At 37.4% G+C, this 72,089-nt stretch overlaps 2 protein-coding genes across 2 annotated transcripts; one reads left to right on the plus strand and one right to left on the minus strand.

Annotated features, from left to right (window-relative positions):
* Nucleotides 1-10,643: 10,643 nt before the first annotated feature.
* Nucleotides 10,644-13,862, minus strand: LOC149210735 (uncharacterized). The gene is made up of 2 exons (XM_089399069.1): nt 13,244-13,862; nt 10,644-12,298 (listed from the first exon to the last, which is right to left on the minus strand). The coding sequence occupies exons 1-2, from the start codon at nt 13,860-13,862 to the stop codon at nt 10,644-10,646; spliced, it is 2,274 nt and encodes a 757-aa protein (XP_089255195.1).
* A 2,638-nt stretch (nt 13,863-16,500) lies between these two features.
* On the plus strand, nt 16,501-48,352 carry LOC149210736 (disease resistance RPP13-like protein 4). The gene is made up of 3 exons (XM_089399070.1): nt 16,501-16,632; nt 45,393-45,509; nt 45,710-48,352. The coding sequence occupies exons 1-3, from the start codon at nt 16,501-16,503 to the stop codon at nt 48,350-48,352; spliced, it is 2,892 nt and encodes a 963-aa protein (XP_089255196.1).
* Nucleotides 48,353-72,089: the final 23,737 nt, after the last annotated feature.

The following is a 72,089-nucleotide window of genomic DNA, read 5'->3' on the forward strand; positions in this document are numbered from 1 at the left end:
GTCCTAGGTGCACATAAATTTAAGTACTCCCTAGGTGCACTATGTGCATAGGCCTAGGTGCATAGAGTCATGTACTCTCGAGTGCATAGATCAAGTACATACAGGGCCTATAGAGTCAGGTACTCCTATGTGCATAGATCATGTACATAGAAGGCCTATAGAGTAAAATACTCCCAAGTACATAGAGTCAAATACTCTTAGGTGCATAGAATCAAGCAATCCCTAGGTGCACATAGTGTTGGGTGTCCATAGATCATGTCCATATAGTCAATTTTCATAAGTCTAGGTTCATAGAGTCAGGTACTCCTAGGCGCACATAGAGTGAAGAACTCCTTAGGTGCTCATAGAGTCAAGGACTTCCTAGGTGCCTAGATTAGGGACATAGAATGACCATAGAGTCAGTCTGCGTAAGTCAAGATGTATAGAGTCAGATTGCAAAGAACATGTGCATAGAATCAAGTACTCCCTAGATGCACATAGAGTTAGGTAGTCCCTATGTGCATAAAGAAAGTAGATATAAAGCCTATACACCAGACACATAGAATTAGGTACAAAAATGTGATCAACAAATAACTGCATAGATTAGTTACATGGAGATATGATCAATTTTTTTATTATAAAAAAATAGGCATAGGCCTAGGAACATAGATCAGGTCCATAGAGTCAGGTACTCCCCAGGTGCATAGACTAAGTACAAAGAAATGTGATCAACAAATAGGTGCATAGAGATCTGAACGAAAAAAATATAAAAAGTTGGCATAGGCCTAGATGCATAGATAAGGTAGATAGAAATGTGATCAACAAAAATATAAAAATAGGCCTATGTGCATAGATGCACATCAAATACCTAGTACATAGAAATTCCCTTTATGTGCATAGATCAGGTACAAAGAAATGTGATCAACAATAATATAAAAAATAGGCATAACATATGATCAACAAAAATATAAAATATAAGCCCAGGTGCATAAATAAGGTACATAGAAAAGTGATCAACAAAATTATAAAATAGGACACCTAGGTGCATAAATGATATTCATAGAAATGTGATCAACAATAATCACAATAATATAAAAATTAATCCTTCAAACTAACATGAAAAATAGAAAAATGTGATCAATAATATGAAAATTAATCCTTCAAAATAACATGAAAAATAGAAAAATGTGATAAAAAATAATATAAAAAGAAATGTGATCAACAATAATATAAAAAATAATGGGATCAACAATAATCACCATCAATATAATAAAATATAGGCCTAGTCCTTAGGTGCACAGATCATGTGAATAAAAATGACATAATGGATCCATGGAGATATGCATAATTGGGGTCAATGCTATTGGAAGAAGAGATTGTTGTTGTCATTGATGATATGGTACATGATTTATGAAACTATGATATAGGGAAAGGTGTCATACCAGTCAAAGTCTTAATCAATCTGGTGGCATATCTCTTAGAACCATTAAATGTTGACATGGTGAACTTCCAAAGATGTCTAAAAGATTAGATTCAAATGATCCTTTGAAATTAAACCTTATCACAAGTGAGTTAAATTCACTAAGTGGATTGAATGCATTCTTTGTTGATGCTTTTATTTTAGAGAAGACTTGCATAGATCCTTAATTATTGTTTATCGTCTAAAACAAAGGAATTCCAAGATTACAAAATCTAGTTACATTGATGATATGTTAGAACTCCATCAATGAGTGACCCCAATTTAGCATCTAGAAAGGTAGGTTCATAAAATTTTGTGGGTGGGAGGAAATATAAATGATGCTAACGTGTAAAGGAAATGTAGGATCTAAAATGTAGGATCTAATCAACTTTTCTCTAGAAAAGAAGTCAAAAATTAATGAGATTTTGGAGATGGTAGATATGTCTGTAGTTGGATGTTTTCAATGAAGGAGAATGGGTCCTAATACCTTAAAGGCATGGACTAAAACAAATTTTGAACCCAAAACTAGTAACACCCCTTGATCTATAATTCTAGTAAGGGGATGAAAAGTATGTATCTTTTGGTCTACAAGGGAATGGGTCCTAATACCTTAAAGGCATGGACTAAAACAAATTTTGAACCCACAACTAGTAACACCCCTCGATCTATAATTCTAGTAAGGGGGTGAATACCATCCCTCGATCAACCAATTTTCCTCAGAAAGTGGCATACTGATTTTGTTAATAGGTTGTTATATTTGGATACCATCCCAATTTTGTTAAGGATTTTGGGGTTCCCTCTAGTCTTATGGTCAAAACACACTTTTGAGGAAATTCAAAATTTCTCAAGTATTTTCTACGAGGAATATTTGCCATATAGAGACTCAAATAACCTAGGAGTAGATTACATACTAATTGATATGGATATTACCAAAGGGCTAGCAAAGGCTATGCAGATACAAAGAGATTTGGATTAGTGTCACTTGAACTTAGACTATGAGGGTATTCCCTTCAAATTTGCATTGTGACATAGCTATGTGACTCTTGCAGTGGAATGCACCCAATGAACTAATGCTCATAGATCCTCTTACCATCCTTAATCTAATGGGAAAACTAAGATCATTAATAAATGTCTAAAAGGAAATCTTCATCATATGATATATATCCATAATGGATCAAGTGGTTTCCCTTGGTAGAATGGCGGCACAAACAAATCCTTCCATACTTCATAAAAAATGTCCCCATTTTTTCACTTAATGGATATCATCTTCCATCTATCACATCATACTAGAGAGGGAAAACAAAGGTTCAAGCAATGGAGGACCATGTAGAGCACCGATAATAGTTTCTCAATATATTGAAGGATAACTGGTTACATAATAAAATATGATGAAACAACAAGCAAATCAACATCACAGTAAAAGGGAACTTGAAGTGCGGGATTGGGTATTTCTAATCCTAGAACCATATAAATGGATGCCCTTTGAGCAACAAATGGACAATAAATTGTCACCCAAGCATTATGGTTCCAATAAGGTGTTACAAAGGATTGGAAGCATAACTTACAAATTGGAGTTTCCTCCATCTTCACATATACATCCAATATTCTATGTTTTTTTGCTTAAGCAAAGTGATCAATGACAACATCTCAATCAAAACTATTTTACAAGAGATTAATGAAGGGGAAATCATACAAGGACTAGAAACATCCTTAAACCAAGGATTAAATAGTTGCAAAATTGAGTAACTATTAGGTACCTCATCAAGTAGAATAACCTACTTGAGGAATACGCAAGATGGGAAGATGAGCCTTCATGTAGAAACATCTATATTGAATGAAATATTGAGGAAAACACTTGTTCGAAAGAAAGGAACATGTTAAGCCTTAGGAAAAGTCCCATGTAAAGCCCTAGATATCGAGTGATTATATTTATATTGTTATATTAGTGTTGTCAACGAAACCCTTTAGTTGTACTTATAACCTTTGTCTCCTATATATGTATACTAAAGAGACCTAGTTTTAAAATGTTATCATGTTGTACATTTGTTTTCTTGTAAAAAGAGATTTCCCGATAAAAAGACTTATCTCACATTCTTTTATCTACTTCTCAAAGTGTGAAGTTACTTATCTTTCTGTTTTCGCATTGTTTAAATCTTTACTACTTAACATCAACCACCCCAAAATGTAAATAAAAAAAAGATAAACAATTATGAAAAATACTTTTAATTATAAACCAAAAAAATGCATTTCAACCATAAACAAAAACTAAAATGCATTTCAACCATAAACAAAAACTAAGTGGAAAGGCCGATATAATTATATGAAATATATTAATGGAGAAAATAGATTTAAATTAAGAGATGTGGTGAGCTAAAAAGAATAAATTTCACCTAAGTTACCATCTCACATTTATCAAAGATATATCCTTAACGTGTTAAAATAAATACTCTCATGATTATACTCATGAGCCCCGCACTTAGTGAGTTTTGATGTTTCCATTACATTTAATTTTAAAAATGTGTTCATATAATGGAATGCACTTTCACCCTACAAAAAAGGTATATGGAAATGGTCATATAATATTAGGATTAGGATTTTTTAATAATAATGATCTATGTATAATGATCTATGTTCAAAACTTTGTAATAGTAGAAAAAAAGACACTTAAAATTCATTCATGACAAAAGTTGATGCAGGTTAGGTTAGGTGTGATCTCTTCCAAAGTAAATAAGTCATTCATAAATAAATCATAAGTTAATATTATATCATTTCAATTCTTTTAAAACAAATATATTTACAAATAGCTTTATTTAATTTTAAAAATATAAAATATACTTAACCAATAAAAAAAAAAACTAAATATATAAAATTATTTTTATACTTATATTTAAGTTTAAAAATATGGTTATGATTTGAAACCCAATAAATCTCACGCACAAACATACACAAAAATGACTAAAGCAAATATAAAACATAAGGCCTATAGTTAAGGATTCAGAAGTATTTTTTTAATTAATTTAATTAAAAATTTATAAAATTAAATTATAATAAATTATATATAAAAATATTTTAATTATGAAATGAGAATGAGCTAGATTTATTTAATAATTATCAAAATTAAATTAAAATTTTAAAGTTTTTATTTCAAAATAGATTTGTAATCTAATTAATTCTTCTTATAATTAATAATAATAATTTAAAATCAAATTATAATTTAATTAATTTTTATGATATTTTAATCTTGACAATCTAAGATGTACTAAGGTAGGTTATGATGCTTGACATGGGGTCCATTATGGCCCTTACCATTATACTTATGGGGCTTCGAGGGGATCGAAACTTGGATCTCTTAATTTAGCCTAGTTTACATGGGGTCGATTTTGGTGGTTACCATTATACCTCTTGGGCCTATGACTTGTACTCCTCTTAATAGACTGAGTTACTTCTAGGGTATTGAACTTTGGATCTCTTAATTTAGCTTACAACTCGTCTTCCCCTCAGTAGACTAGTTTTTCTTGGGGGATTGAAACTTGGATCTCTTAGCTTACATGAGGTTTATTATGGCCGCTACCATTATACCTCTCAGACCTATGACTTGTCCTCCTCTACTGAGTTACTTCTAGAAAATTGAACCTCCAATTAAGCTATGCTTACCAACCATTTAATTTTATACAATTAAACTAATTTAAAAATATAATAATATAATGAAATTCATCCTTAAAAAATATTGTATAACAATTTATCTAAAAATTTCAAAATAATAATAATAACTAAATTAAAAAATAAACAATGATAATAATTAAATTATATATATATATATATATATATATATAAATAAAATTAACTATTTAATTCAAGAAATGTATTCAAATGATGAAATTGAGTTAAGGGACATTTAAAAAATGTTAGACCTATTTCGACCTATTCCTTTAAGAAAAAAATGATGACCACTAAATTGGAAAATTAGTGATGTTAATGAAGTTTAAAATAAGGGAAAAATTAAAATAAATAATTAAATATATTAAATATTTTTTTGGATGATATAAAATATAAAGTATATAATTATTTTATTTTTTTTATGGTATAAAACGTTAAGTATATAATTGTTTTATTATATTTTGAGGTGTGGTATTATGTATTCAATTTTTTTTTTATTATGTATTAGTTTCTTTTTTGACTAAAAGTTTATGTCACTCATCTATAGTTTCATACTGGGAATTTAATTTTTGTTATGTGTTATTATTATTTGTAAATAATTGGTTGATGTCTTATTATGGGATTTTTAGTAACTTCCATTTCTATTAATTACTGATTTTTTGTTTTTAGTTTTATTTCCTTCTTATTTAACTTTTTTTTTCAATTTTCTATTATTTCAATTTTTTCCTTTTTCTTTTTTAAATTATTTCCATTCTCATGAATTATATTTTTCCTCCATATTTTCAATTTAAGAGATGACTTATTGATGATGATGATGGTTAATGTACACTCAAACCAAACTTTGGTCTATCGGACCTAAGAAACGAATTATTTAGTTTGATTTAGGATTTTATTCATATGGTCAAAAAGCTTGAAGAGAAGCCCCCGAGCTCACTATAATTTTGACATCATAAAAGGCTAGGAAGGTCAATATTGCAACAAAGATTATGAAAATGAGATCTAATTTGGTTGTACGCCGGGCACTCTAAGAGGAAGTGATTTTAATCCTCGATGTTCATATTCTCATAGAGATGGCAGATCCTTTCCATCCATGGTGTTTTAGGAACTACCCAACAACCTGTTTCACTATGGAGCTCATGAGAGTTTGTTCTAATCTTGGCTGTATTAATTTTCTTCTTTGAGCTAGTTAAAACAGAGAGATACTTTTGATCTTCTAGGGTGGAGTTGATGACCTCCTTATAATATCTTAATTTTCTTTTAACTGCTAAATCTTTTTCACACCACATTTTTTCTTTGCACTTAGAAGTAACAATATTTTTGATGTTATTAATGTTTTGCAATGCAACATTCTTTTCGATCTCCCAATGGTTTAACCAGGCCCTAGTGTCTTTATACCAACCACGTTTGAGCCTTAGTTGGTTTTGGCTGGAATTTAAAGCTAGCTTAGGAAGTCTATGGTCTCCTATGTTATTGAGCTTGTGCTTGTACAAAGAAAGCCTAGTCATAGCTAGGCTCTTGATAGGGGAAAGACTCACTTCTATAAGGAGAATATGATAGGGTGTATTACTTTTAATTTTGAGGCTATACATTATAAAATACTTTTGGGTTTGCTCAATTTTTCTCCAGGATTCTCTAGAGATGTTGCAACCCCAAATCTCACATCCATATAAGATAACAGGGTGACTAATGTTCCAATGAGGAACTTCTTTCTATCCCACATTACGATGTTTACTGTTTTACAATTATTTTCAAGACCAAAATAAGCTTTCCACCCCCTATTAATCCTTTTCTCAATGCTATAGTTCCAGTTGAGCTCGTGATGAATATCAATTGCTAGGTTCTTGTAAGAAGACACTTCCTCCAAGTTATTATTGTCATACATAAAATTAACGTAAGTGTCCTTCTTGGATTTGATAATCATAAATTTTGTTTTGTCAATGTTAACAGTCATACCCATGGTAGAGCAAAAATCCATAAGAAGTTTATGTTGCTTATTGGGCACCTTGCGAGAAGAACAATGTCGTCAACATAGAGAAGAAGGATGATTACTATCCCAGCTAAGATCGTGCCAGCACAGCTTGCTTCCTCTAAACAACCTTCTAGCTTGTTGATGTAAATGCCAAATAGGGTAGGGGAGAGGGGGAAACCTTGTTTAACTTTGATATTACACTTAATATCTTTCGACCACCCCTCATTTCTTTTTAACTTGGAAATTACATTCTTGTATAACCTTATAGCAACAACTCTCAACTCGAAAGGAACCTATAGCTCTTCTAATCTATTCCATAGGTTGTTTTTAGGAACTGTATCGAAAGCCTTTCTAAAGTCCACAAAGCAACAAAAGATATTGGATTTATCATTGAGACATTCCTCCACAATGGCCTTAAGTGTAACGAGGTGGTCCATTGTTGAGTGCTACCTTCTAAAACTCGCTTGGCCTTTAGCCTACTTACCTTCACTTTCAAGCCATATGCTCAACTTATTTTCCAAAATAATACCATATAACTTGGCTAAGAGAGAGCTGATCATAATTGTACGATATTTAGAGGGGTTATTTGTATCCCCACTTTTAAAAATAGGGATAATGAGGTTTTGAGTCCATGGTTTAGGGAACCCTTGCTTGACCGCTTGATTGAAAAGCTTGTGGATGTGGGGGATGAGGATAAGATCTCCAATTTTTAAGATTTTTGCTTGGTAACCTTCAATGTCCTTAGCTTTCCCATTTGCCAGGCATTTAACCCCAAAATCAATGTCTTCTAATGAGAAAACTTCTTTCGTTGTGAGCAGGGTTTCAAAGTTATACATGACATTTGTAGATTCATAAAGCTTTTTAAGATAGGAATTCCAGTCGTGTAATTTTTTTTTATTATTATCTTTACTTTTCCTAGTTAGAATATGCCTCCAGAATTTTTTAAGAGCTATCTTAGAGAGGTGTAAGAGATTCTCTTGTCATTTACAGATATACTGCCATTTTTTCCTTTTAGTTAGGGCTTTGTATATTTTTATCTTGCCGATTTTAAGAGATTCATCAACAACTCCCTTAATTGCTCTCCTTGCACTTTTACAATCTTTGTCATACCATGGGTTCGTTTTTCTATTTCTTTTATTACTTGAAACTTCAAATGAGAACTTGTTAATAGAATATGAGAGGGTTGTAGTAAAATTATGATGGAGGTCTTCTATGTTGTCTATACTAGATAAAGGAAGAAAATTAGTTTTTAATTCATTTAGAAAGAGATAGTTTTTTATTTCTATCAAAGATTAAGTTCTTTTGGCTATAAGGATTATCTTCTATGGGACCTCTATGCATGACAAAATTGAGAGTTATAAGTAAAGGTCTATGATCAAAGTCAGGCTCGTGGTGGTTAAAGATGTCAAAATTTATTATTTCGTTGTATAGAGGGAGATCGGAAATAACATAGTCTACCACTCTGCTACCAAGCCAATGGATGCAGTTCATTTGGCTAGAATTGGGCCACTTCTTAATACCGTTGCAAATTATGAGTTCTTGAGCACTACCGAGCTTGACTAGCTTTGACCCAAACAAATTCTCCCCGAGGTCTTCAGAGCTCCTTTTGTAAGGTCTTTCTCTAACCAAAGAGGATTAGGTTTGGAATGATTGCTTAGAAGAATAGCTTGGTTGCTTGAAGTTCGAGCATTAAAGTCACCCATTAAAAGGATATTATCTTCATTCCTTAAGCTAAAAATATCATTCTCTAAACCATTGTAAGGACTACTTTTAGATTCTTTTTCTTATAGAAGTTAGAATTGATGGGGGGGGAATAACAGTTTGCTATAAGGGTCTTCTTATCATTAATGTCAGTAATATCTACCCAACTATATTGGTTGTAAGGGTTGTTTTTATAAATCCTAGCATGGGGGTAGATGTTCTTCTTAATGTGACAAGCTATACCCCTAATGCCTCTATGGGAGGATTGTTTGTTCCAAGTAGACCATAGTGCAAAGACATCTATGTTAAGGACCTTAGATTCTTCATGCTCCCAAGTTTCAATAAGAAAAATAATATCAACATCATTTGAGATCCAACTTAGCTTGGGGCACTTTTTCCATGGAAAGCCACGATAATTCCAAGAAAGAATATGGAGCATGTTGAATTGCTATTTATTACCATCTTTTTGGTTTCTATCTCAAATAATGACTTTTCTATTTTTGATTATTGCCCATTTTCCTTCCTTCCTAGTTTATTTTACCTTTTGAACCTCCTTTCTTAGTTCTACTTGATCTTTTGGAATGAGATATTCATTTATAAATATTCCCGTTCCTTTTAGACTTGAGGTTTTACTAAGTATGTCATACTTTTTTTTTTTCTCGTTAAGACTATGCTATTCTATTATATACATTAACAGGAGAACATTACAGTCATTGAGACATACTGCCAAAGGCCATGGATGGCACTTTGGACTGAAAGTTAACAAAAAAAGCAGCCCACGCAGGGGCACCGCAACTGAGACAAACCACCCGCGCAGGGGCATTAAACCACCAAGGAACTATCAGTGCAAAAATTGACAGCCCGCGCAGGGGCTCAAAAAAGAAAAAGAGTCTTTCAGTAGAATCCCTCGCAGGGGCATCAGAAGCATTGAACAAGATTTCTTTCAAATCATACATAAACATCAAAAACATACAGTAAGCCATTGTAACAGACATAGTAAATCATGGGTGGACCTGAGCAGCGTTTGAGCAGGTGATGCTGAGTGAACGAACTACTAATCATCCGGCTCCTCCTCGATGATCCTATACCATCAGCATCCTTCCGGGAACTGGTCCCATTCTGCCTTGTCCCTCGCTGGAGAAGGCTTTGCCTGAGTCGGAGGTGGGTTGACAGCATGCTCTGGACCAGCCTCTGGCGATCCCTCGACACCCCTTGAGCTTCCTGCCTGGTGCATCTTCGAGCTGGGTTGTTCCTCGCCCTCATCCTACGGTTCTTCAAGGAAAAGGATCGAGACATGGGCATTGATGTGGGATGTTCCTTGGGAGCTACTGAAAGAGAAGACGGCAGTGCCAAACGCAGGAAGAGGTGCCGAGTCCGAATCTGGACTGCTAGAGTCCAAGAATTGGCTTGATTGGATGGGATGGGCTTCTGCAACTTGATGGCAGAGGCATCGACAACAACGGGATTGGGGAGTTGCAATTGAGGGCCGAGAAGACCCACCTCTGCTAGAGCCTCGACGGCTGAGAAGGCGCTGTCGAGGCCTGACCATTTTGCCACAGATAGCAGGGGGAAAAAACAGAGTAGAATAGGAGGAGTTGGTAGAGGAGTGGCGTGAGCAGAAGCTCTGTGAACCATCGACCAAGCAGATGCACACCCCCAGACACATAGACCTAATTCCAGATTCTGAGCTCGACCCAGCATATTGCAATCCACCCCCTCTCCATACTTAAGCTCCTCCTCTGTTCCTCGAACTCTGCATGCCATAACTGCAGATTGAAATCACACCTGAACCCCGGACAGTGCAATGAATTGTCGTCCATGATCGCGCCTGAACCCACGCTTAAATTCTTTGACGGAGGATCGAATTGAATGCTTGTCTTAGTCTTGGGGCCGCACATGGCTTCCATGTGGTACCTCGCGCTCAATCGTAGTGTCACCCGCATCCGGGGGGGCAACATCTCTTTGAACCAGCTTGGCAAAGTCTTGAGCCTGGGCATTATTTGGTATAATAGCTGAGGTTCCTGTGAGGAGAGTATGATCATTATCTGCTCCTATGTTAGCTAAGAGGTCTGCGACCTTGTTGCCCTCTCTTTTTGTGTGATTGAAAGTGATGGCCCTGTTACTGCGGAGAGCTTGTTCGATGGCTTCTAGTCTGGCTGCGAGCCTCCAGCTGTTTGCGATTTTTTTTGCTTGTGAGCCATTCTGCAATCGCTTGGCCATGTTTATGAGAATCTGGGAGTCTCCTTCCACGATCAAGGGTTGGAGATTGAGGTTCCATGCGAGAAGGAGTCCTTGCCATAAACCTTCAAGCTCAGCCGAGTTGTTGGTGTCCCAACCCAAGTATCCGAAGTATATCTGTAGGGGGGTGCCTTCGTGATTCCTCAGAATACCTCCAAAACCTGCCTTTCCAGGGTTACCTTTGGAGGCCCCATCAAAATTGAGCTTATAAGAATGCTTAGGGGGGGCGATCCAAGTGCCTTTGATTGTACTGCTGCTTTTGAAAGTGCTGATCTTGTGTAGATTCTGAGGTAGGAGCAGTTGCCAGTTGCTTAGAATGCCTTTCTCGACGTCTAGAGAAGGAAGATCTTCCTGAGTCCAGGAGTGGAGCATCAGCATCTCGTTGAGGTTCCCACAGAGTCTGGTCCATATGTCTTCGATCGTTGAGCACTGATTTTTGAATATACGTTTATTCCTTTCCTTCCATATACCCCATAAGATGAGTCCAGGGAGCAGGTTCCACATACAGTTGAGAAGCTCGCTCTTATAAGGATTCTGCGGCCATTGTCTTAGGGAGTCGGTTATGTCGTTCTTTGTTCTGCATCTTTTTTGACATCTGAAGCTAGCCTTTTCCCAGAGTTGATTGGCTAGGGGGCAGGTGTCCAGGAGGTGTTGGAGCGTTTCCTCATCTTGATTGCAATTGGGACATATCGATGGACCATGAAAATTTCTTCTTCTTAGTTTGTCCCAGGTGAGGATTCTTTTATGGCTAACCAACCAAAGGAAGTAAGAGACTTTGGGCCAGGATCCAAGACCCCATATTTTGCTCCAGATTGGATCAGAAGGAGTAGTGATGTTGCAAACTATCTTGTAGGCTTCTGAAGTGGTAAAGTCCCCTTTTGGTCGATATCCCCATCTTAGGACGTCATTGCCTTCTTCGTGTCTGATGCTTCTTTTTCCGAGCTCCTTCTCCAATTCTTCGATATCCGGAAGGTTTGTGATGTTAATTAGCTGATTACCCTGTTTCCATTTCCTGAATCCGTGCTTCGTTTCCTGCAACCAATAGTGATGGATCTTTTCTTGCTGCTGCTCCGGCCTAACGTGATCCAGGGGTGAATGAAGAATGTGGGTGAGCTTTGGCAACTGGTTCGATGCATCAGTCCAAAATCTTGCAGTCTTGCCATCCCTGACCTCCCAAAAACTGTGCTGCTGAATTAACTGGAAGTGTTGTTTGGCTGCGTTCCATATTAGCGAACCTTTTTCTGTGGGGGTGAACTGGATGAGCTCCTCCTGAGGTCTGTTATTAGCATATTTAGCTGTCCAGATTCTTGCCCAAGGTTTTTATGGATTTGTGATCCAGTGCCACCATATTTTGGCGCTCATGATGGAATTACTGTGCTCCGGGTCTCTCAGACCAATACCCCCTTTGTCTTTGGGTAGACAGACTGTGGGCCATTTGACTAAAGCCCATTTTCGATTAGTTGCCGAGCCGCCCCATAGGAAGCTGCGCTGAAGATTCCTGATACTTTTTAAAACCCATTTGGGCGCAGCAAGGATAGAGAAAAGATACAGGGGTATTGCCTGAAGAACTGACTTAATGAGCACTACCCGACTGGCTAGATTGAGAGATCTATGCGTCCAAAGGTTGAGTCGAGATTCAAGCTTCTCAATGAGGGTTCGCCATGAGGAATGCTTTATAGCTGAGGCAATGAGGGGGGCTCTGAGGTATTTGGAGGGAAGGGAGGCTGTGGGAAAGCCAAGGATTCGGGTGACCACCGATTTAACAAGAGGAGGCGTGTGAAAGAAGAAGATCTGCGATTTGGTGCAGTTGACATCAGTGCCTGAAGCTTCAGCAAAGTCAGTGAGCAAGGATTTGAGGCATGCGGCTTCCTGGATCGAGGGATATCCAAATAGCATGGTATCATCAACAAACTGCTGATGAGAGGTAGCAGGGGTGTTGTGAACTGAAAGGCCTTTGAGATGGTGGGATTGGAGGGCATGTTTAATGTGACGGCCAAGCCCTTCTGCCATGAGAACAAAGAGGAAGGGGGATAGGGGGTCCCCTTTCCTAATTCCTCTTGATGGTTTGAAGGGGCGGGAAGGGATCCCATTCACAAGGATGGAGAATTGAGTGGAGTTAATTAAGCTCATGATCCAACAAATCCACATAGTACAGAAACCAAAAGCCTTTAGCATTTGCTGAATATAAGTCCAGTTGAGTTTATCAAAAGCCTTAGAAAGATCCAGCTTAAGAAGCATACCTGCCTGTTTTGATTGTTTGAGGGAGTGTATGATCTCGTGCGTGAGGAGGATGTCGTCCATGATCTGTCTTCCTTCCACGTAACCCGACTGTTCCGGTGATATGAGCAGAGGTAGCAGGGGCTTCAACCGGTTAGCTACAACTTTGGATATTACTTTGTAAATGACATTACAAAGTGCAATCGGCCTGTATTTGTCGGGAGTAATTGAATCCTCCTCTTTGGGGATGAGGGCAATGAAGGTGGAGTTGAGAGAAGGAAACAACCAATGGAGAGCTCTCGATTCTTCAATGATTTGCCAGAATTCCTGTTTTATCATCTCCCAGAAGGTGTGAGAGAACGTGGTGGTGAATCCGTCCGGTCCAGGGGCTTTTCCTTCCTTGAGCTGGGACATTGCCTCGTCCACCTCCTGAGGCTGAATTGGGCGGAGGAGAAGCTCATTATGTTCCTCCGTAATGATCCTTGGCACATTGTTGGTAATTCTTTCAATTTCCTGTTGCCTATCTTCCTCCGGCTCTTGAAGGACCTGATTAAAGTGATTGAGAAATTCCTTCTCAATTTCCTCATGCTTTTCTAATTTTACCCCGCCTTGCTTTTGGATGAACGGAATGTTGTTGTGCATTCTTCTTTGAATGGTGGTTCTGTGGAAGAATTTGGTATTACGTTCGCCCTCCTTCAACCATCTTATCCTGGATTTTTGCTTCCAGTAAACTTCCTCCTACTTCTGCCTTTCCTCAATCTGTCTGTGGATACGTCGTTCCTGCTCCAAGGTAACTTCAGTGTGTCCCTATGTGGTTACTCTTTGTTGGAGATCCGTCAGTTCCCGATTTAGTTCTTGTTGCGCTTTAAAGATATCTCCAAAGGTTTCCTGTTCCAACGCTTTAGGTGATTTTTAAGGAACCTGAGCTTCTGTTGGAATTTATACATCTTAGAACCTTCTGGAGGGATAAAAGAAGTCCATGTGGTTTTGACAAAGTCTTTGAACTCGGGGTGCGAGAGCCAGAATCCTTCGAAGCGGAAGGGCCTTCGGGTCAAATCACCTGGTCTTTGCCATTGGAGGGCTATCGGCCAATGGTCCGAGCCGGTGTGCGGAAGAATTGCTGCTGTGATATCTCCTCCAAGGTGAATCGCGTTATTTGAGATAAGGAAGCGATCTAGTTTGGAAGCGATTTGGTGTTTTCCCGCTCTGCGATTGCTCCAAGTGAAGGTTCCATTGCAAAAAGGCAAGTCTATGAGGGAGGTGTTTTGAATGAAGTCCTTGAAGTGGATGTTTTCTTGTTCCATTCTGTTCCTTCCCCCAAGCTTCTCCTCTAGCCTGGTGATCATGTTAAAATCCCCTCCGATGATCCAGAGTGGGTGTCTCCTGTTGTTGTTCAAAGCCTCTATGGTGTCTAGAAGCGCAATTTTGCTTCCTGTGTTCTGCGGGAAATATACATTTGATAGGTTTCCATGGATATTCGTACCCAAAATGTGGAAGGCTGCCTATATGAGATGATGAGAAGCGTGGAAATCTGAGAGATTTAACGCTTGAGTATTCCATGCAATGGCCAGCCCTCCTGAAGCTCCAGAGGCATCTACTGCCACTGAGCGACATCCTGGCCATGCTTTGGAGAGAATGCTACCTAATGTAGATCCGTTACATTTAGTTTCCTGGAGAAAGCATAGTTGCGGCTTTTCCATTTTAATCATGTTTTTTAACATTCTGAGTTTCCCTGGGCTATTGAGCCCTCTTAAGTTCCATGATACAAGCTTCATGGTTCAACTATTTGCAGAGGGTTTATAGTACTTTGTCAATTTTGCATACCTGCCTGAGTCTACCAGGAGTTTCCCAATCTCGATCGTTATCTGTAGATCTGTTCTTCGTCCTCTCTTTTTGGTTTCTTTTGGGGGGTGACTTCCATCCCACTGGCTTCCTGGTTGAATACCTAGTTGCTACTGCCGATATGCTCTTGAAATAACCACTTCCAGCTTGCTGAGTTGGGTTTCTGTTATGCTGTCATATGCTTTCTTTTTGCATGCTAGCTCCAATTCTAGAATGTCTAGGCCATGCAGATCTATGCTTTCTGGTTCTTCTTCCATCTGTTGCACTTGACTACCTTCTTCCACATTAATCTCTGAGCTAGAACGAGGATCTAGCTTTCCATCAATTTCCATGTCCTTGTTTTTCTCTGTCGGATCTTTCAGATCTCCTGAGGGGGAATCATTGAAGATTAGTGGGGATTGGCGTTTGGGGGGGGAGGCTGAAGGAGGGGGAGGGGAGGAGGATGAGGGATGGGAAGGGTTAGACTCAGAGATCGGGGGGAGTTCATCTGAGGATTGAGCGAGGATTTCGAAACTGTTCTTAGAATCTGGGCCATTGGTGCTATTTTGCTGGGGCTTAGACCCATTAGAGGGTTTCTTGTGCGCTCGCCTTCGACTTGGGGCTTTGGTGAAGCCATCCTGGGCTGCAGAAACAGAAGGGTCAGGAGAAGTGGCTTTGGAGTTTAGGGGGCAGTCACGGAAAAGATGCCCAAGAGTGTGGCATCTCTTGCAACAGAAGGGTACATGCTCATAGTCCAAGGGTTGAATCCACTCCTCGTCACGGTGGGAGAGACTTATCGATTCTGGTAAGGCTTCATTCAAGTGCATGAAGACGCAAATGCATGCATAGGAAATGAATCTGCGCAGTTTGGTCTCTTCTGCAGTCTTGATGTACTCCCCTAGTCCATTTCCTATGTTCTTGAGAATGTCCTCGTCCCAGACTGGCGCCCCGGTGAGATCTTCCTTATCCGGGTTGAATCTAGGTATCCAGTCTCTCATATACAGGCCTACTGCGTTGAAGAAGTGAGGCCCTATTCCCAGTACCCTGAGTTTGTCCTCAATACAGTAAAAAATTGCTGTAAAGAAACCCTTCGGCCCTAGCTGCAGGGTAACGTTTCCTTTGGGCTTCCATTTCGCAGCGATCCACCCGTATAAGGCTCTTTCTGTCGGCCAGAACCCTATAAACTTCCCAATAATGGCATGATCCCTCATGAACTCGATTCGTGCATCAATCTTGTGTCCAGGTAGCTCTATTCGTGGCCGCTCTTTGGGTATTGGTTTGCATGTTGTCGAGGAAACCTTCGGGATTTCCTCCGGATTTTTTCCTCTGTCTTGGGTGACGCTAGCTTGGTCCGTCCGTCCTCCTCTCTTCTTGTTTTCCTGCTGAAGCATGTTCCCATTGTTCAAGATCTCCCTGTTAACCGATCCAAAGAGGAACGCCTGCTCAGGATTGTGCTGCGATGGGGAGGGCTCTGATGCCCTCCCCTAAGGAGATTCCATTGCGTTGCTCTAGTGCTCTGCTATTCCGCTGCGCAACAGTAGATTTGGATTGGTTTGTGTACAGAGCCAGAGTTGTGCTACCTACGCCATCGGTACTTTCCTCAGAACCCTAATCGCCCTCAATGATTGATTCAAGTATGTCATACTTATTGTCAGTGGAGCTCACCTTTATTCGGATCAGCCTTCCTTTATTCTCAGTTAATTTCCCCAACCTTGTTGCTTCTGTGAGACACGTTGTTTCAATTTTTAATCTATTATGTAATATTTTCTGGGCTATGGCTAAAGTATCCTTGTCTACCTCCTCTTTCAAACCAAAGATTATAAGGTTCAAGGCCCTTTTGTTATGCTCATGGTCTAATTCTATCAATTTTTTCATTTCATCTTTAATTGGTTTGATATCTAATTTACTTGCCACACTATTTAGAGTGAGGCGGCTATTAACTTTTTCTTCTAGTTCTTTAATCATGTTCTTCATTTTAAGACTCTCTAAAGTATCAACATATCCTTGCAGGGATGTTTGGTTCATATCCTGGTTTTGCTTTTCTATAACCTGTAACCTAGTCCCCATTCCCTCCGTTTTATTCTCCAATAGTTCTATTTTATTTTCTATTTGTTTTTGGATCTTGTCTTCAAGAGATGTGAATTTATTTTCCAGCATGGCTTCTAACTTTGTTTGTAGCTTGACTTCTCTTTCTTCTCTATGTTTCTCTAAAGACTCTATATACTCATAAAGACTCTATAGAGTAATTGTGCTAGGTCTACCTTTGGTAATATTTGGTAGCTATGGTGAATTATTCATACTTGAAAATATATGAGCAGATATGTATTAGAAAAAGATAAGGAATGTGTGCACCAAATATTGGCAAAGCAGATTGCAGACCGCACGTGCCTTAGATGAACCGCAGCTCACAAACCAGATTGGAACTGGAAGATGAATGGTTGAGGGCACAAAGATTGTAAAAGTATTTTAAAAATCATAATGCAGACCCGATTCGCAGACCCGACACAAGATTTTTATAAAACCAATGTTCAAACCATAAAAATGATTGAACCGTAGACCCGAATCGATGGCACCGCAAACCCGAATCCTTGTTATTCTTTGCAAAGATAGCATCGCAAACTAGCACCACCGCAAATCAAAGTCATAAGACTTCTACGTCGTAGATGCGAGCCCGTCGTCGAGGTGCAACTGATATCATCAAACTGGATCGCAGGCCGCACGTGCCCTAGATTCTATGCCGCAGATGCGAGCCCATCGTCAAGGTGTTGCTAATATCATCAAACAGGATCACAGACTGCACGTGCCCCAAATTCTATGCCGCAGATGCGAGCCCGTTGTCGAGGTTTAGCTGATGCTAGCCTGTTGTCGAGGTGAAAAAGTCAATTCTACCTTGCTAGACCCCTTGCTTCTGCACATGTACTCATATACCCCTCTAAAAAAAACTTTCGAAGATAAACCCTTACAAATTGTGCTCTAATGAAAATCAGATCTCAGCCCAAGCAATAGCAAACCCAACTCCACAATAGAGTCTGCCTTCTTAGCAACAATGCAAGCTCAATTGGATAGATCGACCTCTAAACCAGAGCTTGCTGCACCAAGAAACTTCACAGAAACCACCACAGAGCAATTTCATATCATCGCAGAGGCTTAATAATAATGCTGGCTCAATTGGAAACTTCGCAGAAATAAATTGAAACTCATATTAAAACCACGCTCACACGAATATGTGATAAACCCTAGTTCTGAAACTCTTCGTTCTCTATGGGTGTGCATTATATTAAAAACATATTCTAATAAATTTAATTATAAAAAGTTATAGATATTAATGAAAAAATAAAATACATAAATATATATGAAAAATAAACATATATATTAAAGTGTATATATGTTACTATAAATTATATTAGTTTATCATATTTCTTAATTTTTGGCTATGGCATTCAACAATATAATATTTTATTAATTGTTTTATTTTTGTGATAAAATCAATCTTTGTTTTTATTTATTTTTAATAATAGTGATCTCTGTTCAAAACTTTGTAATAATCGAGAAAAGACACTTAAAATTCATTCATGATAAAAGTTGATGCAAGTTAGGTTAGGTTAGATCTTAGAAAGTAAATAAGTCATTCATAAATAAATCATAAGTTAATCTTATATATCTTAAATGCACTTCAATTATTAAATACAAAAAAACAAAATAATTCTATAACATACAAACAATTAAAAAAAAAACTAAATATGTAAAATGATTTCTATACTTATATTTAACTTTAAAAATATGGTTATGATATGAAACCCAATAAATCTCACGCACAAACATACATGAAAATGACTAAAGCAAATATAAAAAATAAGATCTATAGTCAAGCATTCAAGAGTATTTTTTTTAACCAATTTAATTAAAAATGTTATAAAATTAAATTATATAAAATTATAAATAAAGATATTTTAATTATGAAATGAGAATGAGTTAGATTTATTTGATGATGATGATGGTTAACGTCCACTGAGACCAAACTTTGGTCTTTTAAACCTAAAGAAACAAATTATTTAGTTTAATTTGAGAATTTATACCTATGCTCAAAAAGCTTGGAGAGAAGCCTCTCGAGCTAACTGTAATTTTGACAATGTAAAAGGCTAAGAAGGTCAGTATTGCAACAAAGACTTTGAAACTAAGATCTAATGTGGTTGTATGTGGTTCACTCTAAGAGTAAGTGATTTTCATCCTCGATATTTGTATTCTCACAGGGATGGCAGAACCTTTCCATCCATGGTGTTTTAGGAACTACCCAACAACCCGTTTCACTATGGAGCTCATGAGAGTTCGTTCTAATCTTGGCTATATTAATTTTCTTCTTTGAGCTAGTTAAAACAGAGAGATACTTTTGATCTTCTAGGGTGGGGTTGATGACATCCTTATAATATCTTAAGTTTATTTTCGCTGCTAAATCTTTTTCACACCACATTTTTTCTTTGAACTTAGAAGTAACAATATTTTTAATGTTATTAATGTTTTGCAATGCAACATTCTCATTGATCTCCCAATGGTTTAACCATGCCTTGGTGTCTTTATACCAACCTCGTTTGAGCCTTAGGTGGTTTTGGTTGGAATTTAAAGCTAGCTTAGGAAGTCTATGGTTTCCTATGTTATTGAGTTTGTGCTTGTACAATAGAAGCCTAGTCATAGCTAGGCTCTCTATAGGGGAAAGAGCCACTTCTATAAGGAGAATAGGATAGGGTGTGTTGCTTTTAATTTTGAGGTTACACGTTATAAAACGTTCATGGATTTGCTCAATCTTTCTCTAGGATTCTCTAGAGATGCTACAACCCCAAACGTCACATCCATATAAGATAACCAGAGTGACTAAAGTTTCAAAGAGAAACTTCTTTCTATCCCACATTACGAGGTTTTCCATTTTACAATTATTTTCAAGACCAAAATAAGCTTTCCATCCCCCATTAATCCTTTTCTCAATGCTATAGTTCCAGTTGAGCTTGTGATGAATATCAATTCCTAGGTACTTGTAGGAAAACATTTCCTCCAAGTTACTATTGTCATACATAAAATTAGCGTAAGTGTCCTTCTTGAATTTGATAATCATAACCTTTGTTTTGTCATTGTTAACAATCATACCCATGGTAGAGCAGAAATCCTTAAGAAGTATAAGTTTCTTTTCAAGATCAAATGGGCACCTTGCAAGAAGAACAATATCGTCATCGTAGAGAAGGATGATGACTATCCCAGCTATTAACACTCTGGTTGTCCCTTGGCTCCTTAAGGGATACGGCCAAGGTAACCACAAACCAATCTTTGGACTGCAGGTTCTAGCCCACTTGCAATCAGAGAGGGCTCTCTCTTTGGGATTTAGCTTTGTTTAGGGTGATTTTTAGGCTAGTTATGATGCTCTTGGGTTTTGTTTAAGTTTTGGTGGGAAGGATGAATGTATTCAAGCAGAGTTGGGGTGCATAGTGTGAGAAGTTCAAACCATTGGGCATGGAGTCATGGTTTAGGGCTGCTGGTGCGTTTTCTTGGTCACAAGAGGAATATAGAGCATGATAGCTACACATAAAACAACATTCAATACTAAAATAAGGGTGAAATGGAAGTCAGAGATGAAAGGAAACTAAGAATCTTTCATCTAGCTAACAGAGGGAAGGTGAATGAAATTTATCTAGAAGCAATCAAGAATTCCTAAATAACAGTCATACATGGATGAAATAGAGAAAATATGAGCCATGAGGTATTCATATTTATGCCTAAATCAGAAGAAAACATATAGAACTCACAAAAATTGAGCATAGAGTGTTGCTAGGCAAATGCTAAGCTAGTCTTTCTTTCTGCAACATGGATCATGACATATAGATGATATAACATATATAAATTGAAAAAAGAGACAAGGAAGACTTATTGAGCCATGTGGGAGCACGAGAATCCTATAGTCGCTCTTCGGCCATTAAAACATACAACAGACAGTCCATCAACAAGCTCTTCAGCAATTTTTGATTATAGAAGTTCACAAATATACAACACAAGTCTAGAGTAATGCAACTCAACCAACCAACCCTTTAAACAATGCTGAGGGTGGTATATATAGTGAAAATATCCCAAAAAATATCTACAAAATAGATCTTAAACATATCTGATGAAATAAGTGCTTCTAACCTACTCTCTACTGAAATAAATGCAACAAATATCCATCTAAGCTGCACTGGGGCAACAACATCAAAACATAAGTTAAAATGGGTCCTTTGAGCCATGCGCTGGCCATTTTTCTATAACTGCGCCTTGAGCTCTGCAGCGCTACTCATAAGTGGCTTTATACACTGTTTCTGCAATAACTGGGCTTTAAATTCTCTTATCTGCACCTCTCAAGCGGTTTTGCAGCCTTTAGGTGGCTTTAACGCATTTAACAATGATTTGGTGAGCTTTAATGGCTCAGAACTGCTCCTTTGACTTTTTTGAGGGCCTTTATTGTTCATCTGCGTTGGAAATAAAGATTTCCACTGATAATTTCGCCTGATACTCTCTGTCGCTTCAAAATCGCCGCTTTAAGGCTACTTATGACAAGATTTGATTGTTGTTGTGCTGTCTGTGGGCTTCTGGAGGCTTTTGGAGGAGTTTCGGCACCTCGCCAATTGAAAGCTAATAAAAAAGGAAGAATTGTTGCCAAAATGGAGGAGGACTGGACGTTGGATTCCTGCTGAGGCAAAAACCTTGTATTTGGAGTCGATCTGGGGAGGAGCGATTAAAACAGGCAAAGAGAGCCATGTTTCCTTTGGAACTGAAGCGGGTGGGGACACCGCATAAAAAACATGAAGAATGGCCCATTTTCCTTATAAAAAGGCAAAAATGCCTTTAAAACATGAAATTCCATAAGAATTGGGCGCTAAGCGATCACTGTAGCTGCAAACAGATCTGGGCCGTTGGATCCGGCGCGGGCCGATCCAACAGCTAAGATGGAATCACAATATTTCATATCGGGGGTCATGGAGGCGGGGAGCTTTATGTACCAATGGTTAGTGATGGGCCGATCGCCGATATCGCATTGGCGATCGGGGAGGGGACAGTTCAATCAAAATATAAATGGGCGAGCGAAATGGATGCGGGCGATAAGATCTAGGCCGTCAGATCTGAAGGCCTCATCCGATGGCCGCAATTAAGTCGGGATATCGCTTATCGGGGGTGAGCGAGGGACGGAGCTTTATACATATATATGATCAGTGACATAGCGATCGCTGATATCACTTCGGCGATCGACTATCGGGAGGTGCAATGGAGCAAAGCGAAATGGGGGCAAGCGACTTCATATGAACCGTCAGATGAGCGATTAGATTGGATGGTTGCGATCTAATCGCTATATCGCGTCGGGGAGGTGCCATGGGGGGGCCTTTTTATTATGCGAATGCCGATTTGCGATGGGCGATGCGACATATTATGGACCATTGATGTGGAGCGCGTGAATGGTTGGCTGCGATTAAATCACTGTTTCGCTATCGACGGGGACATGGGGATGGCGGCCTTTGTACATGAGAAAATGCCAACAGCGAAATAGCGATTGCGATGAGGACCGTTGATGTGGGGATGCGGTCCCACGACTGGCGTGCAGTCGGCATATAGCATCGGTGGAGAACCATAGGGCAGGCCTTAATACATATGCGATTGCCGACTACCGACGGGAAAGGATGCAATAGGATCTGGGCCCTCGATCTGAGGGCCTGATCAGACGGCTGCGATCTAATCACTGTATTGTTGATCAGTGGGGCCTTTGATTTATGCACATACATATGTAGCAATACTTCGACCGCTAAAATCGCATCGGGGCATATTCATCGAAGGCATGAAATATGTAAAGGGCCAACACTTAATCACCGCGACCTCCGACAGCGATATCACGTCGGAGGGAGGGGGATGCAATTGGAGGAATTTTATTAAATCGGCCAAGGCATAATGGGATCAGGGGAATGCTTTTGATGATCGAGGAAGGATTTTATAGAGATCGGAGGGTAGTTTATATGCCTTAAAAAGGGTTTTTAAGCATAGGAAAAATGGTTTATGCCTCAAAGAGGGGTTTTTATGGTTTTAAAGGGGTTCTAATGCTTCGGAAGGGGTCTGAAAGCATGAAAAGAGGGATTTATGCCTTGGAAAGGTAAAATCAAGGTTAAAAAGAGGGATATTATACATTAGAAGAGGGAAATTATGCATAGGAAGGGGTCCAAATGCATTGGAAGATGGAAAAGTGAGCAAGATGAGGGTTCTTACTAAGTTTCAAATAAACTTAGTAATTCCCAAGGGATATTTATGGTTATTTTTCAACCAAAGGGAGGGGATATATAAATAGAGGAGCTATTAAACATATTTTAGTAGGGGGAGGGGAAATAGATAGGGATTTACATAGTAGAGTTAGGAATTAACACGAAATTGTTAAGAAAGCGCTAAGTATGAAAATATTAGGCTATAAAGGGGAAATAGAACTTGTAGAGGACATATGAACACTCCTTAAGTAAAGCAGATCTTTACCAAGGTAAATGATATGAAAAATGATGAATTTAAGAGATATCAAGCAGATCTTGACCTCTTTAGGGGAAGTTAGTGAGTGATTGGGGAAAGAGGAAGAAGAGGAAGTTAGACATGCCTCGCTTGAGCCGATCCAAATGGAAAACTGCCTCATACTTGTGATCTGAATAGATATAACACTTGAAAACATGAAATGGATCACAATTTACATTCTGCTACCACAAAACTATCTACCTGGCCTACTTACCTAGCATTTTCTCTTCTTTTTGGTTTGGGTGCACTTGAACTAGCAAACCTAGCTTTTCAACTTTTTTTTTGGCTATCCTCCTATCTAAATCTACCCTTATTTCTTCCGGGGCTCAGATTAAGCTGTTGAGCGCCCAAGATTCTCTACCTATCTACAAATCTGCCAAGATTAAATAGTTTGGACAGATATTTATTTTCTATATTCTAAAACAAGCGATTTAAACCTAGGGAAGCCAAGATTAAGTTGTTTAGCCTCCCCTTAACTGAAAACTCTTCAAAAATGGAATAACTCATCAAAAACAGAATAGAGCAGTGGCATTTAGACTAGCTCTTATGAAACCAGCTCAAGAAAAGATAGAAAAGATAGGTCAATGCCTTAGAATTCAGCCTCTTCGAGGGGGAAACCTCCTTTACATTACATAAATGAACAATTCTTCCATGATACAATTGAAAAGACCTCCTTTCTATATATAGGAGTCTAAGGGGTCTTAACATAATTACAGCCAACATAACAATAATAATGTAAGGGCACAATAATAACAATAGTGGGCTTCTATGGGGCACAATAGTAACGATATGGGCACTACATGGGTACATATTATAATAAGTGGGTTGTACTAATAACAATAAGGGGTTACACTAGTATTATAGTGGCCTAACATGCCCCTCTCCTTCAAAAAGCGTTGTCCTCAACGCTTGAGTAGTTCTTGATGCTTCTGTATAAAATTCTTGTCCTCCCATGTGGAATATTCAGTGGGTAAGTTCTTCCACTTGATGAGATACTTTGAAATTGATCGATTTCGTAGCTGTCGGGTTCTTGTTTCTGTGACTGCTCCAGGTTCTAATATGATTTTTCCTTCCTCTTCAATTTCTGGCAATATTGTTTGAATTGGGATCTTTCTCAACTTTTGAATAAGTGGCCATACTTCTTCGTCCTTCCATTCATCCCTTGCTTCATTTATCCAATCTGGTTGGATAATAGAAATAACACAAAACAATGCTTCCACATCCTCATCCTTGAAGAGTCTTCCCATTCGGTAAAGTCGCCATTTGTTAAGTGCATGTAATATTGCCAAATTTCCTGTTGTTTCATTTGATTTTGCACCAAAGTGGTGCTATCCTTTAAAAGTTGGAGAACTTGTTGTTGATGCTCAATGTGATCTTTCACTGCTTGAACCTTTTTCTTCTTGATATGTCCTTCTATCTTTAGAGTTTGAGGAGTGGTAATTTCATCCAATCCTTTACAAGATATGGTCAGATTCATTTCTTGATGCTCGATGTGATCTTTGACTTCTTGAACATTTTTCTTCTTGATATGTCCTTCTATCTTGATAGTTTGAAGAGTGGTAATTCCGACCAATGAATTACAAGATATGGTTGGATTTGTTTCTTCTTTCTTGATGTGATCTTTCACTTCTTTCACCTTTTTCTTCTTGATATGTCCTTCTATCTTGAGAGTTTGAGGAGTGGTCATTCTTGCTAATAGTTTACAAGATATGGTCTGATTCATTTCTTCTTTCTCTGAGGTTGAGTCCTGGCATATATCCTCTTCTTTCGATGTTTCTTGATCCATTTCTTCCTCCTCTTCATACTCTATGTAAAATAATTTCTTCTCAGCACACTTATGACCTTCAGTGCATTTGCTATCACAATTGTAACAAAGCCCTTTTTCTCTTTTTTCTTCCAATTGTTGTGGTGTAACCCTTGTAGGTTGTGGAAGGCTAGGAGAAATAACACTTCCATCTTTATAGTTGTGAGGGATAGACTTCCTTGTTGCCATAATTTTACTTTCCAATATGTCACAAAGCCCTTTTACTCTTTCCAATTGTTTTGGTGTTGCTCTAAAGAAGGTGTTGCTTTTTGTATCCTCATAATGTGCTATCATTTCCTCCGTGAGAATTGACCACATAACAAGTTGTTTACGAGAAAAAATCCCTTTATACCATAAAAATTGATCCAATTCTAAATATGAAGATGCAATACATACCTTTTGTAACAGTGGTACACCATGTAGATCAAAATATTGCTCCATCTGAAGTATCCAATTTACGGGATCCTTGCCATCAAACTTCCTCTTCTTTCTTTTTCTTGATTTTAGGACCTCAATCTTGAAACGACTGTAACTATGTAATTTCAGATATTTAAGTTCTGAAATTGCTATTTGTAGTAGCCCTCTGTGTCCTCTTTCCAATGCCATGAGTCTGATCCAAATTGGATTCTCCAAGAAAGAGTTATGCACAATCTCCCAAGATGACCTAATTATAGACCTTTCTAGAAGAGCGAACTTGTATGACGTGCAACGTGTCAAATTTGTGATCTTTGGTGCTAAAAAATATGCTCCGGAAACTACAGTCCATCCTCTTTCTGTACCTTATGAAATTTCAATCTGATGCTCAGAGAGAAAGTTATGATAATTTTCCCCAGGTCACTTGTTTGGAATGTAATTTAGGAGTCCGCAAAAAGACCAAATTCCTCAGATCATATCTCTGCAAATATCATGCAAAAAGCTCTGAAATTTGGACCCAAGGTTCAACGCAATTTCTTCTCAAATGGGTTTTTTTTGTGACTTCTGAAACGTCACAAAAAAAAAATTATAGCAAAAATTCCACGATGACCTGTTTGGAGCAGCGAAACCCTAGAATCCAAAGCTCTGATACCAAATGTTATGAAACCAGCTTAAGAAAAGATAGAAAAGATAGATCAACGCCTTATAATTCAGCCTCTTCGAGGGAGAAACCTCCTTTACATTACATAAATGAACAATTCTTCCATGATACAATTGAAAATACCTCCTTTCTATATATAGGAGTCTAAGGGGTCATAACATAATTAGAGCCGACATAACAATAATAATGTAAGGGCACAATAATAAAAATAGTGGGGTTCTATGGGGCACAATAGTAAAAATATGGGCACTACATGGGTACATCAATATAATAAGTGGGTTGTACTAATAACAATCAGGGGTTACACTAGTATTATAGGGGCCTAACACTAGCACACTTTCCTGGCCTCTTATTTGGCATCTTCTTGGAAATATGGAACCTTTGCAGCATGAAAAGATGACATATTTGACACTTTCCACTGTCAATCATGAAATATGAACACCTATTGCAATAGGAGGCTAATAGTGGCTCCACTTGGGGATGGATTTTCCTTGTGAAAAGCCAAGAACAGGAGGTCAGACTGCTTTGATCTTCAATTGTTGCTGTAAACTGAAACACTCCTCTATTTTTTGATACTATTGACTGAAGCTTTGAATCTTTTATGCATCACTTTTTAGCTGAAAATTGTTGTGACACTACAACGCTGTTCTGGCCGTCTACTGCGTGCTTAAACATGCACAAATCTGTCCGAAGCACTTCTTTGCAATCTGGTTCAAAACAGGGATCAAAAAATGGAGCATTCTCTTTGATTTTTTTCTTCAAAATAGTGCTGCGTTGTTCCAATTAATTGGACTGCTGTACAAGTAAAACAAAGTGCTGAAAATACAAGTATTTATGTACAACTGCGTTGCATTAAAAGGGGTCATGATAATGTTTCAATATGCGTCCATTAACAGGGCCTTCTTCAGCTACGTTGCCATCTACAGTCTTCAGGAAATATGTATTGTTGCCCTGCATCACTGAAATCATAAAGGGGCCTCTCCAAAGGAAATAGAACTTGCCATGTTTCCCTTTCTCCTCTCTTCATGAGTCCCATCTTAAAACTTTGTTGCCAACGTAGAAATCCTCAGCCTTGGCTCTTCTATCAAACATTTTCTTCAATTTCTCTTGCAAAATCTGATTTCTGTGATAAACTTGCTCTCTTGTCTGCTGCAGATGGATTGTTTGATTTATTCTTCTTTGAATATCATTTGGTTCAGCCTCAATCTCCTGCAACATCTTGATAATAGGAATGCCCAGAGATGAAGGAAATCTGGCCTCCATGCCATATACTAGCTCATAAGGGCTCATCCCAATGGATCTCTTGGTTGACAATCTATTTGACCATAGGCCATTCACAGGTTTTTTGTGCCAATTCTTCTTGTTTTCCTCTAAGACCTTCTTTATGATGTTAATGAGGCTTTTATTGGATGATTCGGTCAAGCCATTACCTTGAGGGTAATAGGTTGTAGAGTGGCCTAAGGTGATGTGAAATTTGTGGCAAAAACTGATCATTTTCATGGATTTGAAGGCAGCAAAATTGTCTGTAATGATCTTTTTAGGGCAGCCAAATCTAGAAAGGATATTGGACTCAAGGAATTGGAGATGGTGGAGTCATTGGCCTGCCTACATGAGATGGCTTCAATCCACTTGGTGAAATAGTCGGTGGCTGTTAGGATCCACTTATGCTGGCCTAAAGATGATGGGTGGATTTCTCCAATGAAGTCTAGACCCCATTGTTGAAAAGGCTTCTCGGTTGAAATGGGCTTAAGGGGCAAGGGCAACAGCTTTCTTTTGCCTTCAAAGATTTGGCATTTGTGGCATGAAACATCAAACTTTCTTACATCAGAAAACAAAGAGGGCCAATAGAAACCAACCCTTAAAATCTTATCAGCAGTGGACTTCCTATATAAGTGCCCTCCACAGTCCCTTGCATGGAAATATTTCATAACACTGTCAGTTTCATTCATAGTTAAACAGTTCAACAATATTCCTTCATGATTTTTCCAAAACAGGGCACTATCTAAGACACAAAACCTGGAAGCTTTTATCTTTAAAAATCTCTTTTTGGTCCTGGACAATCATGGGGGAGCACATAGGTTTAACAATATAAAACAAATATCAACATACCATGGGGAATGCAAGAAAGCTTCACTGATCTGTGGAGTCGCCAGCTCTTGTTCACTGTCCAGTTGATTAATGTCTAAGGCTTGAAAATTGGTTTCGGACATTATTTTGGCTAAACCTTGTCCCTTTATCAGTTTAGCGGGTTTTATCAATGTCATACTCAAGGATATCGGCAATCCATTTGCCCCTTTTGCCTTCTAATCCCTCTTGAGTTAATATGTCCTTTACAACAGAATTTGGAACATAGGCAATCACATGTGAATATAAAATGTAAACTCGGAAATCTTTAATTGCTTTAACAAGAGCATAGGCCTACTTTTCCATGATTTGGTACTTGAAAGGGGCATCTCTAAGGGCTCTGCTGAAAAAAGCAATTAGCTTTTCATTTCCTTGGTCATCCTTTTGCAAAAGGACAACAACTATGGTGTGATCAGATGCAAAAGAAAAAATGATGAAATCTTTGTCAAATTGAGGACTTGTGAGGACTGGAGCTTGAGTTAAGGCAGATTTTATGCCCTCAAAGGCTTGCTTGGCTTCTAAGGTCCATTTTACCTTGGAATCCTTCTTTAACATGTTATTTAAAATTCTTATTAGCTCAGCCAAGTTTGGGATAAATCTCCTTAGGAAATTGATCTTTCCAAGGAATGCTTGCAACTCTTTGACGTTTCATGGATAGGGGATTTGAAGAATGGTTTGGATCCTTTCAGGGTCTATTCTAATCCCATCTTTTGAGATGATATGGCCAAGAAGTTTGCATTCTTCTAGGCCGAACAGGGACTTCTTAGGATTTAAGGAAATGCCATATTTCCTACATGTTATGAACACTTGCCTTAGGTGCTTAAGGTGCTCTTGATCAGATTTAGAGAAAGGGGTACGGTCATCAAGGTAGACAACCAAGAAATAATGGATTTCCTTGGAAAATGCAATGTCCATGGCCCTTTAAAAGGTAGCACCTGCATTCTTAAGACTGAAAGGCATCTTCACATACTTAAATGTTCCCCACGGTGTTGTAAAGGCTGTCTTGTCTTGGTCGTCTAGGTGAACAAGTATTTTATTGAAACCTGAAAAGCCATCTAGCAAAGAGATTCTAGATGACCCCACTACTCTTTGTAGAATGTGGTCCATTTTTGGCAGTGGGTAGTGGTCTTTAAGGGAGACTTGGTTTAAGTTTCTCAAATCTACACAAAGCCTAATCTCACTTGTTTTCTTCCTTGTGGGAACAAGATTGGATACCCATTCAGAAAATCTAATGGGTGCTATGATACGAGCCTCAAACATTCTTTTTACTTCTTTCTCAATCAAAGGGAGAAGCACAAGATTGATTCTCCTTAATTTCTGTTTGAAGAGATTTTGATTTGGTTTTAAGGGAATGGTATGTTGAATAACTGAGGTGTCACAGGACTTTAAGTCCTCATAACTCCATGCAAATACATCTTGAAACTCTTTGAACAGATCAACATACTTTGGTTTTTGATTAGGAGGCAAAGACTTGGATAATTTAATCATTTTGGGCTTCTCTGCCGTCCCAATATTGCAATATTCCATAGCAGCGTTTAAGGGCTGCATTTTTGGCTTTCTGTGGACATCGTTTGCATCAAAAATATCCTCTAATGGGGTGAGGCCAGCAGGCAGAAAATTGTCTTTTAAATCAATGATTTCGGCCTCTGTTTCAGCTATTTCCTCACAATGTATTTGTTTCAGCTCTTGTATGTTTTTGCTGTCAAAAATGGTTGGATGCAACATTTGTTTTGCGGCTTCAGCTGTTATAGTCTGCTGATTTGGTTTACTTACTGTTGGGAATCATCCATGGCATCTGTATCAATGTTTAAATTTGAAAATTCTTGCTGCAAAGTCAAGAAATTGTTGATTTGAGCATCGTTTACAAATACTTGCCAGTCTTTAATATTGCTAGGGACCGCAGGTCTGTGCTTTATTTCAACAATAAAGTGGTGATTGGGCTCAAAGGAAGCTTGCAAGTGCTAGCAAAAGTTGCTAGGCTGTGCGCATGCATGTTATGGCTTCTAGAAATCTTAGCAAGCTTAGATTCAGTGAAGGAATTGAGTATTTCTGTGGCAGCAGACCTATAAGCTCTTAGCCTATTATCGTTAGTAACAAAGTTGCCTTTCATTTGTTGGATTACTAGGTCGGAGTCACCTAAAATGGAAACTTTTACAGCTCCTAGATATTTGATTAGCTTAAGACCTAAAAGGAGAGCCTCATACTCTGCCATGTTGTTAGTACATTTGAAATTCAATCTATAAGCATGACCCTCTGCATGATTGTTTTGGCTATTATGGATCCATACCCCTGCCCCTGCTCCTAGCTTATTTACTGAACCATTAAACTCCAAATACCATAGGATTTCTTGCTTTTGATTGTTATTGGGAGTTGAAATCATTATCGGAGTGGGTAGATTTGAATTCTCTGTTTCGGGAGGTTCATCTTGTATGCTGGTTGCATTGATTGTTTTGACAGTTTCATGGGTATGGGCAACCAATTCCTCATTTATACATGTTTCTTGCTCTACAGCCAGAAGCTTATCATCAGACGGAGAAGACATATCATCATTAAATAAGATAAAATAATCCATATCAAAATGGATTGAGTAAATAGGAAAGTTTTGGGGCTTTTCCTCACTACTTACCACATACTTCATCAGTGTTTCTCTATACAACCTCTTTGGTTGCCCAAAGACTGAAATAGTGGCATAAGAGAGGTCTAATTGCAAGGATCCTTGGAGTTTTTCTCCCCAAGATCTTGACAACAACATACCATACTTTGGTGGAATGTCAGCCACCACCACGTCCATTAGGATTGTTTTGTTGGGATATTGGACTAAAGACACACATAAGTCTTTGATTAAGCCTAAACACTTGATCTAACTTGAATCAAAGGAGAATAAGTCTTTGTAGGGTCTTGTAATATCAAGGTTTAGCTTTTCCATTACAGCTTTGGGCATCAGGTTGTGTGAGGCACCTGAGTCAAACATTGCATTATGTAAGACTTTGTCATGAATGTGAAGGCTGACATAAAAGGGTAAAACAACTCCAATTGCTGATTTGCCATCAACCTCAGGACCGAATAGTAGTTCAGGCTGATCATCAAGAACATTGACATCATCCATGTTCTCAGGCATTTGCAACGATCTTTTAATTTGCTTTTTGTAGACATCATGTTTAGCAAGTTCAGATAGAGGGATATATATCTTTAACTTAGCAATCTCTGCCTCTAAATCAAATGGTTTATTTGATTGGGTTTTTGCATTATGAAAGGCAGATTTTCCTTTTTCAATTGGAGTATCAGCGATTATATCTTGTTTATCAGCGATTTCTTGAGGTATTTCTGTTTTGGGAAGGATTTTAGGAGTGCTGTTTGAATTTTCCTTTGAGGGAAACAATACAAAAGGCCAATTTTTAGAGGGCTGAACGTCTATAACATCTTCCACGGTGACTTCTTTTGGATTTGGGACTGTTTTATCAGCAGATTCTGTGAGGGCAACTTTGTCTTTTATCTTCTTAGGCTGTTTAGTATCATTTGGTTTTATATTTTCAGGCACATCTATGGTTCTGGTCCTTAACTTGTATTGCTTATGGACTTCGTATACTGCTAAATCATAGCCTTCTTTGAAGTCAAAAGACTATCCAGACTTGGTCTAAAATTGATTTATATCATGGTAATCTTGGTCTTCCTTAGTTAGGAAAACATGCCGATCATTCTTCAAACACATCAGGTTAATGTGAGTGTCCTCTGTTTGCTCACTAGATGTGGATGCTTCAACATAGGCTTCTTGAAAAGGAGGCCTAATATCATGGTCGGGGCTAGCCCTTCCAACATTTGGATTCTGATTTTTCCTAAAATTTGGGTTTCTAACAACATTGTTTTGTTGTCCATCCCATGAAGATTTTCTTTCAATAGTTCCCACTCTATCTCCAATACTGTGCATGCCTTGGATAATTGCATTGAGTTTTTGATCTAAGGCTGAAGGTTCTTCTTTAAAGGTGGTTCTTCTCTCGGTTCTAGCTCTGTTTGTCTTAGAGATCAGGTTTTCTTCCACACTAACAGCTACATTTTTCATCTCTGCTAGGCTTTGAGGGGCTCTTTCTCTTAACTGATAAGCCATGTCGATATCAAAACCATCAGGGAATTTGTATAAAGCTAGATCAGGTGGAGGCCTTAAGTTCTGTGGAATAGCATTATAAACGTTGTTAAATCTTGCACAATAGTCTAAGATAGCCTCTTGAGGGCCTCTTTTAATAGTGTCATATTCCGATAATATGTGCAAGGGGTCTTTCTTCTTCTCCCATCTGTTGATAAATGTCTGATATAAGGCTTCAGGATCAATTATGGAATTCACAGGGAGTGCTCTAAACCAAGGCTTGACATCACTTATCAAACTTTGGACAAAAATCTTCATTCTTACAACATCATCATCTATTTCATAGTTTTCAAAGTAATCTTGCATCTTCTTGGTGTGTTGTAGGGCTGCTTGAGAACCAGTTCCATCAAAATAAGAGATTTTAGTTTGATAATCCTGCGGCATAGCCCCTAGATTTGCTGGTAACTGCAAAGGTGCATATCTATTAGCCATATTTACTGGGATAAATGGAACAGCGGGAACAAACGGAACAACTGGAACAGCAAGAACAAACGGAACAACTGGAACAACGATAAAAACAATGGTAATGGGAGTAGTATTTGCAGTAAATGGAGGAGTGGAAGAGGTGCTTGGAGAGGTGGATGATGAACTAGGGGAAGTAGAGGCTGAACGAAATAAAACTTTAACAGGGGTTGGAACACAGCTTGGCTGAACTGTTTCAGGACTAGAATCAGCAAAATCTTTTCTTCGCTCTAGCTTACTGAGGCTCCTTGGAATTAAATTTGGATTTTCAAAAGCAGCTGGGGGATTTGGGTCTGGATTTGACCTTGTATAACGTGAATTCTTCTTGGGAGCCAGCTTCTAGCTTGATTTTTGGAATTTTCTCAAAATGTCCCCAGTGGAGTCGCCAGTATGTTAACACTCAGGTTGTCCCTTGGCTCCTTAAGGGATACGGCTGAGGTAACCACAAACCAATCTTTGGACTGCAGGTTCTAGCCCACCTGCAATTAGAGAGGGCTCTCTCTTTGGGATTTAGCTTTGTTTAGGGTGATTTTTAGGCTAGTTATGATGCTCTTGGGTTTTGTTTAAGTTTTGGTGGGAAGGATGAATGTATTCAAGCAGAGTTGGGATGCATAGTGTGAGAACTTCAGGTGGAGGCCTTAAGTTCTGTGGAATAGCATTATAAACGTTGTTAAATCTTGCACAATAGTCTAAGATAGCCTCTTGAGGGCCTCTTTTAATAGTGTCATATTCCGATAATATGTGCAAGGGGTCTTTCTTCTTCTCCCATCTGTTGATAAATGTCTGATATAAGGCTTCAGGATCAATTATGGAATTCACAGGGAGTGCTCTAAACCAAGGCCTGACATCACTTATCAAACTTTGGACAAAAATCTTCATTCTTACAACATCATCATCTATTTCATAGTTTTCAAAGTAATCTTGCATCTTCTTGGTGTGTTGTAGGGCTGCTTGAGAACCAGTTCCATCAAAATAAGAGATTTTAGTTTGATAATCCTGCGGCATAGCCCCTAGATTTGCTGGTAACTGCAAAGGTGCATATCTATTAGCCATATTTACTGGGATAAATGGAACAGCGGGAACAAACGGAACAACTAGAATAGCAAGAACAAACGGAACAACTGGAACAACGGTAAAAACAATGGTAATGGGAGTAATATTTGCAGTAAATGGAGGAGTGGAAGAGGTGCTTGGAGAGGTGGATGATGAACTAGGGGAAGTAGAGGCTAAACGAAATAAAACTTTAACAGGGGTTGGAACACAGCGTGGCTGAACTGTTTCAGGACTAGAATCAGCAAAATCTTTTCTTTGCTCTAGCTTACTGAGGTTCCTTGGAATTAAATTTGGATTTTCAAAAGCAGCTGGGGGATTTGGGTCTGGATTTGACCTTGTATAACGTGAATTCTTCTTGGGAGCCAGCTTCTAGCTTGATTTTTGGAATTTTCTCAAAATGTCCCCAGTGGAGTCGCCAGTATGTTAACACTCAGGTTGTCCCTTGGCTCCTTAAGGGATACGGCCGAGGTAACCACAAACCAATCTTTGGACTGCAGGTTCTAGCCCACCTGCAATCAGAAAGGGCTCTCTCTTTGGGATTTAGCTTTGTTTAGGGTGATTTTTAGGCTAGTTATGATGCTCTTGGGTTTTGTTTAAGTTTTGGTGGGAAGGATGAATGTATTCAAGCAGAGTTGGGATGCATAGTGTGAGAACTTCAGGTGGAGGCCTTAAGTTCTGTGGAATAGCATTATAAACATTGTTAAATCTTGCACAATAGTCTAAGATAGCCTCTTGAGGGCCTCTTTTAATAGTGTCATATTCCGATAATATGTGCAAGGGGTCTTTCTTCTTCTCCCATCTGTTGATAAATGTTTGATATAAGGCTTCAGGATCAATTATGGAATTCACAGGGAGTGCTCTAAACCAAGGCCTGACATCACTTATCAAACTTTGGACAAAAATCTTCATTCTTACAACATCATCATCTATTTCATAGTTTTCAAAGTAATCTTGCATCTTCTTGGTGTGTTGTAGGGCTGCTTGAGAACCAGTTCCATCAAAATAAGAGATTTTAGTTTGATAATCCTGCGGCATAGCCCCTAGATTTGCTGGTAACTGCAAAGGTGCATATCTATTAGCCATATTTACTGGGATAAATGGAACAGCGAGAACAAACGGAACAACTGGAATAGCAAGAACAAACAGAACAACTGGAACAACGGTAAAAACAATGGTAATGGGAGTAGTATTTGCACTAAATGGAGGAGTGGAAGAGGTGCTTGGAGAGGTGGATGATGAACTAGGGGAAGTAGAGGCTGAACGAAATAAAACTTTAACAGGGGTTGGAACACAGCTTGGCTGAACTGTTTCAGGACTAGAATCAGCAAAATCTTTTCTTCGCTCTAGCTTACTGAGGCTCTTTGGAATTAAATTTGGATTTTCAAAAGCATCTGGGGGATTTGGGTCTGGATTTGACCTTGTATAACGTGAATTCTTCTTGGGAGCCACCTTCTAGCTTGATTTTTGGAATTTTCTCAAAATGTCCCCAGTGGAGTCGCCAGTATGTTAACACTCAGGTTGTCCCTTGGCTCCTTAAGGGATACAGCTGAGGTAACCACAAACCAATCTTTGTACTGCAGGTTCTAGCCCACCTGCAATCAGAGAGGGCTCTCTCTTTGGGATTTAGCTTTTTTTAGGGTGATTTTTAGGCTAGTTATGATGCTCTTGGGTTTTGTTTAAGTTTTGGTGGGAAGGATGAATGTATTCAAGCAGAGTTGGGATGCATAGTGTGAGAACTTCAAACCATTGGGCATGGAGTCATGGTTTAGGGCTGCTGGTGCGTTTTCTTGGTCACAAGAGGAATACAGAGCAGGATAGATACACATAAAACAACATTCAATACTGAAATAAGGGTGAAATGGAAGTCAGAGATGAAAGGCAACTAAGAATCTTTCATCTAGCTAACATAGGGAAGGTGAATGAAATTTATCTAGGAGGAGTCAAGAATTCCTAAATAACAGTCATACATGGATGAAATAGAGCAAATATGAGCAATGAGGTATTCATATTTATGCCTAAATCAGAAGAAAACATATAGAAATCACAGAAATTGAGCATAGAGTGCTGCTAGGAAAATTCTAAGCTAGTCTTTCTTTTTGCAACTTAGATCATGACATATAGATGATATAACATATATAAATTGAAAACATAGACAAGGAAGACTTATTGAGCCATGTGGGAGCACGAGAATCCTGTAGTTTCTCTTCGGTCATTAAAACATACAACATACAGTCCATCAACAAGCTCTTCAAAAATCTTTGATTATAGAAGTTCACAAATATACAACACAAGTCTAGAGTAATGCAACTCAACCAACCAACCCTTTAAACAATGCTGAGGGTGGTATATATAGTGAAAATATCCCAAAAAATATCTACAAAATAGATCTTAAACAAATCTGATGAAATAAGTGCTTCTAACCTACTCTCTACTGAAATAAATGCAATAAATATCCATCTAAGCTGCGCTGGGGAAACATCATCAAAACATAAGTTAAAATGGGTCCTTTGAGCCATGCGCTGGCCATTTTTCCATAATTGCGCCTTGGGCTCTGCAACACTGCTCATAAGTGGCTTTATACACTGTTTCTACAATAACTGGGCCTTAAATTCTCTTATCTGCACCTCTCAAGCAGTTCTGCTGCCTTTAGGTGGCTTTATCGCATTTAACAATGATTTGGTGAGCTTTAATGGCTCGGAACTGTTCCTTTGACTTTGTTGGGGGCTTTTATTGTTCATCTGCGTTGGAAATAAATATTTCCATTGATACTCTCTGCCGCTTCAAAATTGCCACTTTAAGGCTACTTATGACAAGATCTGACTGTTGTTGCGCTGTCTGCGGGCTTCTAGAGGCTTTTGGAGGAGTTTCGGCACCTGGTCGATTGAAAAAAGATCAAAAAGGAAGAATTGTTGCCAAAATGGAGGAGGATTGGATGTTGGATGCTTGCTGAGGCAAAAACCCTACATTTGGAGTCGATCTGGGGAGGAGTGATTGAAACAGGCCGAGGAGAGCCATGTTTCCTTTGGAGCTGAAGCGGGTGGGGACGCCGCATATAAAACATGAAGAATGGCCCCTTTTCCTTATAAAAAGGAAAAAATGCCTTTAAAACATGAAATTCCATCAGAATTGGGCAGTGAGCGATCACTGTAGCTGCAAACAGATCTGGGCCGTTGGATCCGGTGTGGGCCGATCCAACGGCTAAGATGGAATCGCAATATTTCATATCGGGGGTCATGGAGGCGGGGAGCTTTATGTACCAATGGTTAGCGATGGGCCGATCGCCGATATCGCATCGACGATCGGGGAGGGGACAATTCAATCAAAATATAAATGGGCGAGCGAAATGGATGCGGGCGATAAGATCTGGGCCGTTGGATCTGAAGGCCTCATCCGACGACTATAATTAAGTCGGCATATCGCTTATCCGGGGTGAGTGGGGGACGTGGCTTTATACATATATATGATCAGCGACACAGTGATCGCCGATATCACTTCGGCGATCGGCTATCGGGAGGTGCAATGGAGCGAAGCAAAATGGGGGCAAGCGACTTCATATGAACCATCGGATGAGCGATTAGATTGGATGGTTGCGATCTAATCGCTATATCGCGTCGGGGAGGTGCCATGGGGACGGGCCTTTTTATTATGCGAATGCCAATTTGTGATGGGTGATGCGACAGATTATGGACCGTTGATGCGGGGCATGTGAATGGATGGCTGCGATTAAATCGTTGTTTCGCTATCGGCGGGGACATGGGGGTGGCGGCCTTTGTACATGAGAAAATGCCGACAGTGAAAAAGCGATTGCGATGAGGACCATTGATGTGGGGATGTGATCCGACGGCTGGCGTGCAGTCGGCATATCGCATCGGCGGAGAACCATAGGGCGGGCCTTAATACATATGCGACCGCTGACTGCCGACGGGAAGGGATGCGATAGGATCTGGACCGCCAATCTGAGGGCCTGATCGGACGGCCGCGATCTAATCACTGTATTGCTGATCGACGGGGCCTTTGATTTATGTGCATACATATATAGCGATACACCGATCGCATCGGGGCATATTCATCGGAGGCATAAAATATGTAAAGGGCCAACACTTAATCGTCGCGACCTCCGACAGCGATATCGCGTCGGAGGGAGGAGGATGCAATTGGAGGCATTTTATTAAATCGGCCAAGGCATAATGGGATCGGAGGAATGCTTTTGATGATCGGGGAAGGATTTTATAGAGATCGGAGGGTAGTTTCTATGGCTTAAAGAGGGTTTTTAAGCATAGGAAAAATGGTTTATGCCTCGAAGAGGGGTTTTTATGGTTTTAAAGGGGTTCTAATGCTTCGAAAGGGGTCTGAAAGCATGAAAAGAGGGATTTATGCCTTGGAAAGGTAAAATCAAGGTTAAAAAGAGGGATTTTATACATTAGAAGAGGGAAATTATGCATAGGAAGGGGTCCAAATGCATTGGAAGATGGCAAAGTGAGCAAGATGAGGGTTCTTACTAAGTTTCAAATAAACTTAGGAATTCCCAAGAGATATTTATGGTTATTTTTCAACCAAAGGGAGGGGACATATAAATAGAGGAGCTATTAAACATATTTTAGTAGGGGGAGGGGAAATAGATAGGGATTTACATAATAGAGTTAGGAATTAACATGAAATTGTGAAGAAAGTGCTAAGTATGGAAATCTTAGGCTATAAAGGGGAAATGGAACTTGTAGAGGACATATGAACACTCCTTAAGTAAAGCAGATCTTTACCAAGGCAAATGATATGAAAAATGATGAATTTAAGAGATATCAAGCAGATCTTGACCTCTTTAGGGGAAGTTAGTGAGTGATTGGGCAAAGAGGAAGAAGAGGAAGTTAGAAATGCCTCGCTTGAGCTGATCCAAATGGAAAACTGCCTCATACTTGTGATCTGAATAGATATAACACTTGAAAACATGAAATGGATCACAATTCACATTCTGATACCACAAAACTACCTACCCGACCTACCTACCTAGCATTTTCTCTTCTTTTTGGTTTGGGTGCACTTGAACTAGCAAACCTAGATTTTCAACTTTTCTTTTGGCTATCCTCCTATCTAAATCTACCCTTATTTCTTCCGGGGCTCAGATTAAGCTGTTGAGCACCCAAGGTTCTCTACCTATCTACAAATCTGCCAAGATTAAACAGTTTGGACATATATTTATTATCTATATTCTAAAACAAGCAATTTAAACCTAGGGAAGCCAAGATTAAGCTATTTGGACTCCCCTTAACTGAAAACTCTTCAAAAATGGAATAACTCATCAAAAACGGAATAGAGCAGTGGCATTTAGACTAGCACACTTTCCTGGCCTGTTATTTGGCCTTTTCTTGGAAATATGGAACCTTTGCAGCATGAAAAGATGACATATTTGGCATTTTCTACTATCAATCATGAAATATGAACACCTATTGCAATAGGAGGCTAACACCAGCTAAGATCGTGCCAGCACATCCTACTTCCTCTAAACAACCTTCTAGCTTGTCAATGTAAATACGAAATAGGGTAGGGGAGAGGGGGCAACCTTGTTTAACTACGATATTACACTTAATATCTTTCGACCACCCCTCATTGCTATTTAACTTGGAAATTATATTCTCATATAACCTTATAGCTGAAACTCTCAACTCAAAAGGAACCTTTAGCTCTTCTAATCCATTCCAAAGGTTGTTTCTAGGAACCGTATCGAAAGCCTTTCTAAAGTCCACAAAGCAACAAAAGAGATTGGATTTATCATTGCAACATTCCTCCACAATGATCCTAAGAGTAACGGGGTGCTCTGTTGTTGAGTGCTGCTTTCTAAAACCCGCATGGCCTATAGCCCGCTTACCTTCACTTTCAAGCCATATGCTCAACTTCCTTTCCAAAAAAATACCATATAAATTGGATAGAAGAGGGTTGATAATAATTGTCCGATAATTATAGGGGTTTTTTGTATCCCCACTTTTAAAAATAGGGATAATGAGGCTTTGAATCCACAGTTTAGGGAACCCTTGCTTGATTGCTAGATTGAAAAGCTTGTGAATGTGGGGGATGAGGACAAAACCTCCAATTTTTAAGATTTCTGCCTGGTAATCTTCAATGTCCTTATCTTTCCCATTAGCCAAGCGATTAACCCCAAAATCAATGTCTTCTAATGAGAAAACTTCTTTCGTTGTGAGCAGGGTTTCAAAGTTATCCATGACATTTGGAGATTCATAAAGCTTTTTAGGATAGGAATTCCAGTCATGTAAAGCAATTTTGTTATTATCTTTAGTTTTCCTAGTTAGAATCTTCCTCCATAATTTCTTAGGAGTTACCTTAGAGAGGTGTAAGAGATTCTCTTGTCTTTTACAAATATATTGCCTTTTTTCCCTTTTAGTTAGGGCTTTGTATATTTTTATCTTGCCATTTTTAAGAGAGTCATCAACAACTTCCTTAATTTCTCTCCTCGCACTTTACAATCTTTGTCATACCATGGGTTGGTTTTGCTATTTCTGTTATTACTTGAAGCTTCAATTGAGAACTTGTTAATAGAATATGAGAGGGTTGTAGTAAAATTATGATAGATATCTTCTATGTTGTCTATACCAGATAAAAGAAAAAAAAATAGTTTTTAATTAATTTAGAAAGAGATATTTTTTATTTATTTATTTATTTTATTTTTTATTAAAGATTAAGTTCTTTTGGCTATAAAGATTATCTTCTATGGGATCTCTATGCATGACAAAATTGAGAGTTATAAGTAAAGGCCTATGATCAGAGTTAGGCTCGTGGGAGATCAGAGATAACATAGTCTACCACGCTGCTACCAAGCTCATGGATGTAGGTCATTTGACTAGAATTGGGCCACTTCTTTAGAGCATTTCAAATTATGAGATCCTAAGCACTCCAAAGCTTAACTAGCTCCGACCCAAACAAATTCTCCCCGAGGTCATTTTATCATAAATGTCAATAATTTCTATCCAACTATATTGGTTCTAAGGGTCGTTTTTATAAATCCTAGCATGGGGAGAGATGTTATTCTTAATGTAACAAGCTATACCCCCAATGCCTCTACGGGAGGATCACTTATTCCAAGTAGACCATAATGTAAAGCCATCTATGTTAGGGACCTTAGATTCTTCGAGCTCCCAAGTTTAAACAAACAAAATAATATCAACATCATTCGAGATCCAACTTAGCTTGGGGCCTTTGTTCAATGGAAAGCCCTGACAGTTCCAAGAAAGAATCTAGAGCATGTTGAATTTCTATTTATTATTATCTTTTTGGTTTCTATCTCAAATACTGACTTTTATATTTCTAATTATTATCCATTTTCCTTCCTTCCTAGCTTCCTTTACCTTTTGAACGTCCTTTCTCAATTTTGCTTGATCTTCTGGAATGAGATTTTCATTTATAAATATTCTCGTTCCTTTTAGACTTGAGGTTTTACTGAGTATATCATACTTATGGTCAGTAGAGTTCACCTTTATTCGGATCAACCTTCCTTTACTCTCAGTTAGTTTTCCCAACCTTGTTGCTTCTGTGAGGCACGTTGTTTCAATTTGTAATTTGTTTGGCTATGGCTAAAGTATCCTCATCTACCTCCTCTTTCAAACAGAAAATTATAAGGTTCAAGGCCCTTTTGTTACACTTGTGGTTTAATTCTATCAATTTTTCATGTCATCTTTAATTGGTTTGATATCTAATTTATCTGCCACACTATTTAGGGTGAGGTAGCTATTAAATTTTTCTTCTAGCTCTTTAATCACGTCCTTCATATTAAGACTCTAAAGTATCAGCATCTACTTGCTGGGATGTTTGGTTCATATCTTGGTTTTGTTTTTCTATAACCTGCAACCTAGTCTCCACTGCCTCCATCTTATTCTCCAATAGTTCTTTCTTATTTTCTATTTGCTTTTGGATCTTGTCTTCAAGAAATGTGAATTTATTTTCCAGCATGGCTGCTAACTATGTTTGTAGCTTGACTTCTCTTTCTTCTCTATGTTTCTCTAAAGTCTCTATATACTCATAGAGGCTCTGTAGAGCAACTGTGCTAGGTCTACCTTTGGTAATCTTTGGTAATTGTGGTGAATTATTCATACTTGAAAATATATGAGCATATATGTATTAGAAAAATATAAGGAATGTGTGTAGCTAATATAAGCAAACTTGACTGGAGACGCACGTGCCCTAGATTGTTTTTCTATAATTGCAGTTATTATCGCATAGAGATTGTAAATTATAATCACAGAGATCGTAAATTATTATTGCGGAGAGATCGTAAATAAATTACTCTAAATTATTACCGCAAAGATTGTAAATACATCATCCTAAATTATTAGCGCAGAGATCACAAATACATCACACTAAATTATTACCCCTAAGAGATGGTAAATACATCACCCTAAATTATTACCACAAAAAGATCGTAAATGCATCACCCTAAATTATTACTGCAGAGAGATGGTAAATACATCACCCTAAATTATTACCGCACAGAGATCGTAAATACATCACCCTAAACAGAGAGATCGTGAATTATTACCACAGAGATGGCAAATACATGACCCTAAATTTTTACCCCAGAAAGATGGTAAATACATCAACCTAAATTATTACCGTAGAGTAAATACTTCACCCTAATTTTAATAATTTAATAATTATTAAAATTAAATTAAAATTTTAGAAATTTTGTTTCAAAATAGATTTATAACATAATTAATTCTTGTTATAATTCATAATAATTATTGAAAATAAAGCTATAATTTAACTGATTTTTATGATATTTTAATCTTGATAATATGAGATGTACTATTAAGGAGGGTTATGATGCTTGACATGCGGTCCATTATGGCCCTTACCATTATACCTATGGGGCCTCTAGGGGATTGAAACTTGGATCTCTTAACTTACACAAGGTTTATTATGGTTGCTACCATTATATCTCTTAGACCTATGACTTGTCCTCCTCTATTGAATTACTTCTAGAAGATTGAACCTCCAATTAAACTATGTTTACTAATCATTTAATTTTATATTATTAAACTAATTTAAAAACTACAATAATATAATGAAATTTATTAAAAAAATATTGTATAGCAATTTATCTAAAATTTTCAAAATAATAATAATAACTAAATTAAAAAACAAATAATGATAGTAATTAATATATATATATATATATATATATATATGAAGAAATGCATTAAAATGATGAAATTGAATTAATGCAAATTTAAAAAACGTTTTCCATCCATTTAGACCTATCCCTTTAAAAGAATGATGACCACTAAATTGGAAAACTAGTGATGATAATGAAGTTGAAAATGAGGAAAAAAATTTAAAAATTTAAAACAAAATATATATTAAATAATTAAATATCTTAATGATGATATAAAATATAAAATATATAATTGTTTTATTATATCTTGAGGCTTGATATTATGTATTTAATTTTCTTTTGATTATGTATTAGTTTATTTTTGACTAAAAATTTATGTTACTCGTCCATAGTTTAATATTGGGAATTTAATTTTTGTTATTTGTTATTATTATTTGTAAGATAATTGGTTAACGTAGGCTTTTTTAGTAACTTCTATTTCTATTAATTACTAATTTTTTGTTTTTACCTTTTCATTTAACTTTTTGATTTTTCTTTTTTCTATTATTTCCATTTTTTTCTTTTTCTTTTTTCAATTATTTCTATTTTCATGAATTATTTATAAGTTATTATTATATTAAAATACATATTACTAATTTGAATTTAATTTATAAAATAGTTATTATTATATTAAAAACATATTCTAATAAATTTAATTATAAAAAGTTATAGATATTAATAAAAAATAAAACACATAAATATATATGAAAAATAAACATATATATTAAACTATATATATGTTAATATAAATTATATTAGTTTATCATATTTTTTAATTTTTGTTTATGGCATTCAACAAGATAGTATTTAATTAGTTGTTAGTTGTTTTACTTTTGTGATGAAATTATTGTATTTATATTTCTTTAGTTTAATTAAACTATAATAACATTCAACAATATAATATTTTATTAATTGTTTTATTTTTACCATAAAATCAGTTTTTATTAATTTTAGTTTAATTAATCTATATTTAAATTAAAGAAGTACTAACTACTAAATAACTCTTATTTTTTATGATGATGATGGTTAAGGTCCTCTGAGACCAAATAATGGTCTATCGGACCTAAATAAACAAATTATCTATTTTGATTTAAGATTTTATTCCTATGCTCAAAAAGCTTGGAGAGAAGCCCCCGAGCTCACTATAATTTTGACATTGTAAAAGGCTAGGAAGGTCAGTATTGTAACAAAGATTGTGAAACTAAGATCTAATGTAGTTATACGTGGGGCACTCTAAAAAGAAGTGGTTTTCATCCTCGATGTTCCTATTCTCACATATATGACAGATCCTCAATTTTTTATAATATATTAAAAAAAATTACAATACATAAGTATATCATTAAAAAAATAATAATAAAATTTTCTATTAACCAACTCATAAATAAATTTTAAAATAATAAAAACTTTCAATTTATTGATATTTAAATAAGGCCAATCAATTTCACCAAAAAGTTCGCAAAACCATCGCTGGGGCAAGGTCATCGGCTTTAAACTAAAACATCGCTTTATTTTTTTGTTCTTTTGGTTCGAGCTGCTTTTTGTTTTTTACATTTCAAAAAAACAAATCCAAGCATTTATGTGATTAGCGTTCGAACCGCCTTTTTGTTTTTGCGTTTTTGGTTTTTTTTTTTTCAATATTTTTGCGTTTATAAGTCTTCGAACTGTTTGTTCGTTTGTTTGTTTTTTTAACATTTTTAACCCTTTTTTTTGGCTGTTGGATTTTGTTCTTTTTGTTTATTCAAAGCTGCTTTTTGTTTTGACATTTTGGAAACATTATTTTTGTTTTTTTATTTTCACTTTTATGATCTTATCGTTTTCTCGTTTTTAGATTTTTAAATCCGTGTTTTTTTTTTAAATCCTTTGTACTTTGATATTCTTTTTGTTTTAATCCGTTTTATTTTATTTAGAATTTTTTTTGTTTATATTAAAAATCGGTTGTACTTTGATTGATCTTTTTGTTAACAGTAAGTTTATGTATTAGATTTGTTTAGGCTGAGCTCGGCTGTGAAGAAGGACAAAGGAAATTTGAAAAAATGGCAGCGACAATTGTTGCTTCAATGGGTATAAACCAATTGACTTCTAAGCTGGCTGCTACAATTTTACAGGAGGTAAACCTCGCTACTGGTTTTTGAGATTTTAAATTGATGTGTTATTAGCTTGGTTTCTTTCAATGTTTGTTTGTTGAATGAGCACAAATTGATTTATTTATATGCTGGTTGATACAATTTTATTGAAGGACAACTTTTGCAAAAAGACTTTATTGAAGGACAACTTTTGCAAAAAGACTTTTAAATTGATGTGTGATCAGCTTGATTCCCTTCAACGTTTGTTGAATAAGCTCGGAGAGAGATGGAACTCCTGTTCAATTTTAAATTGGATTGGAAATTTTGAAGATTTTGTGGAAGACGCTATGGATGTACTAACCAGAAGACAGCAGGAGCGCGATACCGATTTCAATCATACAGTGACCGAATTAGAGAAAAGACTCAAGGAGTTACATGAAGATGCTAGGTATTTCAAATATCTTAGGTTTACCTCTGATCTCATTTTAAATAATTCAGAAGACTCGATGAAAAGAGCGACTTCACTTATCAGAAAAAGTGAGACTGTAGGCATGGAAGAAGACATTAAAGCAATTACCCAATTGTTGTTGAAGGAAGACGGCCCTGGAGTCATTGTGATAGCTGGCATGGGCGGGCAGGGAAAGACTCTATTATCCCAAAGTCTTTTGCACAACGTCAAGGCAAATTTTGACCATCGAGTTTGGGTTGCTGTATCACAGAAATTTTCTGTTCGTCTACTCTTATTAGACATTGGAAAGTGGGTGGGACTTGATCAAATTGATAAAAAATGGAGTGAGGAGCAGCTTAGCGTCAACATTCAGAAACATGTAGAAGGAAAAAGTTTGTTGATAGTCTTAGATGACCTATGGAGCAGAGAGGCTTTTGATAGAATTGGCTTGAATGCATGGGAAGGCAAATGCAAAATTAAGATTATAATTACCACTCGTGATAAAAAAATTTCAAAGACCATGTTGAATCATTATATCCATGAAATGAAGCCTTTAACAAAGGACTTGAGCTTAAAATTGTTTTGCATTCATGCCTTCCAGGAGGAGCTTAAAGAGCAGAGTCCCCCACCCGAGTTGCTTGGCATAGCGGGTGATATTGTAGAGAATTGCTCCGGACTGCCTCTGGCTGTGAAAACAATAGGAGGGTATATGGCTACAGTAAGAAGGAACCCCAAAGATTGGCAAAGGGCATTGGATCGTCTAAATCACGCCATTGCAATTAGTGACAGAGTTATGCCCCCAGCTCTAAGGTTAAGTTATGAGGTTTTGCCTATGCATCTCAAAGCTTGTTTTCTTTATTGCTCTGTTTTTCCTAAAAACGCCGACATAAATTCAAACTATTTAGTGCATGCGTGGATGGCTCAAAATTATGTTTCTTCCCAAATATCTGCTGAAGAAGCGTACAATTTAGGAAGGTCGTACATAAACCAATTTATTGATCGATGCTTGATGGAAGTTTCAGAAATTGGTTGGGATGGAAGAATAAAAGGCTGCAAAATGCATGATTTATTGCATGACTTGGCTCTTTCTGAATCTTTGAAGGGAACTGAATGTTTGATAAAACCCGGAGAAGATCTCCGAGAACTACCATACACAAACTCAGGCTCGCGTAGAATTTCTTTGATGAAAAATGATATATCCATAATCGAGGACTACATCTATTGTCGAGGCCTTCGCACTCTACTGTTATCTCATAATCCAAGTCTTACATCAATCCCTAGGTTTTATCACAGTACGAAATATCTCAGTGTGTTGGATTTAAGAGATACTTCAATCAATTCATTACCGGAATCTATCGAAAATTTGAGGAGCTTGAGATTCTTGAATCTATCCAACACACAAATTGAGATCTTGCCAGAGTCCTTGAACAGTCTCATGTACCTCCAGTTTCTCGATGTTAGTTGCTGCCCTAATCTGAAAAGATTGCATTCAGAGATAGGGAACCACAGATTTATGCTACATTTGAATATGGAAGGCTCTATGAATATTGAGTTTTTCCCATCCACAATGTCGGGGCTCATATCTTTACAAACATTGAACTATGTTACCATCAGAAAAATAAAACAAAGTGAAATCAATGCCTTGGGGAGGGATTTCAAAACACGAACAGAAGTAGCTAAACGCTGTCCTTTGCAATGGATAGATCTGAAATGGTTGAAACTTCTACAACTTATGTCATTAAAAATTGCAGTTTCATCATCATCAGATGACATTCAACTAGAGGAAGATATTATTCGACTTGAAGAAGGGATTTTTGGGGAAATGACAAAGATGCGAGTCCTGATGTTAGATAATGATGATGGAACGAGGTTCCTGCATCTTCCCAAAGACATGGAAGACATGAAAGGCCTTGAAATAGTTCATCTTTATAAATGTGTGGTGCCTAAAGCGATCTTTGGGCTCCAGAACCTCATGGAGCTCCACTTAGTTGCTCACAACTCTAGTGTTGATGATTATAAAAGTCTAGCAAAGATTCCTCAGATGAGAAAGCTAAAATTTGGGCAAGATGATAGGTGCATTGAGTTTCCAAAGGAGTTTGGAGAACCTGTGGCGTTCCCAAGACTTGAATCCTTCGAGGTGTTTGAGATGAAGTGTTTGGAAAAGTTTCCATTGTTGCAGAAGAATGCAATGCCCAGGTTGAAATTCTTGGATTTCAAGTGGTGCAATCACTTGAAAAATATGCCGGAAGGACTAGAGAGCTTGGAGAGCCTGCAAGAAGTAGCGGTACTGATCCAGCTAGACGATCCCCGGGAAGCAGAGGAGCTGCGAAACGCCCATTGTTGGCCAATTTTAAAATACCGCCAAATAAAGATGGACTTGGAGATAGAGGTAAGCCATTTCCGAGTACTTCAAGGAATAAACAGAAAATTGAGAAGTTAATTTGTGAATTTTACAAACAGAGTTCGTTATAAAATTTGCTTTTCAAATTTCGTTTTTTAAATATATGTTTTGCTTTTCATAGCATGCATTTATGGCTACAAATATGAAGTATAAATAACTTTTAGCTTTTATTTCTATGTACATGCTTGAAAATAAGTTTTATAAAATTTAAATATACGCTTTGCTTTTCATAGCATGCATTTATGGCTACCAATATGAAGTATAAATAACTTTTAGCTTTTATTTCTATGTACATGCTTGAAAATAAGCTTTATAAAATTTGCTTGATAATGATTTTTTTAATATTTATTTTTCCAAAAGATGAAAAATAAAATAAAAGAGAGCCCAACAAACTAAAGAAAGAGTAACCCTATTTAATAAACCCACAAGTCTCGATAAAAATGTAAAATAAACAATAAAACCTCAAGATTTATTTTTATTGTTTTTTCTCCTTGTTTTATTGGTGTTTTAAATTTTTCTAAAAACATAATTAGTTTAATATATTTATATGCGGTAAATCTTAAAGGCTATAAAAATTTTGAATTGACTTTGAATATGTGTTAATAATTATTAAAACATTTTTCAATGTAAGTTATTACTTTAAAAAAATGTTAAAAGCTAAAAGGTGAGTACATACTAGTTTTTAAAGTTTGAGAGGACAAAAGGAGAAGAAGTCATGGTTGCCTCACTCACACTATGAAGAATGTTTTCCACATTCTTTTCTACTTAAAAATGGATGAACCACATTGACTGGTTCAAAAAGGGTCGATCAAATATTGACAATGACTCACACTACAAGGAATGTTTTCCACATTCTTTTTTATTTAAAAATGGACGAACCACACTGACAAGTTCGAAAAGCCTCGACCAAATATTAGCAATGTGATCCTTTCCAAAAATCTTCATAAATTAAATAATTAACCACTATATTAAAAAGCAATAAAAAATTATTTTATTAAAACAATATAATATTTTTATGTATATTAAAAACAATATAACTTCATTCTTTATTATTATGTGTATTATTTTATATATATTTAAAGTAAAGTTAGTTTTTTTTGGTTCACAGTTTTAGCCAATTATGTTTGAGGAATAATGGTATCAGATAAATCTATTTTAAGAAAAAATATTTTTGTGAAGAAAATTATACTTATGGCTTTTTAATTAAAAAAATAAAAAAATAATTTTAACCACGAAGATTTGATTAACTAAACTAACTCTCAATTTATCATAATTTTTTTATATTTAAAATTATTAATATTATTTTAAAAATAATAAAATTCATTTATTTCTTATTAAATTGAATAGATTTTAAAAATTATTTATTTATTTATCAGCTAATTGCGCAGAGAGATAAGAAATGGGGCGCTTCTTCATTACTCTGACACTGATTGCAATCCATATGCAATATACCATGGCCGTGGAGATTTTTTCTTAGCAGGGAAGCAAGGGTATCATTTTTACACAGTCATGGAGTTTTCAGGGTGTTTGAAGTGATGCTTAGGAGGCTTTGGAATGTGATCCTCAACATGAAAGATAGTGTTGAAATGTCCAGGGTGTTTGAAGTGATGCTGATGCTTGGGAGGTTTTGGAATGTGATCCTCAAGATAATAAAAGATTGTGTCGACAATAATCAAAGCAACATTTATGTAGTTTTTTTTTAATAAATAGTTGAATTTTTACTCGTAAATAAATTATTGAATATTCAGAAATCTATATTTTAGAGAAAATTTATATAATTGTAGTGAGTAAAATTCTGTAGCGTCATTTTTAATTAGTAAAAGGAAATGTATATGATTGTAATGAGTAAGATTATGCAATCTTAAAAAAATGTTATCTTATATGCAGAAAATAGGAAGAGATTATTAATAAATTAATAAATTGTTATTTTATATGTAGAAAATAGGAAGAGATTATTATTAAATGAGAGAATAAAATGTACAATATCATTTAGCGTAAAAGAATTTTGCTTTACGATATAGTATGAAAGCATATTTTTTCAGTTGTAAATATTTTGATTTAAGGTGTTGTCTAACTATGTTTCTACACGTGTTGTTTAAGTGAAAAAATTGATTCTCTGGGTTCATTTTAGATTAGTATTTAAAATAGATCTATGCTAATCTATAAAAATAAGTACTTGAGATTATGTTTCTTACGTGAATTAAGTATTTATTCTAGATTTATACTTTACCATTTAAATTTATAACACAACATGGTGCATGGTGTTATTGCAGATAAAATGCAAGGCGAATTTATATTTTTAGGTTCCCTATGGAAGGGCTGATAGAAAAATCGTGTGGAGAACAATGATCACTGGTTGGTTCTGTTTTCAGTAGGTATAGGATACAAATAAGTCATGACATTTAAAAACCTCTGAAATATGTTGCAATAGATTGTGGTTTTTTTATAACATTGTTTTAAGTTAGGCAATTTTTCGGACATAGAAAATCCCAAAAATAATATAAAAAAAGTGTAAAAAAAATGCCATACACAAGGCAGCCTGTTTAGACAAGGCCTACACCATTATTGATAATAAAAAAATAAATATATCATATATTTTTGGTTATGATTATATTATGTTTTGGGTATAGATTATTTCTACTAAGATTTATGCCAAAATCAACTCTTTTTGTTGTTGTTGTGAGTGAACCGAGTATCATCCACTATACCCTTTTTCCTCTATATTTTGGTTACGTTGCCTTTTGAGTGTTGTTAAAGTAAAAAATGATTGCCTCATATTTGATTGATGAAGATATTTTAAGCTCTGTAGAAATCGGGAAATAAAAAAAAAAACTTCACGATTTAATCGTTAAACTTGCTAAAAGAAATGGTGAATCTTTTTTTGACTAGCCTATAAAAAAATTTGGGTTTTTTTTTTTTTTTTCACTAAATTTTTAATGACTTGATTAGTGAAGAGAGGAAGAGTTTGTCACTATTCATGAAGAGATTTGACTAGTTTTTGTGGTGTGGAAAAACCATTTATGACATGTAAATGATTGGTGATGATGATGATATATATTTATTATATTTTTGTTGTTGATATTTTGAATCTTGAGACTGATTTAGGATTGAGGATTCAGCTTGATTCAATGTTGATATGTGATGTAGCACTAGATTTTTTATACATTTTATATATTAGTTTTTTTTCATATTTATGTAGCAATGCATGTATATGATGTTGTGGATACGCTAAAAACAATTTAAAAAATGAATATTTTTGTAATTTCTAAATTTCGCTGAAATTCTGACCATTTTTTCAATTTTCTCTGACTTTTTTCAATTTTAAGACCCTTACCGATTTACTCCCAAATTTGATTTTTTCCACATTGATTTTAAAGAACCCAAATGTTGAATTTTCCTTAATAAAAGTAACTCTGCAATGAATGTAGTTGTTTTTCCATACATAACTTGAATATTCAAGTCGAAAAAGTGGAAGATGGAATTTTCATTGGAAAATCGTCTCTGACTTATTAATTAAAGTGACGAATCAATATCGTTATAAATGTTAAATACCCAGGATATGAAATCATTTCCAAACCTGGAGAATTACAATGAAAACATTCATTGTCACTTTGCAAACAATTTTTTTTTGTCTTGCATTCTCCATGCAGCTCTTTGAGTTAGGGTACAAAGCATAAGGATACTGAGCTACATTGTCCAAAGACTAAAATAGATAAAGGTAGCAATAGGGGAAATTCCAAGTAAATTAATTAAGAGAAAAACATATGCTTATGACTAATGATATATAAGTCGCCATAGATGCTTATGACTAATGATATATAAGTTGCCATAGGGGAAATTCCAAGTAAAATTAATTGCGAGAAAAGAGGATGCTTATGACTAGAAAACTGAAACCTAGTGTTTTTGCATAAATGAAAGTGTCATTCTTAAACATTTCACATATCAAGTCTATCGTACAAGGGATGAAATTTCAGATATCAATTCCAATCTACAAGAGGTATGAGAGTTAAAAACACTATATTATTTTTTATATGGGTTAAATGCTTTTGATTATGCATTCCGTTTTCAAATTAACACAGCATAATATTCACTCCGACATAAAGAGGAGAAATTTGAATCTTGCACCTTTTTACAAAATCCAATCTCCGTAAAAAAAACTGTGATGATCAAGTTGTAATCTTTATCCTATAGTTGTAATGTAGTTAACATGTCCTCTTTGGATGCATATATTCTTTGGAATGGTTGAGGTATGTAAGAATTCAAAATAATGGTTATTTTGAGGCTTGTTTAGAGCTTGCAAAGGACGTGAAATATAAATAAATGTGAAGGTTAATGAATGCGCAGTTTACAAAATAATTTTGGCAGAAATAGAAGACAAAACCTGTTTACTCATTCATGAACAATTTATGGTCCCGCCTCAGTAAAGCAATCCTTTTCCCATTGGTTATATATATAATTGCATTTATATTTAAAAAAACATCCAAAGTGCTAAATTAGTTGCAAAATATATCACATCATATATATATATATCCAAAGTGTCAAATTAGTTGCAGAATATATCGCAACATGCATATTGTACACAAATCAAGATAGAAATGGCATCCAATGGAGTTTTCACGAGAGAAAAGTGACTGGAGCATTGATGGTACTGGAGCTTTTTAAAATTTTACTGGTTTTTGCACACTTTGGAAAAGTATTTGGCGTTTTAAGTTTTCAGATTTTGGTTGTTTTGAGATTAAATAGGAATTATTAAGAATTATTACTATGGATCCCCCTAGGCTTAGGGTGTATTGACAATGCATACTTTATTTAATGGAGCCATGAATCTTCCAATCCACTACTCACTGAGGAGCATCAAACCAATGTATGAAAACAAACAACATCCTAAAGAGGCTTTAATACACGTTGCTATGGATGATGGTCATATGGGAGCACAAAGATGGGATTCTTGAGGAGGAAAGAGTGAAGGATGTTGTGAGGTTAGTGTTGACTAAGTTGAGGGAAAGGATACGAGAATACGTGCATAGAGATTGAAGGAGATGGCTTCAAAATCTGTTGGAGATGGAGGATTTTCTCAAACAAATTCGGAAGCTTTTGTGTCTCATATGCAGAATTTGACGATGATGAGATCTCAAAATGGTGAAAAACAAATTGAGGATACAAATTGAGGGGGGGAGACAGAGGGAGGTAGGAGAGAATGACAGAGAGAGGACTTAATAGAGAGGAGGAGAGAGAGGGGGGGGGGGGGGGGGGGGGGGGGGCGACGCGAAGGGATGAGAGAGAGGGAGGGAAGAAGAAACACACAGAGGGAGAAAGGTGGAGAAAGAGAGAGGGAGTGATAAGGGAGAGATGGAAAGATAGTGAGGGAGAGAGGAGAGCGGGAAAGAAGAGGGAGAGGAGAGTGAGGGGGAGATAATGGCAAAGAGAGAGAGAGAGAGAGAGAGATGGAGAGAGTGTGTGTATGTTTTGGGGGTGAGATAGAGAGAGGGAATAAGAAAGAGACACATAGTTACAATTATAGAGAGCGATCAAATCTCTCTAGGTGCAAACCTTTCCTCAAGTTTTTCACTCAAAAAAGAGGTTTGCACTTGGAGATATTTGATCCCTCTCGGCACTTTACAGATCTGGGGTTAAGATGGATCTAGGTTGGTATATATAGAGAGAGAATTTTTATATATAGAGATGTGACATTTATATAAATATAAGTAATATTATTAAAAACAAGCACATATTCAGCTTAATTCATAATCTACCAACTTCCTAGAGGAATCAAATCTCTCTAGGTGAAAATATTTCCTCAAATTTTACACTCAAAAAGAAAATTGTATCCAAAGATTTGATCACTCTAGTCACTTGGTAAACCTAAAGTTAAGATGAATATATGCTGATATTAATTGAATTATAATAATTTCAAACTCACTCAATAAATTGATAATCAATATACATGTCAATATTAATACTCTTTTGTAAAGTTATGAATTTAAAAATAATAATACTAAATAAACTAATAATAACATCCATATTTAGTAGATAAAACCATTTCGGTGCGGGGAAAAAACTAAAGATTATGAACTATAATATGATTTTCTTGAAAATATTTTCTATATTTAAACATATTAAATATGTTTAACAATATTATTTTAAACCTATTTTAGGAGGAAATTGAATTAGCCTAGATCCATATTAGTTTGATGTTATATTTGTTGAAGAATCTAGGGCACATGTAGTTAATGAGATTCATCTTGACTTGATAACTATTTGTGAGGCATTTTTTAATTTTCTTATTAGCACAATCTTCTTATTAGAGTGCGTGTTTCTTATTTCATCAAATAGCTACCAAAACAAAGAGACAAGAACACAAGATGTTGGCATTCTGCTAGGGCCAAAATCTCTCCCTTTTGGAGAGGAAAACCCACACATAATTCTTCTTATAGAGGTTTCAATTGACAAACACCAAGACCAAGACATCAATCCTCTTCTAACTGTTGAGATCATCATCATCATTGTTGTACCATGACAACGTCTTCAGCTAGATCACTATTGCACCATGACTGCACCTTCTTCATCATTTCATTGAATTTGTCTTCATTAGGAACGAGATCATGACTATGATATGACAACACCTTGATGAGATCCTTCACATCATACTTGAGCCAAGACTATGACTATGTTAGATATGTTGAGACAGAGGTCTTCAAGACTTCAGGAAGGTCGAGATTTCATCTGAGATACTCATCCGAAAACCACAAATATCCTCCTCCATATGAAATAATGAACTGTTTCCTTTATCTTGTACCACTATACCTTGTTCGAGATTTTTCCTGCACCCATCCGAGATAAGAGAGACTTGTCCAAGTTTTTTTTTTCCTTGTTGTGCCATCCGAAGTTGTAGAAGCTTGTCAACAGACCTCCGAAAATTTCATTCGAAATTGTGCTTCTGTAATTCCTGTACCCATCCGAAATTCAAAGAGAGATCCGAGTTTTTGTCCTACACTTTTTCACTGACCCTAACTGGGTATATGTAGTGGTTATGTTTCCATATTAAGCCGACTTGACCAAGTGAATCGTTGTGTCTCTTATATGAGTCGACATGACATATATATATATATATATATATTGAGGTCGACTTGATTATTCTCTTCATTGTTTTGCAGGAAAACTTTTTCAAGAGGATTGTGCTTGTCCTGGAGGGTTGTTTTGGACACTAGGTTGACTCACATACATTACATATATGCTCAAGAAGAGCTCTTTACACATTTCTTTGAATTTTTGACTTTCCTAGACCTATGGAATGAGCAAGAAAATCATTCTTATAATTTACAAAAACAATATTTCTTTTTCTTGACAAGTATAAAGTCAAAATTACATTTGTAAATACCAAACCTAGTTGCACTTTCTTCAACACCCCCTCTTAACTAGGGGGGTATTTATAATGGTACTTGGTCATTCTCAATCTGAAGAATTTCTCATAAGAAGAATCAGATTGGTAACCCATCTGTATAACATCATAGTAACCAACATTGTTTTGAAAGCAAGGCCTTGACTGACAACTCTATCTATCATCAGATTAGAGCATAATGTTGGCGAGACTAATGACTCTATACAACTTCATCATTGTCTCTCAAGGTACATACCCATCCGTGTGTTCACTGAGTATGACCTTCTAGGACTATTCTTATCTTGGGTTTCCAACCCTAAAAGAATATCGATCCTCTTGCCTACTCTTATCTTGGATGCCCTACACATCCTCAAAGTGTTATGCTCTTGAATTGCGAGAAGATACCAGAATACCAAATATGTGAAGAAATATACCTAGAACATAGAACACTAAGAAATAATAGCATGTATTTTATTATTCAAAAAGGAAAGCAATGTTCACTTGCCTCTTCGAGGGGGAAACCTCCAATAGGGCTGGGCTCAATTACAAAATAAGACACGATGCTCCTCGAGGGGAGTCTCTACCCTTTATATAGGATTCGTACATGCAATACCATGGGTCAGTACCATGGTTATTATTAATACCACTATCTAATACCATGGCCCATTTGCAACTAATTGTGGTCCCTTCTTTAAATGCGGGTCAACCACTTACAATTATTAATATGGTCTTTATTGACTCTTTAACTAACTATAACTATGACTCGACCCTATTACATAAATAAGGGGGTTAGGGTTGGACCCTAACATGCCCTCCCCCATAAAAATAGCCTTGTCCTCAAGGCTGAAGCTGTTGACACTGCTGAAGAACAATGGTTGATTCCCAGGTCGCATCTTTGGACATGTGTCTTTCCACTTGACGAGGACTTCCTCGATTGTGCGGTCGCGCAAGTTCCTTTCTCGCGTGTCAAGAACCTGTTCCGGTTGGAGCCAGATTGAACCTTCTTCATCCCGGTAGACTAGTTTGAATTCTCCAATGGTTCCCAACCACTTTCTTAAGGCATGAGACATGGAAGACGAGATGAATTTTTGCAGTGGGTGGCAAGGCTAGCTTGTAGGTTACTTCTCCAATGCACAGAAGTATTTGATACGGTCCGTAGAATTTTGGAGATAATTTTTGACAACCCTTGTCTTTCAGTGATGTTTGCTTATATGGTTGCAACCTCAAGAATACCTGATCCCCTTCTTGAAATTTGTGCTCTAAACGATGTTGGTCTTCCTGTTGCTTCACGCGATTTTGAGCTTGATGGAGATTCTCTTTGAGGTGGGCCAGCATGGTTGCACAGTTTTGTAGGAGTTGATCCACTGCTTGTACCTTCGAGCATCCCTAGATATAAGAAGTAGGTGAAGGAGGGAGTTGACCATAAACTGCTTCATATGGAGTCATTTTAGTGGTGGCATGATAGTTAGTATTATGCCACCATTCTGCTAGAGGTAACCATTGTACCCATAGATGTTGCTTTTCTGAAGTGAAACACCTGAGGTAGGTTTCCAGACATTTTTTGACTGCTTCAGTTTGACCTTCATTTTGGGGATGATAGGAAGTACTGAGTTGTAGTTGGGTACCTTGTAGCCTGAAGAGTGTGGAGTACTAAAGAAGGTATGTTTTTGGTGATTATTTCAGCATCTTTTCATTAAAACTTACAAACCTTTTGCATCATGAACTAGGTAGATGATAAGGAATTGTAATAAAATCTGTAAGATTAATGTGCAAAACGAAAACACTGACAATTGTCATTTTCTTATGCAGGAAGAAGGAAAAATGAAAAATTGTCGTTCCAAAGGAAAAGACAAGGCCAGGTTAACCGCTATCCCTTTGACGGGGAACCGCATGCAAACAAGGCAAACAAAATCAAAGCGTATCAGCCAAGGAAAGGAAATGGAGATATCGGCTCGACGCAAGAAAGTAAAGAGATAATTGAGAGCCAACGGTTCGGCGAATCCCTCAGGATCCTTTGATCCTGAGGGATCGCTACTTTAACTATTTTTGCACCTAGACATCTCCGCCTTCGCCATTATAAAAAGGGGCAGCATTGTTAGCCCGGGGATAGTCTGTGATACTTCTATGTAACTTTTCTTAAATTTAAGACTTTGATCATCGACTCTCGTGGAGAAGTGATCCGTTGTAATTCTGTTTAATGCATTAATACAAACTTGGTTGCTATTTCATCTTTGATCCTGGAATAACTTCAAGCGGTGTACCCCTGGAGGCTAAGGGCCCGGCCCTGGAGGAACACTTGCTCCTGTACTATTACTTTTGGTTTATGCGTGGTTTGCTCATCAGCTTTATTTGGTAATCTGATATGTTCTGTTATTTTATATCATAGCTCTATTACATCTGATCTGTTAAGTGATATCGTTTTCTGAAGCAGAGACATTATAACTCTGCAATGCATTGTTGTTCCTTAAGTACTGATATAACTCACTTTTATAGGATATCGTTGATGTTCAATTATAGAATGTCTGTGTTGTAACACTTGACTATTGGTATTTCTCAATTCATCTTAGAGATTATATTTCCTTGCGATGGTTGAATCTATGGACGTTGATGTTCCATTCTGAAATACAGTCGTATTTCAAAATGGATGGTTGAATCTGTAGCAGGCTACATCCTATCACTATAGATCTATGTTTCCTATTCCTGTAGCAGCTCATTTTTAGAAGGGGACGGACTGGTGTGATTCCTGTAGTAGCTTGTTTGGAATGCCAAGTTGGGTTCAAACAGTCCCAAATCAACCCATTCAATCTTTGTCCATTGGGATAAATTACTAGGTGTATTCTCTGCATTAGTATTGTAAAATTTTGGCGTTGCTTTCTGTGCTGGTTTGAAACATTGAAGGTTGAGAATTGAGTTCTATTTATTTTAGATTATTGTTAATGAATTGAGTTGACCTATTGAAGTTTAAAAATGACTCAACTTAGCAATTTATTAGAGTTATTAAGAACTCTAATTATGTCAACTATTGAAAGCACAATCAACATTAGCAAGGAAACTCTTTTTGACATTCAAACTTTCTTTCAATATACACAAGAGAAGACTCTTTTTGACATTCAAACTTTATTTCAATATACACAAGAGAAGATTTTTTTTGCAGCTTGAATCTCAACTTCAACAAGAAGAGATACAATAACATAAGCATCATTATATTCAGAACATTGAGATAAACTCCCATCAACAGCAAGTCAATATTGTTGAATTGAATTAAGATTTAGTACCCAATGAAGCGTCAGTTGTACGTGCAAATGTAGAAATTCAGTCTACACTTCCCAAGCCCATCATCAGACCTTGGGAAGAGCTTGTCCAAAACAAGCACAAAACTGGTCTTGGATATGACAAGGACATGTCATTTCATATTCCAGGTTACTCAAAGCCCATCCAGTTTTTGTTGAAATTTCTAAGTTTACTCAGTTAGAAACCCTCCATGCACTTTATCTGATTTATTCCTACCTACTTGTTATTTTCCTTAACAAGTTATTTACAATGTAAATACTGAAAATAAACACTAGTGCATGCTCAACATATTATAGATCAGCAACTAAAAAGAAACAGAAACAAACACACCATATGAAACCATTATTTTTTGACCAATGTCCCAGGAAAAACCCAATGTGGGAAAACAGGTGAAGCTATCTAAGGGTTTTCTTATTATGCAATATCAAAGTACAATCTGGGTGCCAAAACTGGCCTACCCAACAGAGAATTTCCTTGGCAGTAATACCTCTTGGTTTCTGGAAAATCTCTTGGCTGAAACCCCGGACAATCCTTTCGATAGCTCCTCAGCACAAAACTACTCAGAAACCCCAGCGTCTACCCAATCTGGACTGCGTCAGCCTCTCCTAGCCCAGCACTGGCCCTGTGTTAGCCTATATTGGCCTATGTCAATCCCAAGAGGCCCTTCGTCAGCTCCTTGAGCCTTTGCGCTGGCCTCTCTGGTGCTCTGCGCAACACTTAGCTGCCTCTGCGTGGCCTTGCGTGAGCACTGGCTGCTCTTGCGTCACTCTCTCTGGCTGTGTTACTGCTCTCTCGGCACTATCTTTGACTCTATGTCTCTCTCTGTACTCAATGCCCCTCATCTGCTCTCCTATCACTAATTCTATCTCTCTTAGCAAACCCCGCTCTTGAGAATAGAATGATTGATCACTCTAGTGTGCATCTCCAAGTGACCCTCAAGCCTGCTCTTATACTTTTCTTGTTGACATATCAACGGCCGAGTTTAAGTCCCTAATCAACGACTAAGATTAGATTTAGCTAGATCCTTGTCTTTTGGATTCATATTAATACACATTAATATTTTATTTTACCTAAGTTTAGACTTAGGGACTCCATTAAAAATATTAATTATTTTAATATCTCCTGATTGTTTAGAATATGCCCAAACCCTTTTTGGGTATTGGAGATCTCATGTGCCCCAACCTCTCCACCAAATTTCGTGGCTAGAGCACATCCGATGCTACCCCAAATCAACACTCCCTCTTAGCGAGGACTATGCTCTAGCAATACTCCTCACTGAGTATTACTTTAATCATCTGGCATCGGTACCTGTGCTGATGCTAGGCCTTCCTACCCAACATCCTCTGCACTGCTACATCCTGTACTACTGCCCATGGTTTTGCCACTGCCATTGCTGCATATATACGACAGCTCCCTCTGGATCCGTGTTGTTCCTGGTCCTTTCTCCCAGCACTGCATCCACACTGCACCTTCTCTCATCATGTTGCATCCTGATGCCCACTGCTGCACTGCAACTCAGTTACTGAGAAGTAAGTAACTGATCTCCCAACTGACCTCCCTGTTGGGCTAGAGACACCCACTGATGCTGAGCTCCCTCTGCCGTTGACAAGTGATCCCTCTCTAACCTCTCCGCTGCTGCAACAACTCCCTGCATCTCACAACGTTGCACACCTCTATGTGCCATCCTGCACTGGTGAAAAATTCTCATGTCTCTTGCACTGCTGCAGCCTACTAGCCCTGCGCTATCTTGGGACTCCTGCATTGTAGCTCTCTCTGCCACTCAATCAGCATCCATCTCTACCCACTCAGCCAGTCCTACTACTCCTCGACGGGGCTCCTGTAGGAAGGTCTAATCCAAGAGGCTGGGTACCTCGAGGATCCTGTCCCTCATCGCCTGTAGTCCATCTGACTACAACTCGATGGCTCCCCACTTCTGCTCAAGTGGCGTGTGTGAACTCATGGCATAATAATCGTCTATCAAAACTTCCTTCTCTGCCCATGCTGGCGCTGCCTCAGTCTCGGAAGACTCTCCCTTACTCTTCTTCCTTGGACACTGGGTCGCATAATGACCCAGCTCCCCATAGTGGAATCACTTGATCTTGGAGACATCCTTCTTCTTCCGCTTTTCCTGCTTTCCCTCAGATGTTAGGGCCACATCTTCCTCCTTATTCTTGACTTTGATCCCCTTTCTGCTACTACCCGTCTTCCACTGCCGTCCGATCTCTTCCTGGAAAAACGCTACCCACATCTCGTCCCAAGGTGGAAGTGTCACTCTGCCCAGTATACTCTGGAAAAATACCTCCCAGTCTTCTGAGACATCATTCGGGGTTGTCCTCACCATTAGCTCCTAATCCGGTGTCGCCCCTATAGCAGTCAACAGATCTCAGAACTCATTCAGTCCTCCAAGGAAGGTGTCAATTGGTTGTCCCTTCTTCATCTGATACGGCCTCATCTGATTCTCGAGCAGCATTCTTCTCTGCACAAAAGTATGTTGGTATAGCTTCCTGAGAGCCTCCCACATCTCAAATTTCATTTCCTTCTCGGCTATGTGTGGTACTACATGATCCTTGACCCCGTCAAGGATAATTCTCCTAGCCCTTGTCATCGCCTCCTCGTACCTATCATTATCACTGGGGTCAACTGGGACAGCTATTACCTTCAAGGCGAAGTTCTTGACACGATTCTTGTCAAGTTCCTGTGAAGTTTGATGCTTCTTCCAGTCTATCCTGGTCTCTTACCCCATGTAGTGCCATGATGCTCCTCTACTTCCCTCCTGGAAGTTATCTGTTTGACTCCTCTGAGTCTCTACTTCCCATTTGGAAGTTCTCTTCTAGACTCCCTCTAAGTCCTAATTTCCCTCCTGGAAATCCTTCTAGCGCTGGTCAAGATGCCCCCTACTCTGATCGTCTTGTGCAACCACACCACTAATCCGGGTTCCTCGGCTGGAAACTCTCAGTATTAACTCCTCTAGCCTTGCTCTATCAGGTAGTGTTTTGACTACAGTACCTCACCAGCTCCACTCTGCAATATTCCTGCAGCCTTCTAAACCCCAGCAACTGCCTATCTGTGGACTGTGTCAGCCCCTCTCTGCCTCACGTTGTTCCTGCGTCACCCCGGATGGGTCTGCGTCAGCCCTGGAAGGCCCTGCATCAACCCTCTGGCACTCTACATCAACAATGTTGACCTCTCTAAGACTCTGCGCAGATCCCGACTGCCTCTGCATGGCCCTGTGTGAGCCTTGGCTAGCCCTACGTCACATTCCTTGGCTTCTGCGTTGCTAGAAACAGCTTTTGTCACCTCAGGACATTTGTTTTCTACTGCTATTAATCTGCTCGGCTGATGTCTTTTAGTCTTCCTGTGATCTTCAATCACACTCTGACACCATGTTGAAGTTTCTAAGTTTACTGAGTTAGAAACCCTCCATGCACTTTATCTTATTTATTCCTACCTACTTGTTATTTTCCTTAACAAGTTATTTACAATGTAAATACTGAAAATAAACACTAGTGCATGCTCAACATATTACAGATCAACAACTAAAAAGAAACAGACACAAACGTACCATATGACACCATTATTTTTGGACCAATGTCCCCAGAAAAACCCAATGTGGGAAAAGCGGTGCAACTATCTGAGGGTTTTCTTATTAAGCAATATAAGAGTACAATCTAGGTGCCGAAACTGGCCTACCCAATAGAGAATTTCCTTGGCAGTAATACCTCTTGGTTTATGGCAAATATCCTGGCTGAAACCTAGGATAATCCTTTCGACAACTCCTCAGCACAAAATTGCTCAGAAACCCTAGCGTCTACCCAATCTGGACTTCATCAGCCTCTCCTAGCCCAGAGCTGGCCCTGAGTTATCCTATCTTGGCCTGCGTCACCCCCAAGAGGCCCTACGTCAGCCCTAAGAGGCCCTACGTCATCTCTTTGAGCCTCTGCGTCAGCTACGTTGACCTCTCTGGTGCTCTGCGCAGCACTTAGCTGCCTCTGCGTGGCCCTGCGTGAGCACTGGCTGCTCCTGCGTCACTCTCTCTGGCTGCTCTACTGCTCTCCCGGCACTATCTCTGTCTCTCTCTGTACTCAATGCCCCTCAACTACTCTTTGATCACTGATTCTATCTCTCTTAGCAAACGCTGCTCTAGAGAATAGAATGATTGATCACTCTAGTGTGCATCTCCAAGTGACCCTCAAGCCTCCTCTTATACTTTTCCTATTGACATATCAACGGCCGAGATTAAGTCCCTAATCAACAGCTAAGATTAGATTTGGCTTGATCCTTGTCTTTTAGACCACTCTAACACATATTCATATTAATACACATTAATATTTTATTTTCCCTAAGTTTAGACTTAGGGACTCCGTTAAAAATATTAATTATTTTAATATCTCATGATCTGTTTAGAATCTGCCCAAACCCTTTCTGGGTATTGGAGATCTCATGTGCCCCAACCTCTCCACTAAATTTCGTGGCTAGAGCACATCTGATGCTACCCCAAATAAACAGTTTCAGAGTTTTGGATTCCTTCATGACAATTCACCTTCAATTGTTTCAGATTTTGCTCCTCTTCCACAACAACAACAATAGATTGTGAAATGCCAACATTGTCACCGAGTTGGCCATATGCAAGATCATTGTTTTGATCTTCATCCATGTAAGCATTGTCATAAAACCAGTCATTCTTCAAATAGATGCTTCAAAAACAAGCCTCTTGCAAGAACAAAGATTCATCTTGGATGGATCGCTTCTTGGCAGTGGGCATCAATAACAAAGAAGATATTTCAGTCATATGTCCAAACTTGTTCTAGAGTATTGAATAGTCTTGCAGTTGAGTTTTCTCCATCATCTCACCTTGTATCTGACAGGGGGGGAAGTGATGGTCATCTACAAGCTTCAAAGTCACATCAATCGAGCCTGATCCATAACTCGCCATATCAGATTCAGAGTTGTAGCCAGAGACAAATATGACCTTGAGCATGCCTTCAATTGGTGATGCCTCTTCAAAGAATTGGTGACACTTCCTCTAGCAGAAGACTTTAGCTTCTTGTGGGTTTTGGAAGAGTTGCAGGAATTGCATTAAGCTTTCCAGAGTTGGTGGTAATCCTTAAACCATCACAGGTTGAGACCTCCTTTTTCATGTTGAGTTTCTCCCTTTTATGTGGGGTGAGACCTCCCTTTCATGGTTGAAGGTTTCCCTCTTCAAAACATCAGGAGCACTTCCTCTAGCTAAAGACCTCAGCTTCTTTCCAGACTTGGAAGAGTTCCAAGAACTGCACTAAGCATTCCAGTGTTGGTGGTCATCCTTAAACCACCTCCCTTTATACCAACATTTCAGAGAGCACATTTAGCATAGTGATGCCATACATTTTTGCATGTTTTGTATTACAGCTCTCTTCTTGGACTCATACATAACCCTTCGGATTAAGGGGGGGAATGTTGGACACCTAATCCTGTAAGGGCTAGTGTGGAAGTTGAACAGCCAAAGGGAGTCCAAGAGACCACTTGGAATATGAATCCAAGGGTCACACCATGTATTATAAATGTATATCATTGTCAATAATATACGTATTCTCATGCTTATATTTCATATTTTGTTGCTACCATGTATGTGTTTAACAAGTCCCACTCGACGATATTCAACATATTTATGCCTTGAAGATTGAATCTTCCTGTCCAAGATGATATCTTCGTGCAAATCATTCATATACTCAGGTGCCAAATCATCAATAGTCGAAATCTTTGTATCTTCCTCAGGATCCATGATCATCGGAGGTTCATACAATTTCAGATTTTCCACATTTACAACTGAGTAAATACGCATGTAAGGAGGTAAATTTAATCGAAATGCATTATTTCCAATATTTTCCACAATCTTGAAAGGGCCATACCTGATAGGTTTTAGTTTCTTACCTACTCCTTTCAACTTGTCTTTACTGATATACAACCATCCCTAATTGCCGACCTGAAAATGATGACCGATTCGATGCTTGTCATGGCGCATTTTGTACTAATCCTGCATTGCTTCATGTATCTGTTGTATCCATTGAATGAACTTAACTGCTTTGTTTGCATCATCATGTTCACATCACCGAACATGAAATCCATCAATGATTTTGGTAGATACCCAAAACATGTTTCAAATGGTGATCGATTAGTTGAAGAATGTAAACCTCAATTGTAAGCATGTTGCACATAAGGTAAAGATTCATCCCACAACTTAGGATGTTTACTGAAGTAACCTCGGAGAATATGTATGACTGTTCTGTTCACCACTTTTGTCTGTCCGTCAGTCCTTGGATGAAAAGTTGTGTTCTTCTTCAGCTTTGTGTCCATGAGTCCCCACAAAGTAGACCAAAACTCTCCTACAAAACGAGTGTCTCGATAAGAAATAATGGAAGCAGGTATCCCAAAATGAACTCATACTTATTCGAAGAACATCTTTACAGTTTGTTCAACTATCACTTGCTTTTTTCACAGAACAAGAATGCACATCTTGTTGAATCTGTTAAACACAACATACATGTAATCATGCCCTCTCCTGGACATAGGAATTCCTCCAACAAAATCCATGGAAATGTTGTCCCATGGTCGCAAAGGAACTGGAAGTGGCATGTACAAACCGATCTTTCGATTATTTGGCTTGTTGGTCGAACACATCACACATCCTTTAACGTACTTAACAATGGTTTCATACATACGAGGCTAGTAACAATACCTTTGAACTTGTGTCATTGTTTTGCTTACTCCAAAATGTCCTAAAATGCGAGAAGAATGTGCTTCCAAAATGACATGCGCTCTTTCTGTCTGTGGTATGCACAACTTACCCAGATAATATAACAACCTGTCATGAATATGATAATTGACTTCTTCCACTTGAGCATCATGAGTTAGTGATTCATAAATATCTTTGAAATCAGCATCTATACTATATTGTTCTATATAATTTTCATGTTTCAAATAATTATTCTATAGCACTACTGAAGCATTCAAAGATCGTCTAGGCAGCATTTCAGCTACTTTATTTGTGACACCATTCTTGTACTTAATTACTAAGTGAAATTGTTGAAGGAATCTCATCCATTTGTAATGACAAGATTGTTGCAGCTTAGTTTGAGACTGCAGGTACTGAAGCGGCCGATGATCTATGTGAATCATCGTTTCCTTACCCATTAAATAATGTTTCCATTTTTTAACACTTTCTATCAAAGAAAACAGTTCTTTATCATATGTCGAATAATTCATTACTACCTTAGAAAAAGTTTCAGAATGAAAACAAATTGGTTTCCCTTTTTGAAGTAACACTGCACCCATTGCATAACGACTATCATCTGTTTCAATTTCGAATGGTTTTTGAAGATCTGGTAAAGCTAAGATTGGTTCTGTGACAATTTTCTTCTTAAGTGTATCAAAAGATTTTTGTTGTTTTCCTCCCCACTGAAAGGGAACTTTATAACTTGTTAAATCATGTAACAGTGAAGCAATCAAAGAAATTGAGCAATAAATTTCCTCCAATGTTGAATTTCACCTATAAAGCTTCTAACTTCAGTCACATTATGCGGTCTTGGCCACTTAACAATCACATCGATTTTAGTTGGATCTATTTTCAAACTTCCACCTCCAACTATGTAACCAAGATAATTCAGTGAATTTTTCCCAAACTCACATTTAGAAAGTTTAAGGTACAATTTTTTCGTGTGCAACGCTTCAAAAACCTGCTTAACATGCCTAACATGTTTTCCATACTTGAACTGAAAATCAGGATATCATTCAAGTAGATTATGACAAATTTATCAATGTATGGGCATAATACATCATTCATAACCTGCATGAAAGTTGTTGGCACATTACACAAACCAAAAGGCATTACTAACCATTCAAATAGTCCTTGCCTAGTTTTGAATGTAGTTTTCCATATGTCATTTTATGCTATGCGAATTTGATGATACCCACTTCTTAAATCTAACTTTGTGAAATAAATAGCATTTTTCAGTTGATCAAGTAAATCATCTATCCTGGGAAGAGGATACTTGTTTTTTATTGTGATCTTGTTTAAGGCCCTAAAGTCGACACACATTCTCCATGTCCCATCTTTCTTAGGAACCAAAATTATGGGTGAGCCACATAGAGATGAACTGGGTTGAATAAAACCTTTTTCAATCAATTCCTAGATTTGTTTCTTTATTTCTTCGTTCCCTATAACTGACATGCGATACATTCTGATATTAGGAAGAGGGGCATCTGACATCAATTGTATCTCATGTTGTATTTCTCTCTTAGGAGGAAGATGTTTTGGTTCTTTAAATAGACTTGGAAAAGATTCCACCACTTTAACCAAACTATCTTTAAACTGAGACTTACAACCTGAAAAAGCATCTTGTTGATCCTTATGTTTTTCTTTTACAACCATGAGTACATATTTCTTACTTGAGCTTATTAATCGCTTCATTTGATTAACTGAAACTAAATCCAAGTGTGATTTGAGTTTATGTGCCCTGACAATAAATTCAATCCCATCTTTCTTAAGGTGATATTTATGCTCTTTCCTATGAAACATTGCATCACGATCATAGAGATAAGGACTTCCTAACACTACTCCACATATGTCTGCTGGAATCACATCTAAATCCACTTCATCAATGTAATTATTTGTTATGGAAAATTTTAACTGACACTGCTTTGTGACATTAATTTGAGTCTCTTTATTTAGCCAACCTAGTGGGTATGGTCTTGGATGATTTTGTGTCTCCAAACCCAATTTCTTAACTAAATATTTAGATATTAAATTTGTCTGTGATCCACTGTCAAACAATGTATCTATTTTCTTGTGCTTAGAAGTTATCCTTATATGAAATAATTCAACCATTTTATCCTCATTTAGATGATTTGAGTTTGAAGAAGATGCATAAGTACTATAACTTGAACTAGTGTCAGAAGTTTTACCTGTCGAAACCATTGCTGTTATTTTACCTTCATCCCCTGAGTTGGAGCCCAAATCTTGTTGGATTGTTTCATTAGCCTTCTTTTCACCTTTCTTCTTCTGGAACTTCTTTGGTCTAAGTTCTAGGTGAAGTTTCCAACATTTGGACTCATCATGTCCAATCCTTTAGCAATGAGTACAAGTAGGTCTCTCACTTTCCTTCTAAGCTATCGTTGATCTCTTTCCCTTCAAATTGCCCTTCCTCTTGATGTCTTTGGAATCCTTGATTTCCAACTGTCTGGATGGTTTCTATGAAAACTTGAACAGTTTGCTACCTGATTCAATATGTATGGATTGAACACACACTTCATCAAAGTCATCAGGATTAAACATCAATAATGTATGTTGTAAATATGAATGTAAACTGCCAATGTACTTTAATAAAGTTTCACGTGTATCCAATGGAATACCAAGCGCCAAAGCTTTCTTCTTGAATTCCTGAGTAAACTCTTGAACATTTTGCCCCTTACCTTGCCTCAAATGCTGCCAATCAAATACAACTTGCTGCATGTGTCCTAAAGGATAGAATTGTTTCCTGAGAGCTTTTAAAAACTTAGACCATGAAGAGATGATTTTACCTTTCCGCTTTACATCTATTTGAGTTTTACTTTCCCACCATATTAAAGTTGTTCCCCCCATTCTAAGTGTAGCTAACTAAATTTTCATTTTACCGTTAGAAATTTTCTGAATACGACAATACACTTCTAATTGCTTAATCCAGTTATATAACTTTTCAGGATTCATTTCGCCATCATAAACAAGTAAATCAAATTTTGCATCAAGTTTTAAAAGAGATGTTTTCTTAGATTTCTTTTCTGTTTCAGATTATGAACTGGAAGAAGAAAAATAAGAAGATGATAATGGAGATGATGGAAGAGAAGGAGGTTTATCAGCCTTGCCTTTACCCTTGTCCTTCTTCGATGTCTTTGAGGAAGAAGCTGCATCTCTCACCTTCTTATCTTCGTAGAGTTCTCCCAACATCTATTGCATGCTCAAAAACACTTTCTGAAACTGTTCCTCGCTCATCTTTGCTTAAGGAGTTTCACCTGCATCAGATCCTGTCATGGTCGATTTATGAGCGACTCTTCGCTTTCCAATATCTGGATCAAACTCATGAAGTGTTCCTTCTCCAAGTTGTGACTTTGACCTGGTTAACATTCACTGGAAAAACTTATACCAAACACAACCTACTATGACACCAAATTATATGGTCTAAAATCGATCATAAACTAAAACTGAAGTAGAATTTATTAATTGCCAAAAGTGAATTGATTATTAACCTTAAGTGCTGATTGTGGAAAACTGAAGGAAAGCAGTTGATTTAAGACTGAATCAATAACTTAAGAAACATAATTAAGCTTGAACTTGCAGTAAAAACAAATATGGAAGACAACAAAAATTGATTACTGAGTTCGTCCCTAATGGACTACTTCTCTGGGTGTGCTTTCAAGATGGGCATCCACTTTATTAGGATTGATCAAAAGAGGTCCTTTACATAGAAAAAATACTAGACTGAATATGCACACAGGAACTTTTTGTCTCTGTCAACAGAAATCTCTCTCTCCTATCTTTCCAACGCTTGTCTCGATTCCCAATTCCGCCTTTGGACGGCCAAGATAGACTCAAATCAATAACTGCGTCTCTAGCTCAGCATCTACTTACAAGACTTCAAAATCACTCTAATACCTTTACACGAGAAAAATGATGAATTTATAAGACTCTAGGTTCATTCGAAGTTCCCATGGATAAGATATGCATGAATGGGTTTGATTTGGATAGGTAGATGCTTGATCTTATGACTAGTGGACACCTTAATGTTAAGTTACATAGTGATTGAATTAACTTTATGCCAAAAACCAACCAAAAACCTAAAATAGAATTGATAATTAAACTTGACCCCTAGTGGTCAGCTACCAGCGCAGAACAACTTAACTACTAGCATGTGAATGTCGTGGTCTAGTTGCAGGCTGCCACCTCCGCGGTCATCCTCTTGCGGTTCTGGCTTGTGGTGCGCTCCGACGGTTTCATGTGACAGCCTACCTCTGACAGTTATGGCTTACCTCCATGGTGGTCACAACAGATTTCTCCGACGCAGTCATGGTCTTCCCACTAGCGGTAAGTCTGTTCACATGTGTTTATGTCTTTACGATCTCTGCCACGGTTAGGGACTGTGGGGTAACTCAATTCTATTCACATGTCACTGCAACCTCCGACGGTTTGACCTCCGCGCAGTTTAGACTGTGAGTTGTTTAGTTTTTTAATATATGATTTAACCATAAGTCGGAAATGGGTTATTTACTTAGGTTCATGTGTTTAGACCTTATACATTAGGTTTTCTGCACATAGGTTTAGCCACTTAGGTTTGTGACTTAGTACTTAGGTTTTAGGTTAGGTTTTAGTATCATAAAGATCTTCCACCTTAGCCTTAAAACCTTTGCAATTACATAAAGTTTTGTCACACCATGAAATACAATTTGGACCACCTCTACCATGATGAGGTAACCAACATCGGAAGAACTGAAGACAACACCGGACACTGAATAACACTAGCGAAGCTGACGAAGCTGAAGCTTGACCTGAACTCTCTGGACTAACAAAATCCTCTTGGATCACTGACCATAGACCTCTATCCTTAACCCTTAACCTTGATATGTACACCAACCACACACATATAAATGATGAGATTCCAAGACACATGCATTATGAAAAAAGTAAAACGGATCTCTTCTTAAAAGTTTTAATGAGGGATTTGAGTTCCTTAACATATAATGACAACAATGATCAGATATACCACAAATTTACTACTATCCTCTCCACTACAATTAACAACTCTAAGGATGTATCATATAATAAGAACAATAGGAATTCCAACCCGTGGTATGACAATGATTGTAAATCTGTCAGGAAAGCGAATAGAGATGCTCCCAACGAAACTATTAAGGATGAAAATATCAAGGTGTACAAAGCACTTATCAAAAGGAAAAAAAAGAGAGTATATAAACAAGGGGAAAGGTCATCTCCTTAACCTCTCTAAAATTGAGCCTAGAAAGTTTTGGAAGAACATTTTTGTCCATAAATCAAAAGCAAATAATATAGTCTCTTTAAAGGAATTTGAGGTCTATATTAGAAATCTTTATGACTCCCCAGACACGGTGATCTACATCAAAATAACTCCTATAGAGGGAGATACCTTTTCTTTGGAGGGCATAGAATCTAGGATTAAGAAGTTGACTATCGGGAGAGCTAGGGATATTGAAGGGTACCAAGCTGAAATTCTCAAAATTGGGAGGTCCATCTTCACCCTGCACTTACACAATCTCCTAACCTTGGCAGTTAAACAAGGCTTCCCTGAGATGTGTGCGAAAATCCTTATTGTGCCTATATTTAAAAGTGGGGATAAAAATGTTCCCTCTAACTATAGGACTATCATGATTAGCCACATTTTAGCCAAGTTGTACGGGCTCATTCTGGAAAAGAAGATTAGCACTTGACTTGAGATCCATGGTAAAAGAGCCACTGGGCAAGCTTTTTTAGAAGGAATCACTCTATGATCAACCACCTTGTCACTCTTAGGACAATTATCGAGGATTGTCATAATAGTAACACTGACCTCTTCTGTTGTTTTGTTGATTTTAGAAAAGAGTTTGACATGGTTCCTTGAGAGAAGTTATGGGAAAAGCTTGATGAGATAATGGTTCCTCCCGAGTTAAGGGTCAATGTTATTAGATTATACGAGAATGTTATTTCCAAGCTTAAGACAACCAAGGGTTGGTCTACTGATATTAAATGCAACATCGGTGTTAAGCATGGGTGTCCCCTATCCCCTATGCTTTTTGGCATTTACATTGACAAGCTTGAGGAATGCTTGGAAGTTGTTGGGTTTGAAGGACCCAAGCTCGATGGCATAGTCATTACTCTTCTCCCTTAAATTAAGGAGATAAGATTGAGTTAGATATCTTTCTTCTTTCTAGGAGTCCCGATAATCTCAATAAGCAACTTAAAACCCTCCCCAATTTATGTTCCAAGATGGGTATGAATGTTAATATTGACAAGACTAAAGTTATGATTATTAAATCCAAAAAGATCGCTTATGATAATTTCATTTATGATAACAATTACTTAGAGAATGT

The sequence above is a fragment of the Pinus tabuliformis genome, chromosome 1_2, assembly GCF_031772625.1.
Source record: "Pinus tabuliformis cultivar Carrire ecotype Pingquan chromosome 1_2, CPIR1, whole genome shotgun sequence".
Taxonomy (NCBI): Eukaryota; Viridiplantae; Streptophyta; class Pinopsida; order Pinales; family Pinaceae; genus Pinus; species Pinus tabuliformis.

Coding starts and splice junctions, on each gene's coding strand:
- LOC149210735 (XM_089399069.1), bottom strand. CDS start 13,862: ATGCACAACAACATTCCGTTCATCCAAAAGCAAGGCGGGGTAAAATTA. Junction 12,299..13,243: donor CAAACAATCAAAACAGGCAG/GTATGCTTCTTA, acceptor GAATCTGGACAG/CTAAATATGCTAATAACAGA.
- LOC149210736 (XM_089399070.1), top strand. CDS start 16,501: ATGGGGAGGGCTCTGATGCCCTCCCCTAAGGAGATTCCATTGCGTTGC. Junction 16,633..45,392: donor TTGTGCTACCTACGCCATCG/GTACTTTCCTCA, acceptor AGATTTGTTTAG/GCTGAGCTCGGCTGTGAAGA. Junction 45,510..45,709: donor CTGCTACAATTTTACAGGAG/GTAAACCTCGCT, acceptor ATGTGTGATCAG/CTTGATTCCCTTCAACGTTT.